The 72,089-nt window shown below is 38.2% G+C and overlaps 3 protein-coding genes across 8 annotated transcripts in view; 1 reads left to right on the plus strand and 2 right to left on the minus strand.

Annotated features, from left to right (window-relative positions):
• Positions 1 to 792: 792 nt before the first annotated feature.
• LOC132119603 (xyloside xylosyltransferase 1-like) lies at positions 793 to 47,482 on the minus strand. 2 transcript variants are annotated; one of them, XM_059529710.1, is made up of 5 exons: positions 47,293 to 47,482; positions 46,313 to 46,808; positions 36,920 to 37,067; positions 18,897 to 19,029; positions 793 to 2,068 (listed from the first exon to the last, which is right to left on the minus strand). In XM_059529710.1, the coding sequence occupies exons 2-5, from the start codon at positions 46,796 to 46,798 to the stop codon at positions 1,672 to 1,674; spliced, it is 1,164 nt and encodes a 387-aa protein (XP_059385693.1). In that variant the 5' UTR covers positions 46,799 to 46,808; positions 47,293 to 47,482; the 3' UTR covers positions 793 to 1,671. The 2 variants fall into 2 exon arrangements, with proteins under 2 accessions (XP_059385693.1, XP_059385694.1); XM_059529711.1 differs by lacking the exon at positions 47,293 to 47,482 and having other exon boundaries at positions 46,313 to 47,270.
• A 2,787-nt stretch (positions 47,483 to 50,269) lies between these two features.
• On the minus strand, positions 50,270 to 67,269 carry LOC132119604 (phosphatidylinositol 4,5-bisphosphate 3-kinase catalytic subunit alpha isoform-like). 5 transcript variants are annotated; one of them, XR_009426173.1, is made up of 22 exons: positions 66,957 to 67,269; positions 66,123 to 66,231; positions 64,685 to 65,102; positions 64,298 to 64,507; positions 61,921 to 62,171; positions 61,238 to 61,483; positions 60,954 to 61,039; positions 60,187 to 60,292; positions 58,690 to 58,842; positions 58,235 to 58,369; positions 57,244 to 57,368; positions 56,906 to 57,152; positions 56,709 to 56,812; positions 56,410 to 56,581; positions 55,603 to 55,709; positions 55,026 to 55,147; positions 54,860 to 54,938; positions 54,550 to 54,720; positions 54,328 to 54,445; positions 54,083 to 54,237; positions 51,511 to 52,263; positions 50,270 to 50,805 (listed from the first exon to the last, which is right to left on the minus strand). XR_009426173.1 is itself a non-coding variant. In XM_059529715.1 (21 exons), the coding sequence occupies exons 3-21, from the start codon at positions 65,034 to 65,036 to the stop codon at positions 51,993 to 51,995; spliced, it is 3,210 nt and encodes a 1,069-aa protein (XP_059385698.1). In that variant the 5' UTR covers positions 65,037 to 65,102; positions 66,123 to 66,222; positions 66,957 to 67,269; the 3' UTR covers positions 51,136 to 51,992. The 5 variants fall into 5 exon arrangements, 4 of the variants coding, with proteins under 4 accessions (XP_059385698.1, XP_059385695.1, XP_059385697.1 ...); XM_059529715.1 differs by lacking the exon at positions 50,270 to 50,805 and having other exon boundaries at positions 51,136 to 52,263; positions 66,123 to 66,222; XM_059529712.1 differs by lacking the exon at positions 50,270 to 50,805 and having other exon boundaries at positions 51,136 to 52,263.
• Positions 67,270 to 68,403: 1,134 nt separating this feature from the next.
• The window catches only part of zmat3 (zinc finger, matrin-type 3), an 8,373-nt gene continuing 4,687 nt past the window's right edge, over positions 68,404 to 72,089 (plus strand). Inside the window, exons 1-3 of the mRNA XM_059529717.1 lie at positions 68,404 to 68,778; positions 71,110 to 71,465; positions 71,696 to 71,842. Coding sequence (XP_059385700.1) covers positions 68,661 to 68,778; positions 71,110 to 71,465; positions 71,696 to 71,842 — 621 coding nt within the window. The 5' untranslated portion in view covers positions 68,404 to 68,660. The remainder of the gene's footprint in view (positions 68,779 to 71,109; positions 71,466 to 71,695; positions 71,843 to 72,089) is intronic.

Genomic DNA, 72,089 nt, shown 5'->3' on the forward strand with positions numbered 1-72,089 from the left:
CATGTGACTGGACTAGCAAATTAAAGGTTAACTAGATAAACATTTTGCTTTTAACTTGATCAGGCAAAAGCTGGTGTAAAATGGTTAGACAAAACATGACCGCACTCCCAACAAAGCAAAAAACGAATTCTTTGAAAATCCCAAAGACACGCAGTCCTTAACCTCACAAAACTGGACCAAGAAGAGCTTGAAGTGGGATTTCATGGCTGCCTGCCAACACATGTGAGGCCTCATTATCAGTTCTTTCTCTCTGTCTTTTGATTTGACATTGCACAGGTTATTACGAGCGTTTCACACAATCCCACAGAGCTTCGCCAACAGCAACATCGCTTAAAAAATGCCAGCCAACCACAACAGCTAGTGCTCTGCCCTCAATATATAGTGTATATCCCCTTCAAGCCAGAGGCTGTTCCCTTTGGAATTCTCCAGCAAATCCCACTTCCCCATTACTCAGGCAGATCAGAGCACCTCAGCAAGAATGTTTTCTAGATGAGACCACTGATCAGATGTTCTAGATGCTATCTTGGCTGTTCGAAGGCGATTCAGTTGCACATCACAGAAAAAACGGATTTCCAACATCAGCGCATAAAAACTTAGGAAAGTGGGTCAACAACCCTTTCCACCCTGCTTTCATCACTGCATAGGAACGAAGGATTGCATTGAAAATATAACCAGTAAAAATATACGCATCAGCTCTGTCCACTTTTTAAAGCATGCATTAGGAAGATAAGTGGCACCTCAATGTGACTGCAAGAGTGCAACTGCACCTGTAAACAATACATATTTTAAGGTGATGAGGAAAAGACTCTCTGATTGGCTCCTTCCCTGCTGTCTAAGAGCGATTTGATGAGACTCTTGCATGAGGAAATTCAGACTACTGAGAGTCAAAGCCGCACTGCATTATTTAAACAGAGAAAAGCAACTGGTATTTAAAGGAATAGTTCACCCAAAAATGAAAATTACCCCATGATTTACTCACCCTCAAGCCATCCTAGGTGTATATGACTTTCTTCTTTCAGACGAATACAGAGTTATATTACTAAATATCCTGGCTCTTCCCAGCTTTATAATTGCAGTGAATGGGGGTCGAGATTTTGAAGTCCAAAAAAGTGCATCCATCCATCATATAAAGTGCTCCCCATGGCTCTGTGGGGTTAATAAAGGCCTTCTGAAATGAAGCGATGCATTTGTGTACAAAAAAAATAGCAATATTAAAAAAGTTATAAACTGTAATCTCTAGTTTTCGCTAACTGTCATACAGTGCACACGTTCACGAGAGAGTGGCATTCCAGCGGATGACGTAGCACATTTTTAACATAACTCTGATTGTGTTTGTCTAAAAGAAGAAAGACATAAAACACATAAGACGGCTTGAGGGTGAGTAAATCATGGGGCAATTTTCATTTTTGGGTGAACTATCCCTTTAAGTCAGAGACTTTTAGTAAGTTTGGAAAGGCTTCAACAGCCTCAGCGGTGTTAAATGAATGATTCATGTGGTAATGGCTGGATTATATTGTGTAAATGTGATTAGTCATGGGAATGCTGCACTATAAGCACCTCTAACAACAAGCCCCTTTTTCCTTTCAGGCCACTTGATTTAAAATTTGTTCAAGAAGTGCAAACAAAAAGAATTTAATCGAAAAGTTAGCATTCAAAGACGCACTTTGAACCTCAGTCATCAGGTATGGGAGTGTTGCAATTGCCATGGTAGATGTGCACCGGCCCATCGCAGTGATAGTACAGCTGGAAGACGTCACCATACCCGTGTTCCCTCCACCATGTGCAAAGCTGTCGGTTCCAGCCGCAAGAAATTGGGTAAAAGAGTTCCCTGTGCTCCATCCCGATCATTGTGAAGAAATCCTGATCACCCAGGTGCCCCCGAAAGTGGTATTTCTCTGCAAGGCGAGCCACCCGCTCGGGCTCCAGAAGCTGGTTGTATAAGGTAGAGTGATGCATGGCATCAAGGTTCAGAAGCATTACGCCGCTGTTGAAGCCAGGCAGACCATCTGGTGGAGGGTCTCCCACATAGGACTTGGGATTCTCCTTGCGGTACTGCCAGAAAGTGTGCCTACAACACACAGAGAAGACAATGCAAAGAAGAATTTAAGAGTGTTACTATCATACCTAGGTTTACAGAGGTGAACAAACCCATAATTTGACCATGTAACTCATCCCACGTTCTACACCAAAAATGACACATTAACTGCAGCTGGTTGAGGAGAGGTCTGCTATTACTTCAAGTGATCAGACTGATGAGTTCACCTTTTGGATAGATCAATAAATAAATAAAACCATTAAATTAAATAATGAAACTATTCTAATATAAGAAGAAGAAATGTAAGTGCAAATTTTTAAATATTTAAAAAAAATTCAATTAAATAAAATTTTCACCTTTTGCAACAAAAAATATTAAAATTAAATTTAAAAAAATTATAGAAATAAAATTAAATTAAAAATGTACAATAATAATAATAATACAGTGGCACTTGCAATGGAGAAAAAAAAGTCATATATAGGGATCAGACTATCATACTTAAGAGTAGGCTCTCTTAACTTTTGACACCTAGCAACGACCAAAGACATCCTAGAAACCACCTAGCAATGCAATTAAAACCATTGAGAATGTTTCTGCAAAAGCATAATATAGGACTATAGGTACAACATTTCTGGACAAAAATATGATTCTGCTCATGTTTTTGTTCTCAAGCTCAATATTTTTGCAAACAGAGCTGTTTCTAGCTAAAGTATTAATAACCAGGGCGACAGACAGTAAAGTTGTTTCAGATAGTAGAGACTTGTGAGAAATAGAGAAGCTTTAAAAACAATAAATAAACCGAATACAAAATTCAAAAGAACACAGAAAACAGCAGAAGAACAATAGTTAAGGTGTAGGATGCATAAATCAAAGAAGAGTAAAAGCAAGCATGAAGGCCTAACAATGTTTATTCATAATAACTCTGAAATATATAGACAGTCAAGTTGGAAACAGAAAAATGAAATCTTGAGACTTTAACATGAGACTGATAGACCCAAGGCTGTAAGCCTGAGGTGAATTCAACCTATAGACTGAGGCATGTGGAAAATCAGCATGCAGGCTGGATTAAGTCCAAGACCATGCACTGCTCATAACGAAAAACCGTGGACTGCTGAAACCAAGCTTATTCAAAGCAGCTTTGATCCATCTAGTCAATGCCCCCTGCAGGGAATTCCTCAGAGGTTCCCCTGAAGTTCATAGATGCTTTCTTGCGTTAAAAAAGCCCAAGCTGGGTAGGAAACAACAAAGAGATTTGTGAAGCTGCTGCTCCTGGACTATTCATTTGACAGCAGGACAACAGAACCAGACAGGATGACACAATCTTAAAGCTTTTATCTTTCTCCCAGAGACTCCAATTTAGTGAAACTCCAGTCCATGGGAGCATTTCAGAAAGAACGCTTGCTCGAATCAACAGGGGCACAGGTAAACAAGAACATGACTGCAACACTAACTCAGAGGGCCCTACCAGCGCTTTGATGGAGCTGCTCAAAGAGCTTCATGAGATTCCTGTTCTCTAAGAGGTCTTTCAAATAAAGCTGAGGTACAAAGTTAGCATTATTTGAATCTTTTATATAAGGACTTGTTCTGCATTTTTATTTTTTTTCAAATGCAGACAACATAAATTTCCATGTGAATTAAATTACGTAAGATAAGGGACAAAGTAGTACGCTTTTTGTAGAAGCAATTAACAACCAACGAGTAAAAATTTGGTCACCGTTTGCTTACCATCATGTCATTCCACACCTGCATGAATTTCTTTCTAAAGTGGAACACACAATATGAAATCTGAGGAATTCAAAAAAGAAAGAAAAAAGAAAACACAATATAACAGTATGGCTGCAACTAACCATTATTTTGATTATTAACTCATTATTTAATGAATCATAATATAATCTGATAAAAAGACGTGAATAATTATGTTTCTATTTTAATTTTTTCCTTCTTCTATATCCTGGCCAAAGTTCTGCTCCAAACATTGGACAAACTGAAAGCGAAAATAAATAATACGAATAAATGAACGAATGAATGTATGCATGCTTTAATAAATAATTACAATGAAATACAAACCACCAAGTGAGATTTGAATGCAACGACAGATTTTTACTGATTTAATTGTATTTCTGACACAAATAATTGTATTTTTACTTTCTGTATTTTATTGGGTTTTTTCCCCTTTAAACAAACATTCGAACTGAAAGTTAAAATATATACACATACACTGTGTGTGTGTGTGTATATATATATATTTTTGTGTGTGTGTGTGTGTGTGTGTTGAAAAATATATCCCCAAATAGGATTTGAGAGCAATAACAGATTTTCAGTAAAAAAAATAAAAATAAAATAACACTTCTCCATGTGTTCATGGGTTCAATGGAATATTTGTCCTTGCTTACTGATTTTTGATTGGAAAAGAGCAGCGAAATAATTCTTCACATATTTAAAGTTCCACAGAAAAAAGTCATACTGGACTGTAATGTTACTTGTAAAATTACGATTATCATTTCGGGGTGAGCTATTACTTCGATAAAGATGAATGCACCCTCAATGCAAACACTAAAAACAGCAAGAAGAAGAGTGCTTAAACACTTCCGTGCATCTCTTTCACTTTAATTCCAGCACCTGAGGATCTGAGGTGGCATGACACAGAATATTTAGGCCACCCTCTGCGAGTCTTCTTCTAAAGAAATATTCATGAGATATAGCACTCTGAAAAATGCTGCATGTCAGATGTAAGGGCATGGCTGAGGCACTCTGGGTCATGATGAAACACGTGACTGTGCCATCCCTAATGAACGAAGCAAAAGAAAGATCCCAATTATAGCTGCGTTATTCAGTCTTTAAATGGAATTTGTGAAGTCAGAGTTGAAAACAGCAGGTGTCATCACCACGCAAATGCGCATGAACAGCGTGGGTTGAGACAGCAGAATTGCAACTTCCTGTGCTGTCATTTCAGTCCAGCATCGGCACTTTAACACAAACAACTTTTGCCTGCTGTTTAACAGCCTCCTCCATTAACTCCAGAGGAATGTCACATGGCACTTCCACATTTCATGTCTAGTTTTAGTGTCTTTTTTTACAAGTGGGAAGACTTTGTCTGTTTGAGAGGATGTACGTGCTCTGCAGCACAAATCTTGGAGAATTCATCACCATTAACAACGATGGATGGCATTTTGCTGTACATGTGACTCAAGAAAGGAAATGAGTATTGGCCATATGCAAACAAGTAAACTATACAGTGGTATTTTACCAACTACAAAAGTTGGAATATATTATTTAATTGCATGTATTAAACACATTAAATGCTAGCTATAAAAATAGCATCAGAAAAAATACATTCTTCATCACTGTCAGTTACACCACAGGACGTGACACTAATGTAAATCATTATATATGGATCTAAATCATTATATTATTATAATGGTGTTAAACAAACTAAATATAATAAAATAATATAATATAAAACAATATTATATATATATATATATATATATATATATATATATATATATACACACATTATATGTATATAAGTATATAAGGAAAGTATTAAATGTGTGCGTTTAGCATGCACACAATCCTGGCTTTAATTATGTATCCATAACGAGACAATAATTTCCACTGCAACTTAAGAGCTAATAGGTCCAGTGTGCTTTTACACATGAAATAATAATTTCCTTCAAACCGTTTCATTCTGGGAAGAGCCCAGGAAATGGCAGCATCATGCACTTATAAACAAACCATTTTCCATGTTAGAATACAAAAATTAAAAACAGTATTTTGAAAATGCATATAGTGCTACTGCAGTGAAAATCACACTGTGGCTTGTGTCAAAAAGCCACTCACCTGACACATCAACACAGCAATCAAAGCTCGGTGTTGCTCATAGATTTCTCCTTAATTAAAAACAAACAAAATGCTAATGGATTTGGTTTTTAGTACATTAGAAAAGGTGTGAAAATGAGAACACAATAAAGGGACATAAAATTACCACTCCATTAAGGCACCCATTGAGACAGAAAGGAGGACGCCATTCACCAGAAGTTTAAGACTTCCTGTTACTATCAAACACACATTGACAACATTTAAATATACAGAAATATGCAAATTTATAAGGAAATATGCAAATTTATATGTTGCTGGTCTGACTAATTCATTTTAAGTGACAGACTGCTTGTTACTTTATGTTGCCAACTCAAGGTTTTAGCAAAATGGTCAAGTTTTCAAACAATGCAATCTGATTGGCTGCAGCTTTAGGGGTGCTTTACAGTCAGGGCAGCCTGTTATTAAATGTTTGAAGCAGCTTTTTTTTTCATCACTTCATCTTTTTTTGCCATTCATCCTCAATCATTTCTCTCACCGTTCAGCACACACCTGCCACTGGGAGATGATCTGCTATTTGCCTCAAGCAAAGAAAGTAAAGCACCCATTTGAAATATGTCAAATAGCAGCTCTTGAAAAAATGAAAGAACAATCTGTGCCAAGCTCTCAGTGTTTTACGCGAACAAAACAAACAAACACACATTGTAAATTATTGTAAAATTTAAATAATGTATAAAGTGTATAAAAAGTTATACATAAAAAATATGTAAAATATGCTTTTATATGACAAACAAATTTAATGCAGTACTGAAATCTATCAGTACAAATTGTGTAGTGTAATAAAATATTTTATTCAAGTTTTGCATATGCTCTATGCTACGAATGATCTATGCTTAAGCATCAAATTCAGTTGCTTCTCATATCAAATGCCCCATATTGGCAACTTACATATTTCCTTGATCATTAGGATGCTGCCTTATAAGTTAGCTCACAAAGCTACACTCCAAAACATATTTAGACATTAGACAATCTCAAACAATGGTACCAAAGGGATAAGAATAATGAAGTCCTCTGGGAAAAGGGACCAAAGTTCAAAAGTTTACTGCCGGCTGACCGTGCAACTTTTAATCTCAACAAAGCCCTTGCTAAAGTTCAAAGCTGAATACTGTTATCTGATCTGCTATGATCTATGATACAGACAGAAGAAGCTGATATTCGATCAGCGTCATCATGAGCATGCCAATGACTATAAACTCAAGTACAATCGTGAACTGTTGCTTGAGACATAATATGATTAACTTACTCATACAACTACTGTACAAATCTCAAGAGTACGTACAAAAACAACAACAACAGAATATCAAACACAAAAGATGCTTTTACTATTAAATCGGTGTGGTAAGTGGAGATAAGAGTGGCTGGTATTCCCAGTGAAGCATGCGAACAGAATAAGGAAGAGGAATCTTATGCAACAGGTTTGTGAAATATTAAACACCGCACTCTGAGAAGCCAGTTGAATTTTAATGCATCATCAAAGATGAGCATTTCATCGGTGTTGGCAACCGCTGAACGAGGCCACGGGAAGCCCTATCCATCAACGCTCAGCTCTAAATGTCAGGAACTAACTGGGACGGAGGAAAAGAATGATTGGAGGGAGAGAACAGACAGGAAAGTAAAAAGCCTGATGGAGGGAAAAATGGGAAATAAATAATTCTGAAAACCTGCATGAGTTCTGGCAAAAAAATTTGATTAAATCGAGGCAAGAAACAAACAACGAGATGTGATTTTTGGTCGGATGATATTTCCATAATAACACTCTTTTTGAATGCAAGTGGATCATAATTGAATAACATACTAACAAACAAAAATAATCTCTCTTGTTCATAGATTCATATGATGCAGAAAATGTGGACAGAATCGCTGAATCAAGTAAAAAAAAATTGAGAAAAACATGTCACAGAATTCGGCAAAAATTTGAATGAATCAAAAATAGGGCTAGTAGATGTGGGAAGAAATAACATGCATTTCATAGGACCCTATGTTCCCTGATGGCACAGCACTAGCTTCTCTGTAAAATCTCTGCTTAAATGCAAACACAATTTATGATTGTGTGTTATAATGTTTATGCCAGGCCAACTGGTTCAGAGAGCAAGAGTACCTTCTAAACAATGTTAAAGCTCAGAGCAGAGAAAGAACAGAGAGAGAAAAACTGGGGGAAGAAAAAAAAAGCAGCGGTAATGACGTGGCGCCAAATACAGTAAGTGAGAGCAGGATGGGCACAGATACAGTAAGTGACGGAGACGGACTGTTTACGGACTGGACACGGCTCTTAATTTGCAGACCCTGAGGCTGGACAAAGCCCTCTGGTTACATGTGAGTACTGATAGAAATCTGTTTGTATAGACTGGAGTACTGTCAGCACTACCACAAGGCTCGGCTGTTTTTGCAATCAAAAAATAAAGCTTCTGATCTCTTTATATTTCACGTGGAAGTAGGTTTGACAGACTGACTGAAAATTGAGTAAGACCTCAACAGAAAAATAACAAAACACACAGCCCAGTGTAGTAAGTAGATTCCCGCGGCCCATAAAAACAGTCACTAACGAGGAATGTCTCTCAAAGCCGTGATTCCCACTTACTTCCATTATATGACTGACAGACTGCAACAGTTTGAGTTAAAAATATTTGTTTGTGTTCTTCTGAAGAAAGAAAGTCACCTACGTCTTGGATGCCCTGGGGGTAAGCAGATAAACAAAATTTTCATTTTTGAGTGAACTATCCCTTTAAGTCAAAACTGAGACAAAAATATTTAATAATTTTGACATTTGACATTTATATTTGAGATAATTTGGAAACTATATCATAAAGTCAAAATGATGAGATACTAATTCATGATTTTATTTTATTTTTTACATCAGTATTTACCTCAGAATTGTAACTTTTATGTATACTTTAGTGTAAAAACATATGTCTTGTGACTGTCATAATTACAAATGCATGATTATTTTTTCTTACGTGGTGGAAATGTGTTTCAATACAGTGTATATACACATGCATCCAAGGAAAAGTCTATAATTTATAATAATTACCCTGTTAAAAAGTGATTTTCTTCATAGGTGGCACATATTTTATCTTAGCTATTTGGTTACACTGCTGTCTAAGCAAACAAGTACAATAACTTTTGAAACAAAAAAGTATTAAAGTTGTTTGTAGTACAAATGACTTTGAGACAGTCATTGTTTGTGTAAAAATGTCTATAAATAATTTTCACACACAAAAAAAAAAAATATAGAAATTCTTTGGTAATTCACGCTCTTTAGATTTTCATAGCTTAATGATTTTAAAAAATTGCAATGTATGTGACCATATATATATATATTTAGATACTTCAGGGAAAGCTTCATCAGACAAGCAGGAATTTCAGATATCCTGTGAGCACACGGACTGCCAAATCTGCACATGCCAAGATTACTGACAAACTACGTCCAGCTGGAGCATAGAGCAAACATTGCTAAATTCCTCAGTCTGATGCTTCCATTCCTTGCTGGAAAAACAATCTGTAGTCACAGAGATTGAGAAGACATAAACTTATAGGCTATGAAGCTGAGAGAGGTTTAAGTGTGTAATGACTGAACATGTGTAAAGTAAAACAAGACTGACAGCAACTTAAATGGACAGGACATGCTGCTGCTGTAATTAATGCAGACAGCAGACAGACTGTTGACAGCTCACAGCAGAGATAATGACACAAAAACATTGCTTAATTGATAGACAAGTGCTTAGCAACAATACACCAGACAAGCATGCACACACAGCAAAAGAACATCAACAACAGAGAACACTGGCACAAGACCTGTTCACAAAGAACACTGTCAGTCAAGACGGAACACACTGGACATCACAAACCATTTCTGACAGGACATGTGGCAACATCTACTAGAAAGTCTGCTTGGCCATAGAGTTAATAAAAAAGAAAGAAAGAAAAAAAATGCTAGCTTTGTTTTATAAAAATAATTTTACACAGTAAGAATGGAGAAACTTGAATAAAAAATGTATTAATATAATGTAACACACCAATTTAATGAATTTGATAGTTTTAATGTTTTATTTCTATTTCTACTATTGGAAAAGTTGGAAATTATGGGATCAGTTGCAATTATTTTATCTAGCATGGATGTATTAAATTAACCACAAGCAACTTCAGGTTAAAAGTCATTTAGAATTTTCCAAAATATTTCAAATAAATTCTGTTCTCTTCAATTGTATTATTCTATTCATCAAAGAATCCAAAAAAGTACCACAATTAACTAAACTAAAACAAAAGTTACTTTACATTGTAAAAATATTTCACAACATTAATATTTTACTGTATTTTGGTCAAATGCAGCCTTGGTGAGAACAACAGGCTTCTTTAAAAATAATTAATTATAAAAAAATCCTACATGTCCCAAACTTTTGAAGCATACTGCACATGCATATTTGTGTAACACAACACAACGTGGCATCAAACGACATCATATAAACTATTCCTTGAATCAGAATAGATGGATGGTCCTTAATGAACTGGTTTAGTAAAATACAATTTGAATGAATATTTGTGTCCTTATATATATGCTGTGATAACATTCTAAAGGCACATAAGGTGGTGCTATATTATAAATCCTCCGTGTAACACCACTCTTCAGCCATGACTATAAACTGCAACAAATAAAACCAAGAGCTCAAAGCCAACTGTCTTTAAGTCTGGGTTCACATCCTTCTTTCTCTGTCACAGATGCAGGAATACCAGCATAAAGCAGAGCTGCCCTGTGCTTTGTTTGCATAGAGATCTGCTATGCTCATACCACGCTGTCAAGCATTCTAGTGCACGTTCAGCACGAGGCATCCTGCTTCCCCTTATACGCTTGCTTACAAACAGCCTTGAGGTCCTGACCTGTCGTGTTTGTGTTTTGAATAGGATGTACGCACAATATGGGTGGAAAAAATGCCGTCTGTCAGACATGAAGGTCTCTGAGTATCCTGAATATCTAAAGCTACTGTACTAATCACTGACTTAATCAAAACCCTTGTAGCCTATAATCACTAGAGATAGGGGTGTATGATTAATCGTATTTATTCAACATTAAAAATAATGGCTGTACTGAATAATTAATCATGAAAACCTTCAAGAAAATGTGTCAAAATTCTGGCTAGTAGTACCAATAAGCCAATTTCACGTTATAGCCAATAACCGATAAATGGTTAATATTGAAATTGTATATTATTTTCAATTAAAATAAAAAAATAACACAAATAAAAATTTTATGCAAGTACATAGTAGTATATATATATACAGTGTATATATATATATATATACAGTACAGACCAAAAGTTTGGACACACCTTCTCATTCAAAGAGTTATCTTTATTTTCATGACTATGAAAATTGTAGAGTCACACTGAAGGCATCAAGGGCTATTTGACCAAGAAGGAGAGTGATGGGGTGCTGTGCCAGATGACCTGGCCTCCACAGTCACCGGACCTGAACCCAATCGAGATGGTTTAGGGGTGAGCTGGACCGCAGACAGAAGGCAAAAGGGCCAACAAGTGCTAAGCATCTCTCGGGGAACTCCTTCAAGACTGTTGAAGACCATTTCAGGTGACTACCTCTTGAAGCTCATCAAGAGAATGCCAAGAGTGAGCAAAGCAGTAATCAAAGCAAAAGGTGGCTACATTGAAGAACCTAGAATATGACATATTTTCAGTTGTTTCACACTTTTTTGTTATGTATATAAATCCATATATAATTCCACATGTGTTAATTCATAGTTTTGATGCCTTCAGTGTGAATCTACAATTTTCATAGTCATGAAAATAAAGAAAACTCTTTGAATGAGAAGGTGTGTCCAAACTTTTGGTCTGTACTGTATATATATAGTTGGAGCAATTCATGTTTTTTAAGATGAACTCTAAAGTCATATTTCAATTTATTTCAATATAAACCATAATTCAGAGAAATCTTGAACATTGGCTGGTGGACAATATGGAATCCAAAAACCTGATACTACACAAATTTACTTTAAAGACACAATGGTAACGGTGCGATAACTTAGATCGGTTTGTTTGAATAGATTTTAATATTCAAATATTTCACTTCACTTTGTGTCAAATTAGGGGATTTACGTTTCAGGAGCAAATGGTGCAATTTAATATGCATTCATAATGTGAAATCTGCGTGTGCGGAACGTGCAGTGAAACCAGCACCCACAGCTGGAGGAAGACCTTTGGTTACAGAGATAGATGTCTACAGACCTTGTCAGTGGTCGAAAGAACCCACATATCAACAACATCAAAACATGACCTTGCAATGTTGCAAACTTGCACCAAATTATAAGCAGCATAAAAAAGACAGCAGTATCCAGGCAAGTCTCAAAACTGCAAAGGTCTTCCCGGATCATTTACAAAAGACTTCTCTGCTCGGAACAACTACTCTCTATGCAGGCCTTACGAAAACTGCTCATCAGGCCAAGCAATAAATAAATAAACATAAGCGAATGGGATCTGGGATCGCGTGGCTACCTGACTTCATGCTGGTAGTACATGTCCAACATAGATGAACCCCATCAATTCCCAATGGACATAACAAAATATAAGTAAATATATAAATAAACATGTAAGTTCTGGTTTCTCTAATTGAATAGCTCATATACAAAATTATGCAAGAATAATTTTGTCAGTCTCATGCTGACTTTTGAAGGTCTGAGACAGCAACCAAAAGGTTGTAGGTTCAATCCCATTGGAAGCATGAAGCCAGGTACTGCTTTTATACTGCATATAAAGATACAAAAAAAATAAAAAATAAAAATAAATACACATCAACTTGAAAAGCAAAATAAGATATTTAAAGTTACTTTCGTAGAATATACTGTATATGGAATTCATTTAGTATTTTGTAATATTGTATATAATTTAAACAAACATCTGTGAGATTTACGCTTAAAGGGACAATAAGTAACTTTTTAGGTATTTTATTATCTAAAATCAATATTTTTATTCATAAATATGTCCACAATGGTGTACAAATACCTATGCCAATGTTTAAACTAATCCTCGTAAATGAAGAATTTATTATCTTTATATACATGGGACGGGTAGGTCGACGGAGGCTTCCATGTAGTTCCGCCATCTTGCAAAACTATAATAGCAGAGAGGGACAAAAAGTACTAAGCCAACGCGTTTTCGGTCAGAGCCAGAAACGCAGGTGCAGAGCAGTGAGAGGCGCTTGAAACTGCACCGGCAAGTTTAAAAGTCTGGATTGCATTCTTATTATGGACCATACATATGCCGCGCCACAGGAGAAGAAAACATTGTCGCCAAAACGAAGTGCTATTAGAAGACGTCCTGTCAAAGCTTTTTGGTACATATCGCCTACCGTAGATGCAACGCGCATTTGAAAAAGCGAGGGCGCCGGAGAGCAAAATTAGTTTGAATGCAAAATACAATTTCACCACTAGATGGGAGTAATTCCTACTTAGAGTCCCTTTAAAGAAATAAAGATATGACTCAATATCATATTCAATTTTGCTTCTCAACAAAACAAATTTAGTTTTAAGATTTGATATTTTCACTAGGCAAGAAAGAAAAAATAAAAGTATCTGTAAATGAATTTTGCTAAATTAGTTCTATTTTTAAGCAATAAATATATAATCGAAATAATATAATGGTAAATATAATGTATATTGCATGAAATAATATAACATTTCTTAATTTCAAATATTATATTAAACCTTCAAAACTTAAAAGTAATGCATCTCTAACTATGTTTTAATATATTTGAGCTAAACTTTCAGAAGGGGAACCCAAAAAAGTTACACCCACCACAGCAGAAAATTCTGGTTTACCATTTGTTTCTAAAGTCTCACTTCATTAGCTAAAAAGCACATTAGATAAAAATAACTCTTAACGAGCTAAAGAAGAGTTCTGAAGAGAAACAGCGGTCTCTATCTTCAGTCCTGCTGTGTGTTCTTGCAGAGAGCAGAGCTGCAGAGAGACTAATGCAACGACACCGAAAGAACCACGCACCTCAGAGCCAGGAGACGTCTAAACATCCTGCATCAGTGGAAACAAGAGCTCTCTGGGAGCCTAGGGAGCATCGCAAACAAAGTGTAAGGTCTCTGCCAGTCAGGGAGAAGGCTTGGAAAAGAGCTAAAAGTTAATTACAGTGGCCTAGTGGGTCATTGTGCTGGCACAGGTGTTAGATGTTGTCACGCTGCTGCTGCTACTTACACACCACTGATTTCTCAATGGCTGATCATGCTCTTTTTCTCCTCAGTTGTTTTTGTAGTTATGTGTGAATGTAGTCAGAGAACTGTTGTGGAAAACCTGCACTCTGTTGAGGAGAAAAAACACAAAGGGACTCACAGGGTCTATTTTAATAGTCTCACAGGGACTATTTTTCTTTTATCCAGAAACGATATTAGCTCTTCACACAGAAGAGCACCTGATCACTTCCCTGACCCTCTTAACTTCAAAACGGTGAACAGACAGATGAAAATTCACGCAAAAACATGATGAGACGTTAGTTAGTAATGCTTGTATGGGTGAATGAAAACAATATTAGGGCTGCAACTAACGATTATTTTGGTAATCGATTAATCTGTCGATTATTTTTACGATTAATCGATTAATCGGTTTATGTACTTTTATTTTAGTTTTTTCCATTTTTTCCCCAAGTAAATTATTAATAAATGGTCTTTATCCTTCAGCATAGATTTTTAAGATATTAACCATTTTGCACTGTCATATCCTAATCAAAAATATACCTAGAGTTGTTTTATTGTGTTAGTAATCCTTTGTCGAACTCTTCTGCAATCAGAACACTGACCCATACTCTAGCAAATTTCACAAGGAGATTTAAAATAATGTTTTCACCATGGCAGTCCTTAGAGCTCTAGTAGTTTAACATCCCGAACGAAGCTTATTAAGGAATCTTTCAGAACATATTTTCACGAAGAATAAGGATAAAACAGAATAAAATTGCAGTGCATTGTATTTTATTATTTACTGGGAAACAGCTTTACAGCTTTTGCTGTGAAATTGTAAACAATCCTTCGAATAAAGTGCCAGTGACATGAAACCTGAATGGAACTCACAATTTAAAGTAAAATCCATCAGAAGGTTGTCCAGAAAAAAAAATTGGACAGTCACACACAAAAAACCTGCTGTGTGAAAAAGAGCAGTGAATACTTAGGAAAAAAAAGTGCATTTTAAATATCTTTAAATATTTACCTCTCTCATTCAGTCATAATTAGGCTGCACGACTGAATTTTGAACTGGTAAACGACAAACTGATCACAGAACATGTTTGTAAAGCTTTAAATGTTAACTGTTAAAAAGCAATGTTATCAGCTTTTACGACTAAACATTTGCAAACAACATTGTACTGGAGAATCTGCACAAATAAAAGTCTTAGGGGCCGTTCACATATCGTGCCTAAAAACGCGTGGCGCTTTCTCCCTCTTTCCAAAGCGCTCGGGCAGAAGCGCCCCTGAGGCGTCTGCCTTTGATAAGCAACAATTACGTGCTCTCTCCTTGAAGACGCGGAAATTTCAGCAAAGGATAAATGGATTTGCAGCTCAAAAAATCACTTGCAGTAGCTCTGCTACTAAATTTATTTCAAAATGGAAATCCATATACAACTATGATCAGCTGTTCCTTTCATCTTGACTGAGCTTTTAACGTTGTTACGGGAAAGGATGAAGCTGATTGGTTAGTTCTTGTCACATGACCCGCGATGCGCTTGCAGCATTCTGAAAAGTTGAGATGTTTTTAACTCGATGCGGTGCGGTGTTGGAAATAACGAACTTGAGCGCGCAAAAGACGCGATATGTGAACGTCCCCTTAAACAGTTCAGTAGTGCAGAATTTACAGGTTACTCTTCTTTTTTGAAGGCTCAAAGTAAAGTACTCCCAGTCTCCCACATCCCGCTAAATGCTGCAGAGACGCTGTTCGGGAAGCACGTGACATAAAACGAGGCCAGCTATTGGCTATTCGCTACTTCTCCGTCTGTACTGGCTGAGTAAAACCTCCGATGGCTCATTACTGCCACACTTTGGTCACCGCAGATTTGAAATATGCACGAAATGAAAAGTTATTTAGCAACGAATCGATGACTAAATTAGTCGACAACTATTTTAATAATCGATTTTTATCGATTAAATCGATTCGTTGTTTCAGCTCTAAACAATATAGAGAACTTACGTCACTAGGTTAGGAAAGGTCACATCAACTACACTCTAAAATTGATACCGCTCTCTGGAATCCTTGATTGTGATTGGTTGAAATAAAACTTGATATAATCACACTAAATTATATAATCATTCAAGGCAACTGACCACAGCTCTAACCAATGTTTGGTATTGGTAAGATTTTTAAAGAAGCTTCTTATGCTCAACAAGGGCTGCATTTATTTTATAAAAAAAGAAGTTTTTTCACTACAATGTATTTTTGTAGTACTACAATGGGTTTAATACAATAAATTTCAAAATGTAATTTATTCATGTGTTGACATTACACAATATTCCAGTCTTCAGTGTCACATGATCCTTCAGAAATCATTCTAACATGCTGATTTGCTGCTCAAGAAACATTTCTTATTATTATGCGTGTCGAAAACAGTTGTGCTACCGTTACACATTTTTTTTAAGGTTTCTATGATGAATAGAAAGCAGTAAACCATTACACATTTTTTTCAGGTTTCTATGATGAATAGAAAGTAGTATAGAAAAATGAAAGGCATTTTTACATTGAAATAGAACTCTTCTGTAACATTATAAATGTCTTAAGTATCATTTTCGATCAATTTAATGCACTCGTGCAGAATAAAATTTCAAAAAAATTAAATAAAATAAAATTTGACTGACCCCCAAACTTTTAAATGTCTAGTTTTTTTTTTATTAACTTGACACATTCTCTTTCTTCTTACAAAATAAATTTAATGTAACTAGTTTCACATTTGATTCCTCACCATTCACTGTGTTTATTTGATGACCAGCTGACTGTACAGAACTTTTCGTTGTTGTTGTTGTTGTTGTTGTTGTTACTTAAAAGAAACTTTTTAAAAAATTACAAAAAACTTAATGTGTACTTTTCTCCCTTTTTTGGGCGGGATTACCATCCAATTATGTTTTCAATGAAGGCTAAACTACAGGCTGAAACAACAATGTAGTGAGTAAAACATGTCAAGGTTTTCAGTTCTGGGTGAAGTATTCTTTTAACATGGAGATGTACTTGCTACGATTTGCTGGTTTCTTATATAAGGACTTGACTTGTGGCCCTCACTGAGGTGAGGCAGGTCTGATGGAAATATTTATGGGAAGCCTCATTCAACAAGGGACCAGTGGTGACTATGGCGCCATTTACTTTCATACTGTGAAGTACAGTGGTAAATTGCTCATTAATCAACATCAACATTAATCTGATCTAATAATCTGATAAAACATGCCTGTATGCTCAATCATGCAAATCTTGACACTTTTCAGTTAAAGATCCTGGTAATTAAAGCCGTTTAAGCACAATTATGCCTATATAAGTAAGCCGAAAAGTGTATCAACTAGGAAAAAGTAAAAGTCGGTTTAAACAAGACCGGCTTGCTTCAAAGAAGACACAACATCACTGTTGGGTTTGTGGGGTTCTTTTTAAGGCCACAAGCCCCTACGGTCTCTCTCTCACACATATACGCACACAGAGAAATCACACAAACAAAGCAACCAGAAAAAGCAGCCTCCTTTGTGAATTCTTATCACCAATCTGAGAATCCTCCTCATGTTTCGGTGTCTAAACACTGGAGCTATTAGAAACGGTTTCCTGAAAGCTCTAGTCACACGATGCTTCTTGGAAAACACTGTGAAAAGGATTCCACCTCTATTCGGTTCCCAGTTTCATGCCCAGCTTGATTTTGCCAGGCTACAAGACAGATCAGACCATTTCGACATTCTGTTCAGTATGCGATGTGAACCAGGACGACAGGTTGTCCAAAGACTCTTTCAGATTATGGAAAAGCAGTTTTGATCAAACTGTACAGTAGAACTTTGCTAGAGCTGCCAATCTCATCCATTTTGCAAAATCAAAGTGCACCTCTATTTTATTTCCATGTTATATACAGTATTAATGATATACGGTACAGATCATACTAGCTTAATGACACAAAACAGTACCGTGATGATACCATGGTAATGTATCAGATGGGAACTCTATGACATTTTGATATATACCATGAGGCTAAATGATCATGGACCTCCATTTTTACTCATGGATTGTCCTTCAAAGAATACCATTGTACTACCATCATGCTGTACAAAACAATGTGGTATTATAGTACTTTTTATATGGAAAGTCTTTTTGTTTTTTAACTGAAACTATAAAAAATATAGCTGAAATGAAATATAAAAATTGTATTAAAAAAGTTGCATTGGCAGCTAACTCTTAAGCTTAATAAACCTACTAAAAATACTGAAGCTTAAACTGAAATAAAGTTACAAAGAAAATTTGAATTCACTGCAAGTCGCTTTGGATAAGTGTCTGCCAAATAAATACATTTATATGCAAATGTAAAATAAAAAAAATACTATGATAGAATATAAATACTACTAAAATAACACTGAAATGCATTGTATGTTAGAATTAGTTTCAAGTTATAATTATAGTTATATTATTTTCAGATATTTAAAATATATTTTCTTTTTTAATTATATTTTCTAAAATTAACATTATAATGCACAGTATGAAAAAAAAACCATTTACAGATTCCTTTTAAAATGTAACTACTATAAGATTCATAATGTTTTTAAAGATGATGCAAAGGTAATTAAAATGTATACATTGGGGAAATGAGCATGTACAATTAAATATCAACATCAGCCGATAACCGATATGGTACCGATATATTGTGCAGCACTTTTTTCATACTTTCTGGTATGAATGCAGCAGATTTATTGGTAAGGAGCATATAAATGTGAAAACTGTGGACACAATTACTTTTCTGTATGCAGAGCTATGTCAGATACCTGTAAACTGGCTGCATTTCACGTGCAATTCCAATGACAGCCTCCACAGGGAAATGGTTAAACTCTTGGAAGAGGTCTCTGATGTTGTTTCTGAATTTGAGGTCCAGGTCCAACTGAACAATGTGCTTCAGTTCTACGGGGCGAAAGAAAGAAAAAGTAAAGCAAATCTGTATGAAATCAATGAACACCAAAATAATCACATCCTACAAGTTGTGAGCAGTGTTCCATGTGGTAAATCAGATATACAATATTATAACTTATAACTTAATGAACAAATGATGGAACATCATCATCCGGAGGGGTTTTCTCACGTCGGATGGCCTCATGTGAGCACACTGAACAACAAAGCCCTCAAGACAACATTCTGGATGCACCATTGTGGAGAAGAGGCCACACACACAATGACATACATTCAGAAAGCAAAACATAGGGGGCCAAAACTATACTTGTTGTAATTAGAACAATGAAAAGAGAGCGGCCAGCCGAAGCTGTTTAGTTGGTCAGGCATTTCACCCTGACATCTCTCCAAACAATCACCGGAAACTGGACGAATCAATATGAACGATCTCAGCACTCCCCTCCAAACACACAGGCTAACTACAAAACACTTCATGAGCAATGATAAAATCACGACAAGTGCTGAATTTGTATGAAACAGGAATCAAATCTATAGTGTATGGAGATCAAAAACAAAACTTAAATGTAACTTTTTTATAAATGTTCAAATCATTTATCCTATCCCAGTTTAATGAGCTGTGTTAAGAACTCTGCACTTTTTTCAGGGTTCCTACACATTTTCCATTTCAAAATTTCATACTTTTCCAGAATCAAATTTCCAAACCTTTCATAGATTTTCAGATCATATTTAACATAAATGGTTCATAGAGCATTATTTTCAGCTTTATATTTGGTATATAGTAGTCATCTGTAAATATTTTTATTTTTTTCAGTTTTTTCATAGATTCTCTCAAAGTGATAACATACAGAATCCCTAATTAAAAAAATTATAATTAAATAAATACAGACTTTTACATGCACAAAATAAACTTTTTTTGTGCCTTTGAGAAACTTCATATGCACATGGGAATATTTTGTATGCTTACGCATTACAATTTCTAGTTTTATATAACTTAATTCCTTTGTGTATCACTGCCATCTTATTATGAATAAAACGAAAGCATGGATGCACATGAATTAACAGAGATACACCTGCTCAAAATGTTGCTTTTGTTATGGTAGTACCTCTAATATCAAGGCCTAATGTCCAATTTAACACATCCTCTGTGGTGGTGGAGAAACCATGACACGAAACAGGCTGATGGCATAACTTTTACCAAGTTTAAGGGTGTTTATGGTTTGGCTTTCACTGGGGCGAGATTTCCATAATCAAGGCCTTAGGTCTCTTCAATGCATAGTCTGTGGCGACCAAGAAACCACACTGTGGTGTTTTTTTTTTTTTTGACTAGTGGACTTGAAAATGTAACTACAACATGATTCAAGTAGCTTTTTCTTTACTAACCCTCTAATTAGTCCAATTAAAATTCTATTCCAAGCGCACAAACTTGTCTTATACATATTATGTGTTCAGAAATAATACAAGAAAAATATCAAAGGTCAAGGTAATTCAAATTCAAAATGACTGAAGGTAAAACACCAGTAGATTATTATTAACTATAATTGTTCTGTAAAAACAATGAACAGCAGCTTTCAGACTGATGTCATCATGAAGCAAACATGAAATATCAGACATGCAGTAGCAGTTCTTTACAGGCTTTCATTTGATTGCACCGCTTTTCCGCAGTTTATTCTGCACTTGTGTCTCTTGCATCGTCTCAAGCATGAAACGCACTCTAAAAACACGCCGCTCAAGTTAAAGGAAGTTTAACCCCCATCTTCCTGCATTTTTTTTTTCTATGCAACTGCCCGTATCACATCTTTGTCAACACAAAAGTGCATTCTGTTCAAAATCTTGATTCCTTGATTTCTAAAAAATTAAATTGGCAAAACATTAAATTCAAATTAATCAATAAAATGGGAAAATCACCCAGCCCTACTTCTAACCTACATTTTGCATAATGAAAAATTGCAGCTTGAATTCATTTTCATATTTGGCGATCACAAAGGAATCAAAAAACAGCTGCCATGAAACCTTACTTCTTGTACAATAAATTTATTTCCATTAATTTCGATTATAAAAAAAAAAAAATTAATAAATGGGGCAAAAGTCAGGAAACACTAATATTTTTCCATACTCTGCTTTCTTTTTCCTTACTTTTCCAGACCACGAAAATACTTAAAACAATTCCATACTTTTCCAAACCCCGTATGAACCCTGTTTTTTTTTCGTTAGGCTAATATTTTTCAGTAAGGATGCATCAAATTGATCAAAAGTAACAGTAAAGACATTTAGAATGTTATGAAAGATTCAAATAAATGCTATACTTTTGATTGTTCAATTCATCAAATAATCCTGAAAAAACGTTCACAGTTCTCTTACGAGAGCTCTCTCGTACTGCGTCTTAGCTAAGACGCTATGGGAAAAGTCTCTTTTCACGAAATACTGAAGCAAAATATTATCCTTAATTTTGTATTTTTGTAAAGCGCATTTGCAGCAGTACACAGCCATAGGCGAGACGGCTCGTTCGCTCATTGACTTGTTCTGCGGCAACTGCACAGCCTATCGAGCGCAGGCTGATGCAACATCAGACCAATAAGGGCGCTTCGCGCCCTTCTTGCCACTTCCCGCCGAAACGGGTGTGGCTCAACCTATAAAAGGAGCTCGAAAAGGCTGACTCACCTGATTTTTCATCTCTTCAGCGAAGCTCACGCATCGCTGGATCACGAGGAAGCAAGCGCTGTCTGGAAGAGCATATCAGCAGGACGAGCCATCCTGAAGCCGCTGGCACCGCCGCCTTCCACTGCCGTTCCTGCTGCGCTATCCGGCGCCCATATCCTTTACAATCCTTGTTCTGTAATATTCTGTGTGTGTGTTCGCCCTGCGACGCACATTCACAAAAGAGCTGCGTCTTTTTAAAGATGCCTTCGTGCGGCTCGTGCAGAACCCCGCTCAGCGAAGGAGATCGTCACGTCATCTGCGTCTCCTGTCTGGGTGAAGACCATGCAGCGCTCGCGCTCACTGATGGCGGATGTCCTCATTGCGAGTTGATGCCTATGGTGACTCTGAGGACTCGCCTGGCATCCTTCTCGAAGCCTGCATCATCCGCTGCGCCGCAGCGCCGTAAGAAGCGCCGCTCGCAGCGCCTACCAGAACCGCCTCCAGCTCGGCCGAGCTCGCCGGTTCCCTCCGCTTCGCCGGTCTCCCCTGCATCGCTTCCCGATGCTCAGCGTCCGCTGCTTGCCGACGCGTCATCGGAGGAAGTGGATCTCAGGCCCGCGTCGGAGGAAGAAGACACGTGCTCTCTGCTTGCTTCGGGCAGTGAGGGTTGGGCGAGCTCCGTGGATCTCGCGCCCGCTGCTCAGAGGCCCAGCAGACGGGGGGATATCGATAAGGAGCTGATGCGTGTACTCTCGTTGGCCGTGGCGAGCCTCGGCCTCGAGTGGTCTGCACCAGCGCCCCCTTCACGTTCCCGGCTGGATGGTAGCTATCTTCCGGATGAGCGCTCTTCCTCAAGCTCAAAACACGCCCCTTTTCTTCCTGAGCTTCACGAAGAAGTGGCGAAGGCTTGGGACGCTCCATTCTCGGCGAGAATCCGCTCATCTGTTTCGTCAGCATTCTCCACACTGGAGGGTGCTAAGAACAGAGGCTACCTGTCACTTCCGCCGGTGGAACAGGCTATAGCAGCGCACCTTTGCCCGCCCTCTGCTGGACGGCGGACTAAGGCGGCGTTGCCATCCAAAGCCTGCCGCATGACGTCATCGCTGCTCGCACGGATATTCTCTGCTGCTGGGCAGGCTGCGTCTGCGTTACACACCATGGCGACGCTACAGATTTTCCAGGGCGATCTTCTCCGCAAGCTGGATGAGATGGGACCTGAAGCGATCTGTCTCGCGGATCTGAGGAGTGCTTCGTATCTCTCCCTCCGCGCTACTAAGTCCGCTGCACAGGCCATGGGACGGGTTATGGCTTCCGCTACGGTGGCTGAGAGGCATTTGTGGCTGACGCTTTCTGACATCAAGGAGTCTGAGCGCGCTGCGTTTCTTGACGTTCCGCTAACTCCTGCCGGCCTCTTTAGATCTTCCGTCAACGAGTTTGTGGAGAGATTCGCAGAGGACCAGAAAGCTTCACAGGCGTTCAACCACTTCTTGCCGAAGCGCTCCAGTTCTGCAGCTAGCCGCTCTAGACCGGCCCCACAGAGCTCTCAGTCACGCCCACCGCCTCCTGCTGCGCCATCACGACAGCGTCAGCAACGCAGCTCGGGACCCCGTTCTCGCTCTTCGAGCCGTCGCCCCGCGCCGCGGGAGCCGCGACAGAGGATTGCGGTGAAGCCAGAAGCCCCGAAAGCATCCTAGCACTGCTGGGAAAGCGCCGGTGTTCGAGTTCCGCTGCGGCCGAGCTCTCACCCAAGCGCGCCGCTGTTGCAGTTCCAAGAGTTGTGACTGCCTCAGTGTCTTCTGCAATGCGCAAGCCTGCACGAGTGCCCGCTTGCCTGCACACAAAAGCCGTTATCACGGCTACCCAGATGTTTCACAAAAAGAGTGTTTTTTCTGGTGTTCCGGCCACGGCCGATGGTGCTATAAATGTTGTGACGATGCCCACTCCTCAGTGCCCATCTCCACATGTAAGCACAGCCCTACACACAGGGCCTGCGCCCATAATGTCGACTCAAGTCGGTCGCGCACACTACATAGTAAACGTGCTCACCCCTCAGTGCCCACAATTACTATGTCACACGCGTCATGTGGTTTCTGTAAAAACGAAACCCGTGCACGCTCGTCCGGCCACGGCCGATGGTGCTTTGAATGCAGTGACGATGCCCACTACCCAGTGCCCATCCCCGCATGTAAGCACAGCCCTGCACACAGGGCTAGCGCACATAAGATCGACACAGATCGGCTTCTGTAAAAACGAGGCCCGTGCACGTACATTCTGCACAGGCAGATGGCGAGTTGAAAGTGGTAAAAGTTCACACATGCAGCCCACGGTTACTCGCAGATATATCGAGTCCCACGGGACCCGCTCAGCCTCCCTCCAGTCGGTTAAGCGCCGGAACGGGGTCGAGGATGAGCGATCTGCCCGCTGTGATCAGCGCGCTCCCCGCCTCAGATGCGCAGCACACTCGAGCGCCGCCGTTGCCCAGTCAACAGAGCGCGTGTCGCATCCAGCCCTTAGCCATTCATGCAGATGCATGGTCAGCGCTTCCAGGGGTTTCGGATTGGGTGCTAGGCATTATAAAGAGAGGCTACTCGCTACAGTTTTCTCGACGCCCACCGCGCTTTTCAGCGCGCGTCGAAACTATGGTCAAAACAGAAGTAGCACACATACTTCGGGCCGAAATATCAAAACTGTTGAGCAAAGGGGCTGTAGAGCCTGTGTCTCAAGCTCAAAGCGAGGGGGGGCTGTACAGCAGATACTTTCTGGTGCCCAAGAGAGACGGGGGTCTCAGGCCCATACTGGATCTAAGACAGCTGAACAAGGCATTGATGAAACGCAGTTTCAAAATGCTCACGACCAGGAAGCTCCTCGCGCAGATTCGCAGAGGGGACTGGTTCATGTCAATAGATCTGAAGGACGCTTATTTTCAAATACAGATAGCGTCAAACCACAGGCGGTTTTTGAGATTCGCCTTCGAGGGCCAGGCATACCAGTTTGCAGTCCTGCCATTCGGCTTGTCCGTAGCTCCTCGTACGTTTACGAGGTGCATGGATGCAGCGCTCGCTCCTCTCAGACTCAGAGGCATACGAGTGCTGAATTATTTGGACGACTGGCTGGTTCTGGCCCGATCACGAGCGGAGCTCGTGGACAACAGGGCCGTTTTACTCGATCACCTCGAGAAGCTCGGCCTCAGTGTCAATTGGGCGAAGAGTTCGCTGAACCCCAGTCAGACGATCCTGTTTCTGGGTATAGTTCTGAACTCGTGTTCCATGACGGCGCGACTGTCACCACAGCGCACGATGGGCATTCAGCGTGCAGCGAGTTCTTTCCGCTGCGGCGTGACTGTGACGCTCAAACACTGTCAAAAGATGCTGGGTCTCATGGCCTCAGCATCTCCGGTTCTGCGGCTGGGCCCGCTCCGCATGCGCCCCCTGCAGTTCTGGCTGAAGGCTCGGGTGCCGCGCAGAGTGTGGGCGTCTGGCCGGCTGCATTTCAAGGTTGATCAGAGCTGTGTTGCGGCTCTAGCACCTTGGACAGCGAACGGCTGGTACCGATCAGGTGTAAGCCTGGGGGCTTCCCCGAGTGTGAAAATGGTGTCGACGGACGCCTCCACTTCGGGATGGGGAGCGCTGCTCGAAGGCAGACCGTCCTTTGGCCTATGGTCAGAACGGGAAAAGCTCCATCATATCAACTGCCTGGAAATGCTGGCAGTGGAGAACGCGCTGACGCGCTTTTGTCCCCATATCAAGGATCACCACGTCGTAGTCCGTTCGGACAACATGTCCGTGGTGTCCTACATAAATCGCCAGGGCGGTCTCGGGTCCCGAAACCTGTGCAGGCTGACAGAACGCCTCCTGATTTGGGCTCAACACAACGTGCGCTCGCTGAGAGCAGTGCATGTGCCTGGACTGCAGAATCTGGGTCCAGACAGGCTGTCCAGAGGCAATGTCCCTACGGGCGAATGGTCTCTACACCCGCAAACAGTCCGGCTGTTGTGGGAGAGATTTGGCATGGCGGAGGGGGACCTCTTTGCGTCCCACGAAAACGCTCACTGCCCCGCGTTCTTTTCCAAGAACGAAAGCGCGCTGTCACGGAAATGGCCGTGCTGCCCGCTTTATGCGTTCCCTCCCGTCTCCCTCCTTCCGCAGGTGATAGAACGGGTGAGAGAAACAAGATGTTCAATACTGCTTGTGGCACCTCTTTGGAAGAACCAACCATGGTTCCCAGATTTGATGCAATTAGCAGATGTCGCCCCATGGCCGGTACCGTTGAGGAGAGATCTCCTCTCGCAGGCCAAGGGCTCGATTTGGCACCCTCAACCGGAGTTGTGGTCCCTCCATGTATGGGCACTCAACGGTTACCCGCTGATCTCGCAGTGGGAGTGCTAAATACCATCACTCAGGCTAGAGCTCCATCGACACGACGTCTGTATGCCTCAAAGTGGTCGGTGTTCTCCAGCTGGTGCACAGCTCGAGGTTATTCACCCCTTAGTTGTGAGGTGACGGAGGTCCTCTCCTTCCTACAGGAGCTGTTGGATAAGGGCAGAGCCCCATCCACGCTCAAAGTTTATGTGGCGGCCATCGCGGCGTTTTCTGAAACGGCGTCCGGTCAGTCAATAGGAAGGAACGATTTAGTCATCCGGTTCCTCAGAGGAGCTAGGAGGCTGAATCCTCCCAGACCTCCGTCAGTCCCTATGTGGGACCTCGCGGCGGTTTTGGAGGCCTTGAAGGGTCCCCTTTTCGAGCCTATCCAATCGGTTAGCCTTCAGCATCTGTCGTTCAAGACAGTATTCTTGTTGGCTCTCGCTTCTGTGAAGCGTGTGGGTGATTTGCATGCGCTCTCGGTGAGCCAGTCGTGCTTGGAGTTTGGGCCCAATGACTCAAGGGTCATACTCAAACCTAGGCACGGTTATGTGCCGAAATCCCTCAACACACCGTTTCGGGCTCAGGTTATTGCCCTGTCTGCCCTGCCGGTGTCAGGGGAGGATGGAGACTCGAGTCTTCTTTGCCCTGTCAGGGTTTTAAGAGCTTATGTGTCTCGCTCTGCTGCCTTTCGGCAGACGGAGCAGCTATTTGTCTCGTTCGGTGGACGTTCCAAGGGAATGGCTGTTTCGAGACAGACTCTATCCAGATGGATAGTTGACGCCATAGCGTTAGCTTACGCTTCCAGGGGCCTTCAGTGCCCGTTGGGCGTCCGAGCACACTCCACAAGAGGCGTCGCCTCGTCGTGGGCGTGGTCTACTGGGATCTCCTTGCAGGATATATGTATGGCGGCGGGTTGGGCCTCGCCGTCTACATTTATCAGGTTCTATAACCTGGAGGTTCCCGCCTTGCAAGCAAGGCTGCTGTCGGTATAGAAGAATCGGGGCCCTGAGGGGAATTCTGAGTTCATGAGCGCTATGCGCTGCCGACTGTTATATGGGCAGTATTGCGTAAGACCCGCATTGCCACATTGGTCAGGCCTTGCCTCGGCTGTGTGATGTCATATTGCCGCATCTACGGATGCTGCTAGATATGGGACGGAGGGCTTTCCCCCTTTTCTGTCCCGGACTCTCTGTGAGTCCCTCAGGTGACTGTGCACTGTAAATCCTGGGCGTTGCTTCAGGTTTATTGGTGTGTGATCCCTGCGCGCATGGCGTTTTACATCGGGTTCCCGTAGCGTCTTAGCTAAGACGCAGTACGAGAGAGCTCTCGTAAGAGAACGTACTCGGTTACGAAACGTAACCTCGGTTCTCTCTAGAAGAGCGAACGAGTACTGCGTTCTCTGCCGTGCGTACGATTCACTCTGGTTCGCTTCGGCGATGAAATAAATCAGGTGAGTCAGCCTTTTCGAGCTCCTTTTATAGGTTGAGCCACACCCGTTTCGGCGGGAAGTGGCAAGAAGGGCGCGAAGCCCCTTATTGGTCTGATGTTGCATCAGCCTGCGCTCGATAGGCTGTGCAGTTGCCGCAGAACAAGCCAATGAGCGAACGAGCCGTCTCGCCTATGGCTGTGTACTGCTGCAAATGCGCTTTACAAAAATACAAAATTAAGGATAATTATTTGCTTCAGTATTTCGTGAAAAGAGACTTTTCCCGTTGCGTCTTAGCTAAGACGCAGTACTCGTTCGCTCTTCTAGAGAGAACCGAGGTTACGTTTAGTAACCGAGTACGTTTTCACACAAAAAGCAGCACAACTGTTTTCAACATTGATAATAATAATAAAAAAAAATTCTTGAGCAAATCAGTATATTAGAAAGATTTCTGAAGAATCACATGAAGACTGGAGTAATGGCTGCTGAAAAGCTTTACCAGCACAGCAATAAATTACATTTTACAATATACTGAAAAAGAAAAAAATACTAAATTGTAAAATTATTTAACAATATATTTTTATAAAATGCAGCCTTGATAAGCAAATTATCTGTTAACATGAGCTAATGCACCGTGAACTAACATGAACAATGAAAAATTGCATGTCTATTAACAAAGATGAAAAAATGCTGTAAAAAGTTAGTTCTGCATTGCTAATGCATTAACTTATGTTAAGAAAAAAGAACTTACTGTTAACCATAATTATCTTTTCTACTGTACATTTTGTTCTGACATGACTATATTTAGCAGAGCACTATTAAAAACAACAACAAAAACAGGCAGTGTAGCCTTATAATATCGCCCATGATGTTACTTATTTGCCATAATAAAAGTAATTATCAGCTATTATCAACACCCAAAATTTTTATAACAAAGTCTGGCAGTTGTAAATAGTATTCAATTGGTGCCAAAAGTAGTGCTGAAACTTCTGAAATTGAAAAAAACAATGAAATGATCAAATCCCAAAGGCCAAACTTAACTCCCCAGTTTGAACAAGGACCATTTTAACCATCTAAAACAGAGTTGCTTACAAACTCCAAAAAACAAAATCCATGCGTCACAGTATACCAGATCAAAAGAGGAACAATCGCTTTGGGCAGGATGAGCCACAGAGGCTTGGTGTGCACTGGAGGGCACACCATGTCAGCAAGCAGGTTAAAATGCGCCTTTGAAGCATTAACCACTGCTAAGTCATCTCATTGGGCCTCTGCAGCCTGAAGCCATAATGCCTTTCAAGGAACGGGTCCACATTAAGTTCACCAGCTCCATCATAGCCCAGGGTGCTGGAGATATGCCTATTGAGCCTCATAAACACATTTTCTAGTTTTAGCGAAGTACATACACATCTAGGACATTCACAGCACGTTTACAGGCAAGGGAACACACAGTTGAACATGCTCAAAAATAGCCTTGTCATCTAAAATGACTAGGGGCGCCGAAGCTTGACATAATTTTAAAAGAGTGGCTGTGTTTTAGACTTTTTAACTAGCTTTTAACAGCATCATCTTGGGAGATATTTGACTCTTTCAGGTTTTTCCTTATTTTTAGATATAATCCTCTTGCAAATGTACTGTGTATTCACAATTTGAAACCCTATTAAGGTGAATAACAATAATCCAAGTAATCTACTTTACTTTCCTCACAAAAAGTAAGGAGCAGGTGGAATTCCATCTGTTCTCTGTGGATTATGGCTTTGTCGTCTTTCTCAGTGAAAACAACAGCATGTGATATAGGCTGATAGAGGTCAACTTCTTTTTGAGATTAAAACCTGGTCTTATCTGGACATTCTCCATCAGCCAGAAAAATATCTCAAGTGGTAAAAGAATACAGGTGCATCTCAAATTAGAATGCCGTGGAAAAGTTCATTTCAGTAATTCAACTCAAACTGTGAAACTTGTATATTAAATAAATTCAATGCACACAGACTGAAGTAGTTTAAGTCTATGGTTCTTTTAATTGTGATGATTTTGGCTCACATTTAACAAAAATCCACCAATTCAATTCATCTCAGCAAATTAGAATATGGTGACATGCCAATCAACTAATCAACTAAAAACACCTGCAAAGGTTTCCTGAGCCCTAAAAATGGTCTCTCAGTTTGGTTCACTAGGTTACACAATCATGGGGAAGACTGCTGATCTGACAGTTGTCCAGGAGACAATCATTGACACCCTTCAGAAGAAGGGTAAGCCACAAACATTCATTGCCAAAGAAGCTGGCTATTCACAGAGTGCTGTATCCAAGCATGTTAGCAGAAAGTTGAGTGGAAGGAAAAATTGTGGAAGAAAAAGATGCATAACCAACCAAGAGAACCGCAGCCTTATGACAAAATCGATTCAAGAATGAGTGAACTTCACAAGGAATGGACTGAGGCTGGGGTCAAGGCATCAAGAGCCACCACACACAGACGTGTCAAGGAATTTGCTGAACCTCAGTCAATGTCAGAGGCGTCTTACCTGGGCTAAGGAGAAGAAGAACTGGACTGTCGCCCATTGGTCCAAAGTCCTCTTTTCAGGGGAGAGCAAGTTTTGCATTTCATTTAGAAACCAAGGTCCTAGAGTCTGGAGGAAGGGTGGAGAAGCTCATAGCCCAAGTTGCTTGAAGTCCAGTGTTAACTTTCCACAGTCTGTGATGATCTGGGGTGCAATGTCATCTGTTGGTGTTGGTCCATTGTGTTTTTTGAAAACCAAAGTCACTGCAACCGCTTACCAAGAAAGTTTGGAACACTTTATGGTTCCTTCTACTGACCAGTTTTTTGAAGATGCTGATTTCATTTTCCAGCAGGATTTGGCACCTCCCACACTGCCAAAAGCACCAAAAGTTGGTTAAATGACCATGGTTTTGGTGTGCTGGACTGGCCAGCAAACTCACCAGACCTGAACCCCATAGAGAATCTATGGGGTATTGTCAAGAGGAAAATTAGAAAAAAAAAAGACCAAAAAAATGCAGATGAGCTGAAGGCCACGGTCAAAGAAACCTGGGCTTCCATACCACCTCTTATAACTTAACCTAAAAATTTAAATGAAAACTGAAAATATACAAATAAAAAACTGATTATTAATATTAATAAATAATACTGAATGTTATTTTAAAAATAAAACAAATCTATTAAGATATTTAGTAAATTTCCTACCATAAATATATCAAAACTTAATTTTTGATTAGTGATATGCATTGCTAAGAATTAATTTGGACAACTTCAAAGGCGTTTTTCTCAGTATTTAGATTTTTTTTTTTTGCACCCTCAGATTCCAGATTTCCAAATAGTTATCTCTCTGCCAAATATTGTCTGATCCTAATAAACCATACATCAATGGAAATCTCGCTTATTCAGGGTTCAGGGTCACAAATATATTTTATCTCTGTGGTGTCGTGCCAGACAGCCCTTTCAACACTAAAATGTCACTGGACCTCACCTTATGTATTTTTTTTAAAAAAGTTTTGAATCATATCTCACAACTAGTGTTAATTTCGTCAGACGAGACGAAATATGTTCGTCAACAACCTTTTTTTTAATGACTAAGACGAGACAATGACAAGACTGCACCACTGTCCAAAAACACTGACTAAGACTAAATTAACATGCATTATTGTTGACGAAAAAAGACGAAACGAAAATGTTTTGCATAAAATAAAAACTAAGATAAAATGTCTCTTCATTTTCGTCTACAATCGTCTCTGCTTTTTCATCAACTGTTACGCCTTTAAAAATTCAGAACGAGTTTGCGGCTTCGCGCTGTTGCTCAAGTTACAGGTCTCATACTGCTGTTGCTGCCAGCCTGTGGCTGCAACACGAAACTGCTGAACACACAACACCTGAAGCGAACAAGAGCGCCGACGACATGCTATGTCGAAGGAAGAGGCTCGATATTTGTGTGTTATAGTTAGCAGCGGTCTGTTATCAAGAAATAAAATAGTGTGTGCGTAAAAAGAATTTGTCCAAACGCTGCTCAAAAAATACAAGATAAAAAAAAATTCCTGAGCGCAAGTCCACCGTCTAGGCAGGCTTTTTGTGTTAAATTATATTTCGTGTTGCTGCGCAGGCTCTTTTATTGTATATGACAGCTTATGTCCCGATGATCGGTCTTTGCATTACGATTAAAAGCAGTATCAATAAAGTAAAAAATTGTGATCAGGTTAATCATTTGTGAATGTGTCTCCTAAATCAGAATTTGAAAACCAGACACATTTAACATTTGCATCCAACAAAAATCATTCAACAAGTGTATTTTGTCAGGTAATTATGACATTTAACCAATGTTTGAGATATGTGAAACACTTTTTTTACTGAAATGTTTATCAGTAATAATGTGTTATTTAAAAAAAACACTAAAAAATTTTGACTAAAACTAGACTAAAATTAAAAGACTTTTAGTCGACTAAGATACCTTGAGTTTTCTTTTGACTAAAACTAGACTAAAATGACGAGACTTTAGTCGACTAAAACTTGACTGACAAAAAAAGATATGTGAATGACTAAATATGACTAAAACTAACAAGGACATTTGGCACAAGACTAAGACTAAATTAAAAATAGGTGACGAAATTAACACTACTCACAAGCATAAAAAGCTGCAGTATAATTAATGTTTGCTATGGCTCATAAACAAGCAGAACTGTTCTGATTTGTTTTGTGATTGATTGGCATTCTTGTTATTTCGTGTCTGGTTAGTAAACAGTTTTAACCTGTATAGCAGCTTGTGTTGAAACCTCCAATAGATCAATGGCATCAAAGACATCACTGGGAATAAACATTTAAATATCTAGCTTTAGATGTTCTTGTTGATCTGTTTACCACACTCTAAAAAATGCTTGGTTGTTTAAACCCAACTTTGGGTCAAATTTAATTTCAAAATTTAACTCAACAGCTGGGTTAGTCCATATTTGACCCAAATTTGTGTTGAAACAACCCAGCATTTTTTCTGAGTGGCGACAGACACAATAAAAACAACTGCTAAAAACATCAAAGTAGCAGACTTTGTTGACAAACACATTGTTCTTGAAACAGCAAAAGAGTTTTAAAACATAGGCTTTCTGTTCCCTCACGAGCTACCGAACACATGCCACTGCTTCACAATAAAAGGAGATTCATAGCCACTTGAAACAAGGGCCAATTATTTTCACAGCTCCTGTTGTCACTTAGGCTATGCAGCTAATATACCAGCTGCTCGCCTTTAGGCACAATATTCCTTTAATGAACAGCCAAATCCCTCACAGCAATATGACAGAACATAAAACTAGAGCATTTATTTTAAAAAAATCCCTGGGCATGTGCTTAGCATCCCCCCCTCCCACCTCAGGTTTCAAAAGAACGAAGAAACATAAAAATCTTTAAAAAAAAACGAATCTTGCTCCTTTAGACCTAATTTTTGCTCAGTAGGCCAGTGGTCTTCCAGGGATCAAGGTCTAAAGTGAGACGGATGGTGTCAGTCTATTCCTCAGGGCTCACTTATTCAGCCTCTCAGCGGGCTGGTATTGACTGCCCTGTTGCTAAAGAGTCAATGACCGGAATAAGCCTGGCGGGAGAGACGGGGGGAGAGAGACAGACCTCCTCCAGATGTACAGAGAAATCGGAGTAATCAGGATGAAATTCCTTAAGGTGGGTTTGAGTATTTAGTCAGTGGGTCAAAAAAAGTAAAAAAAATAATAATAATAATAATAATTTCACGGTTAAAGTGACAATTCACCAAAAACCATGAACACTTAATTTGCCTGTGGAACACACAAGGTAAACAGCCATGGTAATTCTGAACTACAACTGTATGGAAAGTGAAGAGCTTTCAAAATAACTTCCACAATTATTTTCATATGGGCTTGGAACAAAATAAGAGTTAATAATTAGTGAATTTAATGCTGAGATTTATTTCAATTACAATATGAACAACGAAACATTAAAGAAGATGGCATAAAACATTTAAAAAAGTGAAATGGTAGCACTTTATAATTAGGTTCTCCATTGATTAATGCATTAGGTAACTAATACAACACAACCATTTTTTACAATTTTTACAGCATTTATTAATCTAGGTTAATGTAAATACATACATATTACATAAACATACTTTTGTTATGTATGTGCAATGTTAATCTGAACTCCTTAATGTAAATATATATATATATATATATATATATATATATATATATATATATATATATATATATATATATATATATATATATAAAAAATATATATATATATATTATTTTAATATGTAGGAATTAAGATAAGTCAAAAGTAATAATTTGTTTTTAAATGTTTCTTTAAAAACATATACTTTTACTCAACTTTATTCAAAAGTAACAGTAAAATGTCAGTCACTAAAGATTTACATTTCAAATAAATGTCGTACTTTTGAACTTTACTTAAAGAATCCTAAAAAAAAAAAAAATGAATAAGCATGATTTTTACAAAAATATTAAGCAGCACGACTGTTTTTAAAATGAATAATAAGAAGAAGAAATCCTTTGTAAGCAGCAAATCAGCAAATTAGAATGATTTCTGAAGGACAATGCTGAAAATTCAGCATTGTCAAAGGAATAAATTACATTTTAAAATATATTAAAATAGAAAACAGTTATTTTAAATTCTAATAACTGTTTTACTGTATGGAGCAAATAAATGCAGCCTTGATGAGCATTAGGGACTTGTTTCAAAAACTTATTTAAAAATCTGACTTACCACAATCGTTAAAAGGGTTTTGTAAATAGTTAAGTTACTAGTGAGATATTTTCTTGATAAATGTTTACAAGATGCTGAATGTGAATTTGCCTGATTGGATCAATGCACTTATGCCTTATCGGATCAAAGAAACAGAAGGGTACATTAAAAAGAGACAGTACTGACAAGCTGTATCTAAACTTTCTGAATGTGCATTGCTTATCCAATTGTGAGGACTTGAATCAATATGGACAGTATTCATATGCACACCTGGATAATTTCCATTTCAATGACCTACAGGAGAACAAAGTGAGATGACCTACTTCCAGTCAACCTCCAAATTGTTTGTCTATCGCAGAAATTCAAAACGTGCAAGTAACAACTCAATCATAAAAAAGTCCAAGACACATTCTCACCACAAGCCACGCTCTCAACTCCCTTTCAAGCTTCCACACACAAACAAACGCACACATCACTTCGACAGCATGTTTTGGCACCCCTGCAGATATAAATGGCTCAATTCTGAAATCACAGGCTCTACACGACCCACTGAATCAAGCTGAAAAGTGTACAACTCAGGAGAGAGTTTCTGACCAAGTAGATGCACATATTAAACACGCACACATTCAAAGGGTACTGACTTTAAAACTAACAAAAACTCCACTATTGAGCAACAAGCTATCGATTTCTGAATCTTAAGTTTCTAAAGCATTTCATTTCAGATATCTTCTCAGTAAAAATGGACTCAAATGCCAGACAGAAATTCGCAAACAAATCGACCCGAACATTCCTGCTGGCCTTACTAAGGTGCTGGCAGCTGTTTTCAGTGAATCTCAGTTCGTAGAATGTGCATTCATTCTAAACGTTCCAATTCCCAGGGTCAACTATAGGTTCTGAGTGTTGTTGCTAGTTCAGACTTTTTATTTTCCACAGGTGGCATCTGACATCTTTAAGGCATTCTGGTGCAGTGGTGACTGAGTGAACTCATGCGTAGTGTCTTCAAAGGACACTGGCCAAAGAAAACTTTCAGAGCAACAAGGTGAACAACAAGGGAGAGACTGTAAGCTGTATTATAATTTTAGAAAAATATGTTTTTTTTTCACTTAAAATGCTTTTGAATTCCATTTAGAACTTTCAGTAAAAAATAATAACTGACTATAGCTTTAATAAATAAATAAGCAATGCTTACTAAAGATGCAAAGCACTTAGCATTCATTTTGGGTGTGCATTTTAACACTATACTGTATATAAGTAAAAAAAAATATATATATATTTATTGAACTTGTAGGATTAAATATTTGCTAATATTTTATTTAATCTTTTTAATATGAATTTATTTAAATAGAATCAGCATAAATCTGTTCTTTGGATGTTTCTCAAATCACGCTAATAAAATAATAATAATAATTTGCACAATAGAAGCATTTTCAGACTTTTAGCTTAAATGGACAGTTTAAAATATTTTTATCGGCAATGAAGAAAAGAGACTGCAGAGTGATGCAAGAAACATAAGCTAGCACAGCTATGTAGAAAATTTGTCAGATATACACTTTAATGTTCATTATGTAAAAATCTCAAACGGATACCCATTTGTTTTAGCGTGAGAGAGAGTGAGAGAGTGAGTGGCCGATGGCTCTGTGTGCGAGAAGCAGAAGTGTCACAGAGGACGATGGACTGAACAGTCCCGCCCCGTCCTGCCCCCCTCCCTCCGTCCTCTCTGCCCAGCACCGTGCCATATGCCAATTCAGCACCTGTGATTGAGTCGGCACATCTGACACCATCAGCGGCCTCGTTTCCAAATCCATTCACGGCCTGACTGATTGAGGGCCGCTTTCAGGATGGCCGGATGTACTGACCTTTAGAATACATGGTTAAAATGTGAGGAGGAAGTGTGAAGGGGAAGTTTACATGAACACCGAATGTTCTGCAGCTGCCTCTTTTGAAATGGAAAAGTTGGGTCACAATACATTTAAGAAAAAGTGGCTTAGTCCTAATTTAATCAGGATAATAATTATGATTTACAAAACAGACAGATTATAACTTGTAAACATAAACTGGAAGTGCTAAAGGTGACAAAGCAAAATTGCATGAAAAGTTTAAACAAAACAAATTTGTCTATTCACTTAAAAAGATATGATTTAATAGAGCACTTAGAAATGAGCAAGAGTTATACACTATACACGAAAAAATTATAAAAAATACACCAAAATAATAATTAAATGTTATTATTAAAGTATTAATTTGAGTATACTTGTTTATACTTGAGTATCTGTTTTCATAAGGTTTTAAAAGAGAGACAAAAAAGACAAAAAAAATACTATTTTTATCAATAATCATAATAGAGTATAATTTAGCTTGTTTTTAAAAGTTTTACTTAATAACCTGCTTTCTCAAGGTTTAAAAAAAATTTGAAGAAAAAAACAATACCACTACTACTACTACTAAAAAAAGTATCATTTTTGGTTTGATTTTTGGTATAATCATTAAAAACTTGTCTTCTCAACAATTAAGACAAAAAACAATATAAAAATAATTTATGTGGTTCGATGTCATTATTCTTGCAATTCCGTTTTTTGAACCTTTTAAGTGTAGTTTAGTTTTATTGTCGACAAAGCTGAAATTTGTCACGACTCTACCATACAATATAAGCTCAACATAACAAAAATCAACAGCAAACCAAAAGTTTCAATTGCTTTTCTTATGCCGATTAACAACTCAACACATGAAGTCATGCAGCTCACCTGCAGGCATGATGCGATGCATCGCCACCGACAGGAAGAAGATGGCGTCACTATAGTATGCGCCAGAACCTGCACTAAAGTGTTTCTGCATGGACTCCACGATGGGGAATAATTTCTCAGTAAGGGCATCTACATTGTGAAACACCACCTGGAACAGATAACAGACAATATCCGTGTTAAACAAGGGTATTTTTGTGACCCTAGTGACACTGACACTACATATTTGTAGATTTGTGCATGGAAGAACAGGAGTGAGCTGTATTTCTACCCTTCGCTGGCACTGAGATTTCATTCTAAGGTGTTCACTATTTGGCTCAGTGAACCTTGACAGGTGTCTTTTACTGTTCCTTTCATTGAAAACACACAATACCAGTGTTTGTCTGCAGTGAAATCGGCCCCCCAATCCTGCTCAAGGCTTTGGCGTCGACTCAATTCGTACAATCAGATAATGTGTATCTAATGCTAAGTTGCACAAAGAGGATTGATGTGGCGGGGTGAGGGGGGCTGTTCATTCATCACAGATTTCCCATTAAGGTTTTGATTCCAAAGGTAATATGTTTCTGCCATAGAATTAGAAATCCTCCTTCAGTTGGCGAAACAAAAGCACTAATTCAGCACAAGCTCAAATTCAAGAAACACATTCAATACTACAACAAAGTTTAGTCTCATTTGTGTGCAAGAAAGTGCAAAAGTAGTTAGACAAATATTTGTTGTATATAAAGGCAGATTTTCTTCGAAACACAGTTTCTTCAAAAAGTCAGACGACCCGACGGTAGCTGCTCGCATTTCAGCCTGTCTGAGTGACATTTCTAGCTGGATGAATGACCATCACCTTCAGCTTAACTCCTGGTGATTCCAGCTAACCCATGGCTTCATCACAACTTCTCTATACAGCTGGGCTCGTCAACCATTACTCCTTCGAGGACAGCCAGAAACCTAGGAGTTGTGAGGGATCATCAGTTAAGCTTCACAGACCACATTGCTACAACGACCCGGTCCTGCAGGTTTGCCTTATACAACATTAGGAAGATTAGACCCTTCCTGTCAGAGCAAGCAACCCAACTTCTTGTCCAAGCTCTTGTTCTCTCCAGACTGGACTATTGTAATGCTCTCCTGGCGGGCCTTCCTGCATGTACTGTCAAGCCTCTGCAATTGATCCAGAATGCAGCAGCGAGGGTTGTCTTCAATGAGCCGAAAAAAGCTCACGTTACTCCTCTCCTCATCAGGTTACACTGGCTACCAGTAACCGCTCGCATCAAATTCAAGGTACTGATGCTAGCCTATAAGACGACCACTGGCACGGTACCAACATACCTAAACTCACTGGTTAAATCTTATGTGCCCTCCAGAAGTTTGCGCTCTGCAAGTGATCGACGCCTTGTGGTGCCATCCCAAAGAAGTTCAAAGTCACTCTCACTGACCTTTTCCTGGACTGTGCCCAGCTGGTGGAATGACCTCCCAATCTCAATTCGTACAGCTGAGTCTTTACTCATTTTCAAGAAACATCTAAAGACTCATCTTTTTTGCCTGCACTTAACCAACTAACACTAGCACTTTTCCTTTTCTTGTCTTTTCATTTACAAAAAAAATAAAAATAAAAATAAATAAAACCTGGCTATGTGTTCTATACTAGACTAATTGAGATTTGTCATGGCACTTGTATACTGTAGTTGTTCTCTTGTTGACCTGACTGCTTCTATTGTTCTCATTTGTAAGTCGCTTTGGATAAAAGCGTCTGCTAAATGATTAAATGTAAATGTAAGTCCGAAATTTTTGTATGAATTTTTCGCCCGTTGAAAAATAAAAACGACCTCACGTTGTTTCATGTCACGTCATGTTTACACACTGCCTCCAAAACTTTCATCCATCAAAAAAATTCAGATCAAGGTTACATTTTTTGCGTTTTCGCATCCGTAGCATGCATTTTGATAGGAAAGAATGGCGAATACAAAAAACTGAAAAACACATGCAAAGACCTTGCATCTTTAGACTTGTAGAAATTTTTTACTTACAGAATGTGCTTCGCTTTTCAGTCAAAAGATATAATCCGATGTAATAAAATATCTGTTGCAAACTCCAAATAGAATTAGAGAATTTCGATAAAGAATTTCATTCAAAAGTTTGGGATTCCTGAAAGAACCAAAGACACATTCAATTGTTCAAAAATGACAGCAAAACATAATGTTAAAAAATATTTTTACTTCAAATAAATACTTTTTATTACTTTCTATTCATCATAAAAACCTGAAAAAAAGTATCACAGTTTCCACAAAAAAAAGAAGCACAATGTTTTCAACAATGAAAACTAAAATGTTTCTTAAGCAGCAAATCAGAATATCAGAATGATTTCTGAAGGATCATCTAATACTAAAGACTGGAGTAATGCAAAAAGCTCAAAATTCAGCTTTGTCATATAGGAATAAATTACATCTTAAAATAGATTTAAATAGAAAACATTTATTATTATTATTATTATTTCACAATACTATTGTTTTTACTGTATTTTTGATCAAATAAATACAGTGTGAGTATAATACATTTAAAAAAACAAATCTGCTCAAATATCAAGTTTGGGAGCAATGCATTTAATATTCTATCATAGTTTATTTGTGATATCACCTTTAAAGCCACTGGTAAATAATGCAGAAGCAGTTAGAAATAACAGGAAACAAAACTTGTTTATAAGAACTTCAAAGAGGACTGATTCATTCATTTCAGTTCCAATAAAACTGCCATTTCACTTCAAAAGAAGTAATAAATAGGAACCGAAACTAAACCAGTAAATGCTATGTTCATTTTATAGATTGAGTAACTGCAGGAATCGACTATCTCTTCCAGGAATTTGTATGAGTTTCAGAGTGTAGCCACATGCAGAGCTCAGTGTAATCTCTATTACTAGCACATGAAGTGCTGTGCAATATTCAATTAAAGGCTTCTGACAGTGTTAAAGGGTTAGTTCGCCCAAAAATTTAAATTAGGCCATAAATTACTCACCTAGAAGTCTTCCTAGGTGTATATGACTTTCTTCTTTCAGATGAATACAGTCAGAGTTATTTTTAAAATTGTCTTTGATCTTTCAAGCTGTTTGATGCCAATCAGAAGGTGTTGCACTGCATCATTCCAAGAGAAGTTTAATAAAAAGCGCATCTTAAAAAAAACCCCGGGGGCTGAACAAAGGCCTTCTGTAGCGATGTTGTAAGAAAAATATCCATATTCATAATGTAATAATTAGTTATGCACCGAAATGAAAATTCTGCGCCGAAACCGAAAATTTAGGATGCACTTGGCCGAAAACCGAAACTGAAGCCGAAAATGGCTTCTTTTAAAAACGTATATATATATATTGCTTGGATTTAATGGATCTGAATTGAAAAATCACAATATAATAATCAAACTTTTATTAACAGTTACATAACAAAACATTAAATATTTTTTACAATAAATACAAATAACAATTATTCTTCAAGTTTTATGTTCCATCAAATAAAATAGTTTTTTAAAAATTGTGCAAAAAAATCCACAATTTTGGAGATTTTTGCAGAAAAAAAAGTTACATATTGCAACTTTGGTGTCCTCTCGTATAGGGCTGTCACTTTTGTGAAAAAAAAAATCGATTCGATTTTTGAGACATAGGCAAAGTGTTCATTGAATCGTTAGTAAATTGCCTATATTTGGCGTTGATCCGTTTTTCAACGCCAAATATAGGCAAATCCACATACAACTAAACATGCATTAGGGCGAACGTAAAGAGGACGCTTGAGACGCGCACAAGTCAGCAATGTGGACTGCCATAACATCAATGAAAAACATTACTGAAGGCTACATTGATATTATGCACTAATAGGCTCTGTGTGTGTGTGTGTGTGTGTGTGTGTGTGTGTGTGTGTGTGTGTGTGTGTGTGTGTGTGTGTCAGAACCTGACATTGCTGTGTGACGCGTGTTCGCTGCGAGCGTATAGTGACGAGCTGGACGCGCTCCGAGAGAAGGCCGTTAAAATCGATTCCCTGTTTTCGTTTTCGAAACTTGTGTTGGTTGGTCCGATCGATTGTGCAGCTTTTGTGACAAGCTTTTTTTGATTGTGACAGCCGTTTGACATGCTTAATCTTTGATAGGCAGACGCGTGATAACAGCTCGACCGTGAGTGAAACCTCGCTTGCGCACGGATGGGAGGGGCGGGTGACATTCATTTTCGGTTTACGTTTTCGGCTGTTTTTTTTATTTCGGCCCGAAAACGATAATGCCATTTCGGCCGAAAATTTTCGGCAGCTGAAATTTCGGTGCACCCCTAGTAATAATCACTTTAATGTAGCTTGCGGCAATTTCGAATATTGGCTTATATCGAAATCCTCTGACATTTTTCTTTACAAATTCTCGTTTTGTACTTCTAAGTAGTGACCGTTGCTCTAAGCAGTGACCGTTGTTCACAGAAGCAGTTTTTGACTGACGACGTATGAGCCTCGTGAAAACCAACGTATGTTAACAGGATCAAAAGGAAGCAAAGATTCTTTACTTTAGAAAAGGAAAACCAGGAAAACCAGTCCCCTCTTGGCTTAAATCGGAATCCTCCGACATTCTTCTTTACAAATCCTCGTTTTGTACTTCTAAGTAGTGACCGTTGTTTTGTTTTGATCTCTCCCCTGCGTTTCCGCATGCACCACTTCTGAGCGATGAATGCGCAAAGCCGAACTCCTACATCATCCTCCTGGAGCTGCTTCAGTCTACAACACATGAGCGCAAGCTACATTTAAGTGATTTTTATGTTCTGAATATGGACATTTTTCTTACAAAAACACATTGATTCACTACAGGAGGCCTTAGTTCACCCACTGGAGCCATGTGAGACTAGGGATGGGACGATAACCGGTTTTATTGATAACCGTGATAAAATGTGCTGAAGGTTAGTAATATCGTTTAAAAATGAATTATCATTAAAACCGTGTTTGATTATCGCGGTTTTAATAACTCACTATTAAATCATGTCCAGCCAGCAACAGTCTGACGCAAGCGCAGCGCACAATGTATTTTTTTGTTTTTTTTCGAGAAGGAATTGCGAAAGTCAGTGACTTTTCTATGCTTTTCTATGCTTCTACACTTTTCATTGTAAGGAAGGAAATGCCACAGAATTTAATCTTTCTTTAAATTAAGTGCATAGAGTTGCTTGTTTTATTAGTTGTTTGTTGATTATTAAATATAAAACTTGCTGAAATGTTTTCAGTGTGAGCATCAACTATTTTTGAACACTTTCATCTCGTTTCAACAAAACCGTGATAATATTGATAATCGTGATAATTTTAGTCACTATAATCGTGATATAAAATTTTCATACCGTCCCATCCCTATGTGAGACACTTTTTTTTTTTAAACGGATGCGCTTTTTATTAAACTTCTCTTGGACCGATACAGTGCAACACCCACTGAGTGGCAACAAACAGCTTGAAAGATCAAAGACAATTTTTTTTCATAGAACTCTGATTGGATTTGTCTAAAAGAAGAAAGTCATATGCACCTAGGTTGACTTCAGGGTGAGTAAATTATGGCTTAATTCTCATTTTTGGGTGAACTAACCCTTTAATGCCCATGGGGACTCTGAGCAGAGTCTGATGGTCATTTTATGCGTTTCTAACTTTCCAAATAGTTCTGGAGGTGTGAAGGTCTATAAAAAAGTTTGTGTAAAAGAGTGTGTATGCATAAATATCACTGACAATCTGAATGTTCTGTGAAGGAATTCTAACATCATAGTCATTGAGAATATGTTCGCCATACCTAAACTAAAAAGCACCATGTCACAGTGAAGGTATCAAATAGTATGAACAACATCACTTCAATATACTTCATAGAATACCATGATACTACTATGGTAAACCATGCTTTAAATCAGTTTAGCATGATGGCCATTTTAAAATGCAATATGTGACCACCATCTACCTCTATCTGCCAGTCCAGTCACACTGCAACACACAGATGTCAGAGAATGCAACACTTAAATCATTAAGCTTTCACACGCTTCATTCAGTCCCTCAAAGAGCTCAAAGAATGACCCCTAATGATCCCCAGAAGCAGCTGATGGGGCCGACATCCCTTCCCCGAGAACACATGTCTGATGAACTCATTCTGGTTCCCTCTCATTGTCATGAGACTGTGTGGGAGTCTGGGAGCCTACAGTGACAGTGGAACTTTCCACACGCTCTGTGTCTGCGCAGTTCAGTTTTGAAAGCGAGACCAGGTTCAGTCTATAGCCTGCAGACAAAGACAGTCTCTGCCCTATAAACCACATGCCACCCCAACCACATAATTATAACTATATGCATGTTAATGGATTATTATTAATGTTATTATTGTATATATATTACAGTGTATAAATATATATACATGTATATACAGTGTTCCTGTAGCTCAATTGGTAGAGCATTGCGCTATCAAGCGCAAGGTTGGGGGTTCGATTCCCCAGGAACACATGATAGGTAAAAAATTGATAGCCTGAATGCACTGTAAGTCGGTTTGGATAAAAGTGTCTGCTAAATGCATAAATTTAATTTATTTTAATTTAATTTAATTTAATTTTGATTTAGTTTAATTTTTAATTGTAATTTTTAATTTTAATTTAATTTAATTTAATATACATTGTAGGGCTGTGCAAAAAATCGAATGCGATTTTCATGCACATCTCATCAGTAAAGACGCTCCTGTAATTAGAAGTATATCTCAAGCATGTGCGTTCATAACGTGATATTTAGCCCCTAAAATGCGAATTTTTACCAAGGCAACCCTGCTAAAAAAACGTATATGTTAACCACGGGAAGCAATTTTTATCGGGGAACCACCTTGAAGCGCGATTGGGCTAGTTTTGGACTAGTTTTGAGAAGCAACTGGGCAGGATTTGTTGTAAAAACCTGGCAACCCTGATCCGAACGCACATGCTGGAGATATACTTCTAATTACAGGAGCATCTTTACTGTCGAGATCTGCATGAAAATTGCATTCGATTTTTTGCACAGCCCTAATACATTGTATATCAGCACATTCAATAATCTAATATAATATAATACAATAAAATCAAATAATTTTTAGTTTTACATTAGTTTTGAACCATTATAAAAAATTATTATTATTATTATTGCTACTACTACAATGAGTGCTGTATTATAAGTCGTCATTCAGTTTCACTCAATGATAATCATTCAACTTGCTCATAGTATGAATTATTACACGCTGCTGTAATTTAGATAAAAACGCTTTCTCTTACATAATGCTTTTGGCAGCAATAAAAACAATTCATTGTCACTAAAAACAGAATGCCGTCTTATTTGTAATTCAAAAACATCTAATTTACACTACTGTCCGAAAGTTTGAGGTCAGTAAGATTTTTATATATTTATTTAAATTAGAACACATTAAATTGATCAAAACAGACAGTAAAGCCATTTATGATACATTTCTATTTGAATTATTTTTTTTTTTTTCATTTTTCAACAAAAAATATCTATCAAATTCAGCTTTGCCATCACAGAAATATTTATATATTTATTATGTGTTTTTAAAAAACAATATAACTTTATAAATATATATAACACAACATAATAAATAATCATGCGTTATGTATTACTCTTAATTCAACAACAATAATTATAAAGCGTATTTTTAATCACTGTGACTACAACGATTATAATATATATTATATATATACGTCATCTTCTACTACAATTATCATCAAATTTTACTGTCCAATGAAAAAAACTGCTGTTTTGTAAATCTGCGTGCATATGTGTGTTTAAACGGTTTTAATCAAAATGTTACAGCACATGTTGGGGTGGGTAGTAATGATGATTATAGGATGTTGCATTAAGCCAAATACTCATTATCTCATTGTGTGCGTGCGCGTGCGTGTGTATTGAAAAGAGTCAGGATTAAAGGAAGGTAATCTGAACCTCAGTCTCACAGCATCCCTGCTGCTAAACTGAGCTACTGTCCATCCGCCTGTCCAGGACAGAGGATCAGCCTCCACTAATGCCCGGCAACAGGGCCGTTGCTAGGCAGAAACACTACTGTCTGCTCACTACATGAACCAGACACATTGCACTGCATCGATCTAATCAATCATATGAGAAAAAAAAATCAGAAACTCAAAAAGTCCGGTGACAACCTGACCAACTATATCTCTGAACTAGGCCAAGTTTACTTAATGGTAATAAAGACAAATCCTCTACAGCAGGATCAGAACAAAGATCCTGAAGCTCAAAGAGGAATCACAAAAAGCCATTGTGGTAGAGTAACACTGCCCCCGTGTAACCGACATACAGCCATTTTTCTGAAAACCCTCAGAAAAAAATACTTTAGTTACTAAAACATGATTTATTGTACCATTAGGGTCGGTAAATTTGTCATAGTATTTTCATTTTTGTGTGTTTAAATGTACCATAATTTTGTGAAAAGAAAATGATTTCCTTCTATTTGAGTGTAAATCACATTTACAATGACTTTTAAGTAGCAAATTATGCTTATCTCAAAAATATCCACAAAAAATAAAGACAATCTCAATGTCATAATATTTATGTGCTCACAGAATGACCCTAGTTGTTTTGAACTAAAAGATTGGTTACAGAGTGTGAGCGGCCCTGAGGGAGCACTGCTGTATGAGAGCTGCGGGTTGTTCTTCTGTGAGCTGATCTAAAGGAAAAGTCTGCTGCGTGACCTCTAGTCCTGTGGATGATGTGTGCAAAGCAACTGTCTGAGTTCAGTTTTCCTGCACTGCCATCTGCTGTGCTTAGAAAAAGCAGAAAATGCCTTCATGCATTAAACAAAAAAACCCCAAAAGGCTCCAAATTTAAAGTTGCAAACCAAACATCTTGTTGGCAACTTAAACTAAAACACCCAGTACTGTATATTATATTATATTATATTATATTATATTATATTATATTATATTATATTATATTATGTATAGTATGTCTATATAATAAAGAAATAACTACTGTAATACTAATAATAAACCAACAACAGTATATGCATATTAGTTTTTTAATTTGTTTTTTATCTATTTATTTGTAAAGATATATGTATTATGTAAAGTATGTTTATTTTATATAATAAAACAATATTATAAATAACTACTGAAATAATAATGAAAATAATAATTATTTTGTGTTTTCTATTATTATTTCTATTATTTCCTATTATTATTATTATTATTATTACACACAATTTACAGCATGTTTATGTAATCTAACATAGTAATAATAATATAAATGTATCAGAAGGGGATTATTGCAAGTACTACTACTACTCTAAATAACAACAATAACAACACATTGTTATTATTAACATCGAAATCTATTTTAAAGACATCAAAACATGAGAGAAACACACTGAAAAACATAATAGGTTCACTGTACATACCTCGTACCGGAAAGTTGCATCCAGGAGAAGTTCAGGAAGCATCTTCTCCCCCAGCTCCTGACTACCTGCATCAGAGACGTAATGGAGAACCAGCATCTCATCCTCCAGGAAGCGTCCATGTTTGGCCATGGAGCGCATGGCCACCTGAAACTTCTTCTGCAAGCTCAAGCTCTTGTAAACCTTGGTGAACATCATGAGAGCATGAAATCGTGATGGCTTTCTATCCAGGTCATCTCCAGTTCCTGTTCTGCTTTCTGAACGTCCAGACCGGATGTCTATGGAAAGATCTGCATCCTCACGGTTGCTGTTGTGGCTTGCTTGTGTTTCCTTGATCCGTTTTGTGGTGCTCGAGAAGTTCTGCTTTTCGGAGCCAAAGTAGTAGAAGGCCACCACTGCCAAGGCTGCAGCAAAGAGCAGCATGATCTGATAAGACCTAAATGTGCTGATCCTTCCCATGGTGACTGACAGCGCCCGCAGGACACCCATGGATCCACTTCTACATGCACAAAATAGATCTTGTTGACAGTTTCTAGACTCCGATTACACCCCTAGTGCAAGAAACAACAATTAATCAATGACATTTTCTAAAGATTCATCTAATGGCACAATATTTGTTTTGAGAGGTTAAAGCAAAGAGGATACAGCCTGTTCATCACACAAATCTGTCATATGACTTCAGAAGATTTATAATAATTATTATAAATCATATATGACAGCTTTATATAATAACATATAACGATATGGGCACATTTCATGAAATCTTTTGTGTTGTTGTCAGTCCGACAGAACATTACGTAGAGCAAATTGAGACATAATTAGAAGGACAACTCCAAACAAAAAATCTTCAAAAGTGTCAGGTCTGCTGAAGTCAGTAGCGGAGTGTTTTAGGTTTGCACATCCATACATGTATATCTATTCACCTCGCAGCAGGATGGCATGTAAGCAACAGTTACTGCACATGATGGCACGGAGTCACTTACCGCCGTCACGTGACGCGTTCAGCAGCGCGCGACAACATCAGAGTCCTTCACTACTGCCGGAAGCAACCGGTCTAGCAGTCGATCACCAAAGAACGAAGGTACAAATACATTGGCAAAGACAGAGGAAATATGCAGACAGGAGACATATAAACACTTGCGCGCCTTACACAACCGGAAGTCAATTAGTTCATAATAAAAGTCTCGCAGTCACGTGATAACGTTACATGTTATTATCAGATAATTATACAGTCTATGGGTACATCCAGAGCCGTTGAAAAATATACATCCATACACATATATATCTATGGGGTACACCAAACTCCTTTTTTATTTCTGATATTGTTTTCCTGTAATTAAAACAAAAATACATGGACATGTATATAATCAGACAGATCCACACACAGACAAAAAATTCTTGAAATACGTTTATTTGTACATAGTCACATAACACTCAAAATATTGAAGACAGACTGGATACAAAGCTACTTTTGAATTGAGGTGCACAATGAAACCGAATATAAATGAAGATGAGGCTTTGTAACTGACGGCAGTTTATAGATGGTTTCAACTGAGTGCAGTCATAGGCCAAAAATCCCTTATATCTACCAAAAAAAAAAAAAAAATTATAATAATAATCCAAGGGCAAGTTCAACTTTTCTCTTTTTTCTATTACGCCCCCCCCCCCCCCACTTTTTTTTTTTCATGCAAGGAAGAAAGGAGGTAAAGAAAGTATTTGGCCCTCTACATATAATTTTCTAATAGTGATAGTAAAGAAAATCATATCTTTATGACATCATAATTCAACACATAAATGAGTAAAATGCGACAGAAATACAGAGAGAAATGTAAACACTCAAAGCATAAAAAAATACAAATAAAACACGCTTTGACCTTCCATTAAATAGATTTTTCTATATCTTCCATCTTTTACACTTCACATAATAGCAAACAAATTTAAACGTTTATTTTTCTTTGAATTTAAATGGTATTTTTCTCTCTTTTTATTGGTGCAGTGGAGTTTCTAACTGTAAAGAGACTCCAACCCAAACCATGGAAACATTCACAATCGGTATGAAATTGCCTATGCAAGTAAACCTTCAGTGCTATGAAACATTGACGGCATCGTAGTCGACACAAAGACCGCTCCAAGCAATGATTTTCAAGTACAACAAATAAACATTTTGTCGTTTAACTCCTTTTTTTTCTCATTTTCCTTTGTCATACAAAAGACTTCAGAATTTCTGCATCTCAATAGTTTGTTTGAAAGTCATTAAAATCATTAAAAAGTAAATTAGAAAGCTACTGATCACATTAGACGTTTGTGAATGGGCTTTTAAGCGGGTCCAGCCCAAGTAGATCTGTAACCTGTACAGACAAAAACACGTAGTGAAAAGAACCATGCAATAAATGGCTTTAAGAGAGCTAACATAAGGCTGCTTACTATGACTAAGCTCTAATGTAGCGGATCTCAGTTTCAGGCAGTAAATGAGCACATAGGTTTAAAAACACATGCAGGAGACTAAAGCATCCCTTAGGATCGAAGGCAAAGAGAGAAAGAACAGAGGAATACAAAGTGCTAGAACCACTTGCAAACATCAGCCTGACACCCAAGTGTATACCTGTTCACTTGTTTTCTGCATATAAGTTACAACTTTTACAAAACAAAAAAAAATGCATACTGTAAATGTGGGATACTACAATAGTAAGTACTCAGGACCATTTTAAACTTAAAAGCAGTAGAAAAGCAAACCATCTTTCATTATGATTTGCACTGGTTGATGCTGCCCAATATTCAATCTGAATTTTGGCTCCGCAAAGACCTCATCAGACTGTAATGTGGAAATGAGCATATGTCGTTTCCTTAATTTACTACGTCGACCAATCAGATCTTCATCTGATCATTTATATCTCAGGTGGTTATGCAAGTAAGATCACTTGCCTTTCCTTTCGAGGAAAACACAAGAATAATAGTACTCAGGGGTTTCCTGCCAGTAGCCATATATCCATTTAAATAGCATAATTGCACCTCTTTTGTAAATGTGCATTTTCACAGCTTTAAAGTAATGCATGACAGGGGCTTGGATTAACTGACAAGAAATGTTATTTTGATTTGTGTCCAATGAGATAGTTCACACTAAAAGGAAAACGGTCACCATTTACTCACCCTCACGTCACTCCAAACACATATGAAATTAAATATTTACTTTTTCCAATAAAAGTCAATTAGGTCCAACGTTGCTTGAACGTTCTTCAAAATATCTTGAAAATAGAAAAAGGTTTGGAAAAGCATGAGCGTGAGTAAATGTTTTTTTTTTTTTGCGATAATTTAATTGGATATGATCTGTTCTTGAATCTCACATCACGATCTGGTTCAAAACGACCAAGCTAAAGTGTTATTGGGATTCAGAAAGCTGGCCAATCAACAGGACGAAGGGAGCAGTTCGAACGTAACACTGCCATCACAGCCTCTTGCAAGGCACTTAAGCTGACTCAAGAGGATGCTCCTTAGTTCATTTGAAAAGAACAAATAAAAAAATAACTACCTTTACTTCCTCTTCTCTAGTTTGCTCAGCCCTGTAACTCCACATCTGAGACATCCTGCACCATGAAACATTCACGGCACATTGTCTTCACTAATGAAAAAAAGAGACAATGAGGGAAAACAGTCGTGTATATATACACCTATATATATACATATATCTGTATATAAATGTATCTGTAGTTCTAATGCACGGTACTGTCATCGTAAATGATTTTGCCAGTGTCATCCATTTGAAGCATCTAAAAGCCATTGATCTAAAACATCCATTTCGTCCAAGAATCTTTCAACATAATGTTTAACTACATAGCACCATTTGTTTTAAAGAAACAGTCCAGCCCAAAATAACCCTTATCTCATTTAAAACCTGTATGACTAACTTTCTCTGTGAAACACAAAATACAAATTTGAAGAATGACGACAACATTTTTCTGAAGAATGATGAAAACCAGTTTCAGTTCCCATTGACTTTGGTATTGGTATTTTTCTTTGTTCATTCTTTAGAAGTCAATTTTGGTTTAGATCCCAACATTTACAGTAAATAAAATAATTTTCTTTTTTGGCTGGACTATCCCTTTAATGCCTCGCGCACAAACCACAGGTGGCATCTGTTTAAAAGAAAAAGAGTCAGGCTAAAAAGGAAAGGTCTTGCCAGCTTTAGTGTAGTAGAATAAAGTACCCAGAGTCAACGGAAGGAGAGATGAAGCGGAGGTTTTGTCTTTCCTAACTACCCAGCGTCAAAGCACCAACAAGTGTTTGCTTTCCTGTGGCATGCAAGGACACGTGGAGAAGAATATCCATTCATACTAAGCGATTGTATTAAGGCTTCATATCTGCACGCTGCCAGGGCATCTGAAAGGACAATCGTTATTCTGTGCTGCTCAATCGCACTGGACAACCGAGAAAACACAGAGAGACGATAACCTGGATTCCCTTGATGTTTCACACACTGGAACTGGAAAAACATCATTGATCTGTAAGGAATAAAAATAAAGATATATGTCCTGATTAGTGATAAACTGATATATTTCCAGCCAGGTTGATAATTTGCCAATATATGACTATTTTTAACCCATCGGTATTGGCTGACAGCCTTGTCGAAAATAAACATTGCGTAAATTGCTTCAAACTGAATACTCGGGAGTAAATAGTGTGTAAAATAAGGGAAATACTTAATCAGCACTTATCTGCTTATATATCACCATCAGTACTAGCCATATAAAAAAATAATAATTAGAAAAACATTGTAGAGCTAAAATGAATATTTCTTTCGATCATGAAGGATTTGCACGGTTAGTCTAGTGAGTTACGTGCATATCGAGAACACAAACCATGTCTCTGAAAAGTCTGTATAATGAGTACAAGACTCGTGTAGTGCTACGGTGAGGCCAAAATGTGAGTTCATAATAAAAAGAAAATAAAAAATATTCACATCCAGTGCATAATAAGGTATTCAGGCTATCATTTTAGCTCGCTGTGCATATAAGGAAGAAAAGAGAACAGAACCTTATCATCCGTCTAATACAAAGACCTGTGTGGCCAACTGAACTCAAAGAACAGGAACGCAATTTGAAAATCAGCACCATCAGATTCATACTGCTATGCCTCGGCTGCCTTTCGGGGGATTTAAAGTCGGTTTTGAGAGGAAAGGCCAGGTAGCAGACCAGAAAGTTTCATACCCTGTTTTTCTAGTGTTCTCAGAGGTTCCGTGCATTTTAGAAGGCATTTGTAGTTTTAAACAGGAAGACATGAACATCCCCATAAAAGCTCCTGAAGAGTGCAGAACGTATTTTTTTTTGTCTTTGAAGGTTTGTTTTCTGCAAAAAAATTGTAAGAAGTAATAATAAGAAGAAGAATTGAATCTCCAGGAGAAGAGCAGCACAATGGGGAGAGAAAAAAAAAAACTGTAGGACAAAACCCCAGCTATATTGTACAACCACTCTGGGCAATGATGGGCAAGAGTTGCCTCATATAAGGTAAAACACAAACAAAAACCAAGAGGAGGACAAAAAACATGTCTTTCCAGGTTGTTTTAGTGCTCTGAAGGTCATTTGTACATGAGGTTTGGGTGCTATGATTCTTCATGGCATAAAACAGGCAGTGCTTCCTACAAAAAGGGTTTTGTTTCTGCCCATTCCACCAGGGGCTGGGATCTGTCGGCTCAGTTTTGGGCATGGTGCCGGATGGTGTGAAAGATCCAGTCCATCTTGGTGGTCCATCCACCATGGTGAGCGTCATTCATCTGCTTCATGAAATAGTCTAAGGCCTCTTGCTCTGTTTTGTCCAGTGCCAGGGTCTTTCGGATGTAAGCGATGTCGTCGAAGGACTGCAGCTCTGGCATGCCTGAGCCCAGCATCATGGAGAAGAGATTTATGAAAAGGTTGGCATGCTGTCTGATAGCCAAGTAAGCCTTGTAGCACATCTCCTGGAACCTGCAGGGGGAGACAGTGAGATGTTCAGCTACCCTGCTGCATGTAAATAAAGTCCAAAAACTCAGAAAGGAGTAATGGGTTTATTAAATGAGTTTTTGGTTAAATGCCTGAAATGAGGTCTGTGGCTAACACAAGCTCAATGTTCCAATAGCTCAAAATATTTTCACATTTTATTCTACAAATTAAATTACACCACATTAGTGATTTCTTAAAACGTTTAGGTTTCTTGAAAAAGCCAGTAGCTAAGGCTACGTTCACACAAAGCCGGAGCTTACCCCAATCCTATCTTTTTTTTTTACCCTCGTTCTTAAAAAAAAATCCCGTCCACATGACGTCGTATCAAGAAATATCTGCGTCTCCACAAAACCAGTGAAATCGACTGAAAACGATCAAGTATACATGCCAGATCAGTATGTGGCGCTGTAACTTTGCCACAGAGATACACTAAAAATGAAGAAGAAGAATTGGAGCAAGCATGTGCATAAACCTTGCGCGCTGTATACAAACCATTGTTGTTGTTGCTCTTACGTGACGTAGCGGTGTCTGACTAGGGTTGACACGTGGGGCGATGACATCATCGTTTCAGAAAATATACGGATGGCCCCGTCCACATGAAAACGCAAAGACAGCGCTTTCAGATCTATCCACTCTGGAACCCGGTTTGAAAAAATAGCGGTTTCACCCTCCGAAAACGCCGGATCCGTGTGGACGAAACGCCTATCCGATGAAAAATTTGTGCATATTCACAGAAACTAGTAAAACTTAGGCCTAGTCCACACGGACACGGGTATTTTTATAGTTTCTTATAGAGTTTTTCCTCCTGCGTTTAAAAAAAAAATCCCGTCCACATGAAAACGCAAAAACATGCTGTCAAGCGCTGTCAAGAGCATGCCACACCAGCAGGCAGCGATATAACCCAAATTGTAAAGTCACCTTGGCCAATCAGAAGCAGTCAGCGGCGCACAATCTGACGTCAAACACAGCGGATAACGGCGCACATTCTGACGTCGCAAGGCAAAAACCCCGGTTATACTGTCCACACGACAACACTGCAACCGGCGTTTCTGAAAATGCTCACCCTGGCCGTAGTTTTCAAAAAAGTTCGGTTTCGGTGCCCTGAAACTGCGTTTTCGTGTGGACGAAAGGCCGAACCGCGTAAAAAAAGTCACGGTTATAAAAATACAAGTGTCCGTGTGGACAGGGCCTTAGCCTGATGAACCAAACATGTAAGAGTCCTAAACTTTTGTAGGTCGCAAAGATTACTTTCTGCAATAATCCAAAAGCTCATTTAAAAAAATCTAAAGATTTGTACAAATTTCAGGAGAATTTAAATGCTTTTCATATGAGACAACATTAAATCATTGTTTCATATGCTCTACATAAAAAAAAAATGATGAGCTCAAAACCTGTTTTTGAAGGCACTTTCAAAGCCTGTTCTTCCATTAGAGACTATTTCATCATTGGGTTATTTCACTGCTACTCCTCTGACACACACTGATACAAATCCTGCTTCTTTTTTTTTTTTTTTTTAAGCCTCCTTTGAGTCCCAAATGAAGCAGAGATTTGTAAGAAAGAGGAAGTCTGGAGAAGTGGCAGGAAACTTGGCAGCCGGCTTGCTGTCAGAGTATTGTTGGAGGAGGAAAGGCTGCTGGGATGGAGGCCCATTTTGAAAGCCTCTATTGTTCAACTCGATCTCTAACTGTCTCGGATAGTTAGCTGCCTGCCAGTTACTATGTTAATGTTGAAACACAAAGGATTTGTTTCTGCTAAGCTAAAACTGGAAAATAATGTGTAATGCTTCCAACATGCACATACACACCTCTCAAACTCTCTGGTTTTAGTGCACTCTTGGGTCCCTCCTTTGCTGATCACAATTAAGAAGTCTTGGGTTAACACAAACGGCACTCGCTCTCGCTTGTAACCAAACTTCTTCTTCTTGTGGTCCAAAAAGTGACCAAAATCTATATGAAACAGCTGCAGGAACACAAGCAAAAGGTCAATATGAGGATACTGATCATGAAAATGTTTCATTGCCATTAAGGCATCTAAAGATCAAGTTCATACCTGCCCATCATCCTTCACCATGATGTTACTGTTGTGTCTGTCACCGATGCCCAGAATGAAAGTAGCCACACAATAGCCAGCGCACGATCGTGTAAACAAGTCGATGGCCATGTCGTACCTATTAACACAGATCATTCCGTTACTAGATATTTGAATACTAGCCATTTGAATCTAATTTTCAATTTAATAGTGAAAATAATTATTCAAATATTTGCCACTCACATCTCGCCCCTATTCTTGTCCTTCAGCCACTGATGCAATGTTGAACTGTTAAACTGAAGCGCACCTTTTAGACCTCCTTTACACTGAATCTGCATGATGGTGTGGGAACTTCTCACCACCTCAATGAGACCCACGCAGTCTCCAATAGACAAGCAGCCATAGGGGAGCATTCTGGGATAATAGAGTTAATAGAAAATCTTTTCAAAATCACTCACGTCAAATTAAGATTAATACCCGGGTAACTACTATTTATATGGCTGAACAATGTTTTGGTTACCAGGCAAGAGGTTTAACTACTACACCCACATACCTCAGGTCCAGCCCCTGATTTTGCCAAATGTTCTCCATTATTCTGATGATCTGTAGTGTCAGCATGTCTTGCCGCAGGTCTGAGGAAAGGAAAAGTTTACCAAATAAAGACATCCATACAAAAAAAAGAAAAAAAAAAAAAAAACACACGAGAATAAAAATCTGACCATCCCCATTCTTAAAGATGATCTCATTGTTTTGGAAGAGAAGTTCGGACATGATGTCAGGATTTTCCCAGTTCAGCCAGAGCGGTCTCTTGGCAGAGGACATGATTCTGCAGTCTTCAAGTCTAACAGGCAAACAGAAAATCAAGTCACCAATCAAACAGACTACGGTTCAAAAGCATGTGGGTGAGTTTTTTTTATTATTTTTTTGCTCACCAAGACTGCATTTATCTGCTCAAAAATTCAGTAATATTGTGAAATTTGATTACAATTTCAAAAAACTGTTTTCTATTTTAATATATTTTAAAATGTTATTTATTCCTGTGATTTTTCAGAAATTATTCTAATAAACTAATTTGCTATTCAAGAAACATTAATATCAATGTTGAAAACAGTAACCGGTTCTGCTTTTAGGAAGAAACCGTAGGAAGTTCAAAAGAACAGCACGGATTAGAAAAAGACCATTTAGTAACATTATAAATGTCTTGACTGCCATGCTTAATGTTGCCGTAAAACTGACATGTCTGCTAAATGAAAATACATTCTCTCAGCGGTAAATACTGCACAGTGTGGGACTCACCGTAGATTACCCAGCTGGTGGGCGGGGTTGAGTGGAGAGGTGAAATTTTGGAGGGCATCCATGAAGTCTGGTCGCTTCATCTGCTCCACCAGGAACTTCATTTGCACCTGAAAAACCAAAACAAATACACTTTCAAATAAAAGTCAGTCAATAGATAAAAATATCATTCTAAAGTCAACATCAGAGCAATGAATGATCTTAGTTTTTTAGTTAATATTATTGATTTTTCTATTTTCTACTGCCCTATTATCGATTTCCCACTACACCAGGAGGCAGGTGCAATAAAAATTAAAAATAAAAATGCATTTATCGATAGTTTTATCACATATTAAAAATGACTACTTACTTCTTGATCATTTTTGTTCCATAATTAATAACTCCTAGTTTTTAATTTTAATTGTTACAATTTTTTTATTTATTTATCAAACTGCACATTCATGAATCCTTTTATCCACATGCTAACAGCTGCTTACTTGATCTTTTTTTTTTTTCAATTTATTTATACATTTCCCAGTTGATTTCTTGATTCCTTAACTGATTTTTCAATGAAATAATTGATTTGAGCCCCCATTAGATCAAAAGAGCTTCTCGATCCTTATTCACAACAAATGCAAAACAACGTAATTGGCTAATGAACTTAAGGCTTAACTACATAACATCAAGTGGGATGTTTATTGTAATGCCTGAATGCTTTTTAAGGATCACCTCATAGACGTTGTATGCTCCATAAAGACTCTCCTAATATAACCTCACATGCCCATGCAACTACCTTTTAGGTGAGGTGAGAAGGTCAAGGGTTGAGTTTACCTTCTGGGTTTCATCCTTCTTCTCCTGTTTGAGAATGTCTGTGAGGTTGATGAGCTTCTCCATGGCTTCCACCTGTCTGCTCAGGTGCTTCAGGTACATGCCACATGCCCGACAGTATGACTCCAGCAGCAGACCAAACCGCTGACTCACGGTTTTATTGTGCATTTCTGACCTGCAACCCCACAAGATAGGTAACAATTTGAACTTCATTTGGAACTTCAGAAACATGTTTATGATGTTTAGGTCAGTGTACGTAAAAACCCTGATAGAAAAGAGAACAAAAAGAGGAAATCTCTTACTTTAAATGCCAAAAGAAGAAGTGCCCAATCCTCTGGTTGGTAAGAGCTTTTTTCAGCAGAAATCGCACCAGTGGGTTATCAAGATACTGCTCATACTTCAAAACCTTCAACAAATGTAAAGTGAAACATTGAAAAAAAAACCTAAAAGTAAACACACAAGGACATTAATATTGAATAAATGATTATATCAGACTTACCTGAACCAACTGAATGAGGTACTGCGAGAGTTTGTCATCAGTCAGATACTTCTCAAGGCACCGAACTGCGAAGTCTCGGATCATTGGATCAGGATAGTTACAGTCAAGCAACTCCATGGCTTGTTCCGGCTTTATTGCGGGCCAGTCTTTAAGAAGGCAAAACATCTGTGCAACTTCATCCCTGGAATTCCACTTCACCGCCAGAAGAATCTTGGGCAGGATTTCTGGAATATTTACACAATACTGCCTAGAGTAAAAGAAACACAAATACAGTTTTAAATCAACTTTTCTACCAAGAGGCACCAAAATGAGTAGAGCTAATGGGGGCGTTAGACTACCGGTGTCTCCATAAGAAGTCTTTTTCCTGCTCCGTGATCTCAGATAGCGGGTCCCTGTTGCTCAGCTGTCGAAGTTGCTCTATATCAGCCTCCGTCATGGCATGGTCTCGCGCGAGTCTGCTGCTCTGTAAGTCAGATGAGAAACTCAATTAATAAACAGAACAACTTAGAAAGAAAAATAAATTCAGTCATATTTTATTAATGATTAATATTCACTTAATAATATTTAAAATATTGTAATATTAACAAATATATTCATTTTCTCCATTTTATTTTATATACATAAGCATTCAAAAATTTGGGGTCAGAAAGAATTACGAAATGCATACTTTTACTCAGAAAGGACACTTCATTATTCCACAGAAACTATATCAATATTGTGTTTCTTTAGCAGCAAATCATCATATCAGAAATTAGTATCATTTGACAATGTGAAAATTCAGCTTTGTCATCACAGGAGTAGATTACATTTTAAAAATGTATTAAAATAGAAAACAGTTATTTGAAATTGTAATATTTCACAATATTTAATTTTTTATTTTTGATCAAATAAAAGCAGCCTAGTGAGCATAAGAGACTTCTTTTTAAAGTACTCAAATTCTTGAACAACAGTGTACTTTCAATGTGAATAAACCTCAATCACGGTTCAGAAATTAGCTTTTGAGCAACAATCTTTGCAAGACAGACCTAATATGACGTCTGTTGTCATTAAACAATGGTGTCTGCTTTTGTAGAATTGATGCATCAGTGATTTTAACAAGAAAGCAGTAGTTTTAAAGCCGTGAAGTGTACTGTCACTGCTGAAATCTATAACAAAATCAAATGAATGAACATGATAATTAATAATTGGAATAATGACACGGACTCGTGAGGTGACCGTAGAAAATGACAGATGTTTCTCATGCTCCTCAGGCTTGTAAAGGGTATTAATAGCAGCAGGAAGTGTGTCAGAATTATTAATTAATTAGGATGTGTGTGTCTGTAAGCTCACCTGTCCAGACTGACAGTAATTGTATCCCATCTCCCTGGATATTATCCAGTTAGCATGATCCTCAATCGTGGCCATGTCAGGGTACTTTACAGGGGAGCTGAAATAGTCGAACTCCAGCTCCAGACATGGGGTTTCCTAGAGTAAATATAAATTAAGAAATGAAATATACAGCAAAACACAGTAAAGTTTTATTTAGTTACTTGATTTGTTAATAAGAACTAATATGGTTTTAGCATCTATGCAGATACACTACTGAATTTTGTATTAAGGCCATTAGATCTTTCTTGTAAATAAAAAATAACCAAATAAATAAAATAAACAAAATACTGAATAAACAGATTTGGAACATACGCTCTTGATTAACCATGTCAGCTCAGATTAGACAACACAGAGGAATCGTATTAGAGCTTATTAAAGTGTCTCAGTGCTCAAAGAGGTTATGCAAGAGAGGAAACCTTATTAGGGTTGGAGCCTGTGACCCCAATTGGGTTGAGGAGGTCTTCAAGACCGTGTGGTACTGGCCACAGGTTCAGTGCCATCTTTCCTGAGACCAGAGTGTGCGTGTAGTCAAACAAGTTGACGTTTCCCCAGGCCAGTGGACAGTGCTCCTGTAGAAGATCATTTAAATGTTCATTTCAAAGCCTTCTGAAGCAAATACTATTAGAACAATTCTGTTTTTTTTTATTAATTAACATTTAAGTTAATTTTAGTTTTGTTATGTGCTTTTGTCTATTTATTTTTTTAATTGTTTTTTGTTTTTTTTCTATTTCTATTTAGCTTGAACTTATTTTTATTTCAGGTTTAATTGCAGTAATTTCAGTATTTCAACAAACTTATTTGTGACCCTGGAGCACAAAACCAGTCTTAAGTCGATGGGGTATATTTTTAGCAATAGCCCAAAAAAACATTGTATGGGTCAAAATTATTGATTTTTCTTTTATGCCAAAAATCATTAGGATATTAAGTATAGATCATGTTCCACGAAGATATTTTGTAAATTTCCAACCGTAAATATATCGACACTTAATTTTTGATTAGTAATATGCATTGCTAAGAACTTCAGTCATCAAGGCGATTTTCTCAGTATTTAGATTTTTTTGCACCCTCAGATTCCAGATTTTCAAATAGTTGCGTCTCAGCCCAATATTGTCTGATCCTAATAAACCATACATCAATGGAAAGCTTATTTATTCTTATATGATATATAAATCTCAATTTTGAAAAATTCACAGTTTCTTTCAATGTAGATTCTCATTGATAATTTATATTTTATTAAAAATTTATTTCAATTAACAATTTTAGAGTTCTTTCACACTTGGTTCACTTGCCTGGTCTTAACCCTAACTCGATTGCTCCCCCCTCTGGACTGCATTCATATTATATTATGTGGGTCCGAACCGCGATTCGTTTGCGTAATCAATCCAGCAGCTGTTTACCCGATTGCTTAGTAACAACAGTGCAGGAGAAGGTGGACAATGCATAACATTGCTCTCTGCACTTTTATATATTTAAGTTTTTGAACCAACGTAAATAACGGCATTTACGTCTGTAATACGAATGTACTGCAAATGCTCTAAAGAACAATGAAGGTATACAGAAATACTACATATAGCTCTCTGTCTGCAAGCACATCAGTCACGCTCATCCGGAAAGTAAGTGCAACACAAACAAATACAATATTTTATCAAATAATACGTCGGTTAATTTCTGCGATTTGGTATGATTGCGTTCCCATCAGCAGTGAACCCTACCGGAGTTCACATGATCCGTACCCCAGACCAACCTTTTTAAGCGGACACGGGTACGGTTCACGGGTGCGCACCCGAGATCGGAAGACAGCGTTCATATCATCAACAAACTGACCTGACGTCAATCTAACCTGGGTGCGCACCAAAAGTGCTAGAGTGAAAGCACCCTTAGTTTACCATAACAACAGAAAACCAAATCATCACCTCTTTTGCCCCCTTCCTTCCTTTCACAGAGCAGATGGAGAGACAGAGGCGAGCTGCCCGGGGGATGTCAGGAATGTACATGTCATAGGTCAGCCACTCGTTCCACCTGGAGACAGAAAGAGAAGATGCTATCCATTTTTTTAAATATAGAATTTTGCATTTCAAATATCTAACACTTTTGAAAGTCATATTACTGGGCATGACATCAGGGGTCGGGCAACCTTCAGCCACCACAGGCCTGGTGAGGGCACTCGCTGGCAAGAGAATTAATATGACTAATTACCATGTAGCCAGGGCACACAAGACTGAAGAAAATCTATTTACTTGTGCTTCCCACTAACAGCATGGACCTAGTCGTTGGAGTTGGGTGGTACAAAGCCACTTACACACACAAAGGTAAATGCGATTTTTATTTTATTTCTCAGTTTATATTTCAGTATAATTCTATTATTTTTTTTTTTAGGAATTGCGAGTATAAATCTCGCAATTGCATTTCATTAATGTAAAATTTTATTCTGTGTAATAAAATGAATATGAAATGGAACGCACCAAAAAATGTATTGAACAAAATGTGCATTTTGTCATATAAACAGATCCTTTCATCCATGAAATAGAGATGTAAACTCAGAATTCTGACAAAAAAAAGTCTAGATTGCAAAATACATACTAATAATTGCAAGACAGAATTATGAGATAAAAAGTCCCAACACTTTCGCTCAGTAATGTATCAAATGCAGTATCAGATACGACCAGTGATTGCTCGGTACCTTGGGTTTGAACACGGCACACGCTGTGTATTGACATTATCACACAACTGTTCTCCACCATGGTAGATCCCCGTCCGCACATAAATCTGAAACAAAAGGTAAAAACTAATTAGCAAACAGCCTCTTAGATTAAGCAAATACTAGTGCAGAAAATTATAAGAAACAACACCCAAACAGCTTCCTGTTCTTTGGCAGTATGAAACTTCTCCTACCTTACTAGACCCTCCCCAATCATTTTGTATAATAAAATAATTTCAGAATACAAAAAGACATCAGCTAAGCACCTTGTCAATGTCCCGAATATTCACATTGACGTATGTGGCACAAAGGACACGTATCCTTAGAGTGCTGTTAATTGTCCAGAGGGATTTGGTGGAGGCCTCTCCGTTCATGTAAGGCGTGGCGGTGGAGATGCGGCGGGCGTAGGAGGGCATGGTGAAGTTGTCCATAGGCAGCTGAGAGTAAAGACTGTCCTTGGACATAAGCATGAGGTTTGGCAGCCGATTCAGCATAATGCAACTCCGTACATACTGACAGAACCGGAAACAGAGAAACAGAGAGATATTTTGTACATAAAGCCACATAAATAGCACATCGCATGGACTGTTAAGTCATCCAAAATCTCCAGAGCTATTTTTAGTGTCCTAAACACTAATTCTGGCAGTACTTTTTGATGGGATGATTTTAACTTCAAATGCAGCCAGATACTCACACTACTCATTTGCATTCTGTGTACTGGCTGGTTTTTGAGATAATGAAAGCCTGGAACAAACACATGACTAGTGCCAAAACCCTGAAAAAATCTTGAGATGACTACAAATTTCAGATGGCTAATTAATCAGTGTCCAGTATGAAACTACAAAACTGTACTCAAGATGAAAATATCATGAGAACACGCACAATTTTTTATAAAACATAAACAGAATAAAAGACGGTTATTTAAGAGAGACCAAACGGGTCTAGATACCTTGTACTGACTAATGGGGTACTTTTCCAACAGGTACTCGTCACAGCCGCAGACTTTCAGGATGTATTTGCCCTGATATTCTTGCACGCACATCTTTAGCTGCTCGGCGGACAGCAGCATGCTCCTGGTCTTTTTCCTGATGGCTTCAGCGATCACATGCTCCGGTACGCAATCGTGATTGATTTTTAGTGTGTATTTTTGCTTGTCGTTGTTGGGAGAGACAATCACCCAGATGACCACAATGATTTGACCTAGCACACAAAGAAGACCAGAGCGTTAACAGGAACAGCATTACTGAATTGAGTCCTTCAAGCATTAAGCATGAAAGAACAAACAATTAACCCCACATGTCAACTGAGTGTGTTAAAAAGAAAGGCTGGATATTGAATGCATCCCAATGAAGTTGTCAGGGAATGAACTTAATGGAGTTAAGTTGGTTGTGCATGCCTCCCTCCAGGGTAAGAGGAAACAGAGGAGCGAAAGCAAAAAACAAGCATCATATGCTTCATGACTACTACTATTACAACACAGGCCCATTCGCATATGAAAGAAAACAACATGGCTGCACTACAAAACTTTCTGGAATGACTCTACACTATGAAGATTACAGACCGTTCTCATCCCAAGGCGTCATGTACTGACCCTTTTGACATTTCGTCAACATCCTACGCACATGGCACCCTCTAGCATCAATATTAGAAGCAGATAAAAATGGGCCAGAAGGCGCCTCCTAGCGGTCTAACCCTAACCCTCACCCTAACCCTAACCTTAACCCATAATCTGTGTCTCATATTGACGCTAGAGGGTGCCATATGCGTAGGATGTTGACGAAATGTCAAGAGGGTCAGTATATGACGCCTTGGGATGAGAATGCGTTAAAGATTACCACTGGCCTCAGGGTAGAAACCATAAAGAATGTTATTCCATGTTATTTTCAACCTCAGAATCAAGGTGCCGCTGTCTGTGGCATGCTGTTGATAACCACAGCCAATTAATTATGTTGACTGGTCTGTCAATGTGTATCAACAAAAACACAATGAAAGCCTAGCAGGCAGTTGGGTAGCAGCATTATTACATGTATAAAACATGCAAATATCAAAAGTGGCAGTTCAATAATGTGCTAGCATGAGACTAGTGTGGTAAATCATTATATCAAATATAAAATCTGTATTTCCAGCTTGACTATATTTGAAATATTTTAATTTATATATATTTTACTTAACATTTCCTTTATTATGCACTTTTAATTCACTGTAAAATAAAGATTAAAAAAAGATAATTTTATTTATCCGAGTAATGATGCATTGCAAACTAATTGTTAAATCAATCAATATAGAAGTTAAAAACCTAAACAAGGTTATTTTTGCATAATATACCCACAGGAATAACAGAAAAGGACCTTGAACCGTAATTAGGATTGTCAACTTCAGAAAATTTAAATAAGGGACAACTGTGACTCTGTATGGGAAAATAAGTGACAGAATAAGGGATGCTTAAAATATCTGTTCTGTACCACAAAGTATGTCATTTCCGTGTCTACAGTTAAGTATGTGTATAAAAGGTTGTCAGAAATGATCACAACAGTTTTACTTAACCTATGTACTTTTATTTTTAAAATAAAGTTTAATATCATTAAACCTTATTTTAAAATGTAAAATTAAACCTGACAGCAAATGTCAAGCATATTACATGCAAAGCATCAGCCTGAGTAAATTTGACCACTATAGAATTGTGATTGCACAAGTGGTGTAGTAATTTAATACGTGAATATACTGTGAAATTACAAACTGCAGTTCGTATAGCTTCATACGGAACGCTTCTCTGATGCACTAATTATGGGACAATTCCATGTTATACGGAAGGGGTTGGCAACCCTAACCGGAATACACCGTTCTGCAGTTGAGTTCTGCAAATTCTGCCCACAGAAATTACATTGGTAAGTCAAAAGCAGAAGTGCCTAAAAAGGTTCAAAAGAAGGTCATACATAGCTCAAGAAAGACTTTTTTAGCTCTTGAAGAAAATGTGAGTTTGCATGGCCAAACACCATTCAAAATTTCAATGTTAGGTTGTTCTGAGTAGTTCCCATGTTGTTATGCGTTTTCTTGGTGGACTTTCAAACCACCTAGCAACTGTATAATGTCTCAGCCAAAGGAAAATTCTAAGTCTGTTCACTTAAGTAATAGCCTTGCATAATTCGAGGTATCATACCCATTCAACAGCGGGCGGGACAAGTTACGCCAAAGATTAAAACTTAAAACCACTAATAGCAATAATGTTTTACAGAAGAATTCATGCAAGTAAATGACAACATGCCATTTGGTCCAAAATATTTAAATGAAAAATAATCCAGAATATTTTTGTAAAAGAACAAACCTACCTTTGTCTAATTTGCCAAATATATGCTTTGGAAGCTCTGATGAAGACTCCACGTTAGGAGGATAAACATACAGTGCTCGACTGTGTGACCCACTGGCATCTCGCAGCTCTACTGAGTCTTTGCAGACATTAAGAATATTTCTCCTAAAGTCCTGCACCTCAGGATCCTTCACTAGATCAAACTCGCACACCGGCATGCCGATGGCAAAACCTGAAACACATTTAAAAAAAAACATCATCTTACAACAAGGTAAGAAGAAGAAAGAGATGTCTTTCATCTCAAATTTCTCAGAAAAATATTTGAGATAAATCAAAGACAATAACTTCAAGTCATGCAAATATGCATATGGTTATTAAAAGAAAAACCAGCCCCCGTGTGAGGTCTTACCAATTTCTCTGTTGAGGATTTTTTCCTCTCTGTTCCCTACTGGTTCTATGACCTTTAGGAAGGGCTGGAACAGCCGAAGGTCGCAAAGTCTTCTGGTCTCATCGTAGAACTCCTCACGCTCCGCCTCTTGCGTTACACTGACGAAAATATAGGACGTCTCCTCCTGCAGCAGGTGGTGGAGGGGGTACTTCCTTGCCTCCTTAAACAGTTCATGTTTGATTGTGATGAGGGTGGCCTCCCGGAGGCACTCTAGTGTCAAGATCATGCCATTGGGAAGTAGACAGTCTACCAGAATCCTGGGGGGCATCAAATGGATGCCCCATAGTTCCCCCGAGGAGGGTCTTGGAGGCATGATGTGTTGTCCTCACAATCTTTAACAGCGGGGGGGGCGGGGGGGGGACTCCAACCTCTTCTTCACCTGAGGGAGAAGAGGATGCAAAAAGTTTGATTTGGCAACATGTTTGACATCGTGCACTGTTTTTAATAACAACAAAAATCAACGGAAAAGACAAAATGTTTAGCGTTGCAAACTATATCTCAGATAAACAAGTCAGCTTGTCTCAAAATGAAGGATCAATTTATGAAGCAATTTATGAAGGATCATGTGACACTAAAGACTGTAATTGTGGCTGCTAAAAATCACTGAAATAAATAGCATTTTAAAATATATTAAAACAGAAAACAGTTGTTTTAAATTGTAATCATATTAAAATATTACTTTTACAATATTACTGTTTTTTTACTGTACTTTTCATTAAAAAGCAGCTTTGGTAAGCATAAGAGACTTCTTTCATAAGCATTTAAAAAAATCTTACCAATCCCAAAGTTTTGAATGATACCCAAATGACAAACAATAGTGACACCAATGAAGCCAATAGAATAATGTAATGCGGTCACATCACTGACATCAGTCTTAATAAATAAAAAAAACATGCTTACAGGAAGTTCAGTACAACCCAACAACAATGAGTCACTGAGCAATGAAAGAAATGTATCACACTGTGAGAGAGGAGAGATATTTCAACATAACATACAGCCAAAAACATTAAGGAACTTCATACTAAAGTGGATTACTTGTCTTTCCCAGAAAACATGAGAAAAGACAGACACCCGTATGCATCTCCTAGGTATAAGGCTGCTAAAAGCGATTCACCAATCTGACAAACTGCACTTTTCACCATGTTAATGCGGGATCTGAAATTATTGGATTTTAAAACTAGGCCATGTGAGATGAACTTGTCAGATTGTTTGTCCTGACTATACTCCGATGTAGTTTTGCCAGTTTATTCATGTAAAACACCATGCAAATGTTTATTACAGAGCTGTGCGAATCTTGGGAACGCCACCCTTTCACACTTTTTATTGCTAGACATCTCTTCAGAGTAAAAAGAAAGCAGATGAATCCATATTTCCATAAGATGGTGGTATTTGTGCTTACCTGATTCTGATGTTAGGGCTGTATGTAAATGTCCATCATAGTTCAGACTTTCATCTGATCTGTTTGCTTTATAACTTCTCTTTAGGTCCAGTTAAATATTCTGTAACAACTGAAAGGAGGACAATCATTCAGTGTCTAGTGGAAAGTGGACTAACAACTCCAACAAACCTCCACAGCAGTGTTAAGAGACAGAAATGGGAAGATAAAGAGATTATGAGGTTTATCATTCTTGCATATGAAAGGACCAAGCCACAATGGCAGAGAACCAGTTGCTAGAATTAAATGTCTATAAACTGCATACAAGTCGGTTTTATTGATCAATTTTTATTGTCATTAATCAAAACAAATAAAACCTGAATCGTGACGGAGTAGAAACATGAGCTAAAGTGTCTATAAACCGGCTTCCTGCTAACGTTACACCGCTAAACAAGTGTTTCATAAAAAAAAAAAAACAAGGTTAATTTTATAACAAGAACGTTTAAGCTAGCAATACCAGACATAACACACTAATTAAAAGGAAACTGCCGTTTAAATTTGATAAAGAGCTTAAAAATTCCAAAATAAAATGAGATCTTGTTTAGCGTGTAAATAATTCATAAAGATGGATTATTTCTTTAAACATTAAGATGTTGATTACTTTAGCCACCTAGCCGGTAGGCTAATCCGCTAGACTATCCCGATAATTTCAGATAAAAACATGCAGTAATATCCCCCGCAAACAGTATAGTCAGAAAAAACACATACACTTTAAAATAACACCAGCTTGGTTATTCAAACGATAAAGGAATAAACACATATCTCACGTTTATATGTATAGCTAATATGGGTATGTACCGGAGAGCTGTTGTGAGGTAATCCGCTGTTGGTGTTCAGTCGCTCGTTCAGGGCAGTAATTCCAGCGCGGGGCTTTGCTGGGCCTCTAGCCGCCCCACTCTGACACGCACCGCCTCTCCATCATCACAGCAGCAGCGGCGGATCGCGAGCAATGTTTTGACACAAATCATTCATCACCGAGGGAGAACGACGAAATACATGCTGTTCAATATCCCATGGATTGGATAAAAATAGCAAGAAACGCTGTCACGACGGAATAAGGGAGGATCCTGGGAATAAACAAGCACCAAAGCGTCCAAATAGAAGAGGGAGGGTGACTTTTACTGTCTATGGGTGACTGCTTAAGAGCGAGTGAGTGGAGGAGTGAGTGAATGAGTGAGTGAGTGAGAGAGAGAGAGAGAGAGAGAGAGAGAGAGAGAGAGAGAGAGAGAGAGAGAGAGAGAGAGAGAGAGAATGCCAAAATTCATTTTTTCCCTTCTTCAGTCGATCATCCCGCTATGGTACAGCCATATGTTCAACAAACACATGCTAAACAAGCGAAATTAAGTGTGAATTGTTAATCTCTCGAGAAAACCCTAGAAATCGTAACTATCCTATTTTAATGCCATCTTCAGGCTGCAAATATATGCGCAAAATGTGCCTTTATATAGACTACTTGATGCTGTATAAAAGGCACGCAGGAATTACAGTTGCATTAATGTTGACCCTGAATGTAATAATGAACTTCTCTGAATTCTCTTATTATTGTCTTTACAGATAGCCGTTTTTTCATCCGTACTAATTTAGATCTATAGTTGCATATATAATAATAGGCATTTTATAATAAGTAGCTAGTAGTAGTAATTTTTTTATTGACACTGTTATTTCTTTCTTTCGAGACGTGTAAAATACAGTAGCCTGGTTAAAACCAGACCCTTTTCAGTTGAAACTGAGTTAGGTAGAGAGAATTGTGAGTAGAGAGAATTGAAGTAGAGAGAATTCTACAAGAATTGTAGAGAGAATTGAAATTCGCCGGAAGTAGTCTGGGTTTTCCCAGGCTAAAAATACAGAGACATTACTCTGTATTTTTATTATAAATGAAACTAATCTTTTAACTCAGTTAAAAGTCATGGGCCTTGCTTAAAAAATGCATTCACAAGCTTTAATACGTATTCACAATTATATGTAAAAGTAATTTTAAAATGGAATCTTAGTTTATTGTCATTGCAATAGTTATTAACTTTGTAGTTTGAACATCTAAATGGATGTTTAAGGAGCAAAAAGTAGCCTTGAATAAAATACAAGTATAGGCTACAATTTCTCGTTGAAAGTTAAAATGTACTTAAATTATATAGATAACAGTAATGAAGTACACTACACAAATTAGTCACTAAACATCTTCTCATTGCGCCTGCTGAATCGTCAATCTGATTCTCACAGCAATAGGAAATGGACTGTACCAACTAGGATGCGGGAGACGTTACTATAAATTGCACAATATTTCCGACCATTGGAGTTGTGATTACGAATACGGTTTTCCAATATATGTATTAGCATATTTCAAAAATCCCCTATCTCGTTTATCCAACGTTTTCCTAGTATTTCTAGTGTTTTGGAAACCGTATGAGATTGAAAACACCCCTCTTTTAGACGTTTGAAGCATGCGGCGCACGTCTAGCTTGAAGAAGTTGAGCAGCAGAGAGAGCTTGAAAGGATGCAGGGAAGATGGCGATGAATGTAAAGAACAGAGATGCTTTTTATCCAAGAGCTGACTACTGCAATATCTACAGCTCTCAGCCTGTAAACTATGGAGACTGCAGCCATTATTTCCCACGGATGACAGGTAAAATGTGACAATGTTTTCGAAATGATTTTCAGTGCATTGCGCTATAACTGGATGTTCTGCATCAAAATTGTTTTGCACGGCAAAGGTTTAAAACAGGACTTTATTAGGGCCCGATCTTTATTTTTAAATAATGTAAATATTTATGGGAAGAAAGGTCTTGATGTCAGCCTAAACCACTGACAGATTGAGAATGAATCCCTATCTGGATTGCCAAAGGATCATCGCACATTAAAAATGTTAATGGAATGTTATGTACATGACAAACACATTTATAATGTCACTGAAATTCTTCAGGAGCAGAAATTCTTTCTTTGCTATCCCATTCTATTTCTATGTGATTATTAACTATTTAAACTCTGCATGTTATGTGTTTGCATAAGCTCAAGTCCAAAAAATAAAAAATAAATCATGCATGCAAGCTTTTTAAATGTATGCTTTTTAACAGAGCGTGGACAAATGAGAAGCGTATTCCTTAAATAGAAAATTATGCAGAAAAGAGTATGAGGGACATGCAAGCTCAGTGATGATTTTTGGCTAAACCTCCCAGCAGGAGTCCATAAAGTCACAATTTGCAGTCCATGTCCTCACAAAACACAAGGTAACACGAGGTTACAAATGTGATTTTATTTAAGAGGACTCTTTGGCAGTCTAATAAGCGAGGCCATACAGGACATAAAACTGCTCAATTTCTATGTATTTCACATGAGAGCACTCTGCAAATCATGGGTGAAGTGTTAAAGTGGTTTTTATAATTGGTGAGACACTGTACAGCTCTGGTAATGCACTGAATTCTATAAGACAATACAGAAAGACAAAATGCGTGATGATCTTAATCATGATCTTAGAAATGCAGAATGTCACTTAAGCACAGAGAGAAACCAGGCATGTTATGCATTTATTCTGATTTCAATAATTGATGCTGTCAAAGAAAAATGCATGTACAATGCATGAACAGCTTGGAAGTGTTTTGCAGCAGTGAGTGCTAGTACTGTTTTACCTTCTCATGTGCCCTGCATACCTTGCATTATAGATGCCCAACAAGAACAATCCTCCCTAAATCTAAAAATATTTCATCCTAATTCTGATGAAAGAGCAGATGTTTGTTATCGTACTCCAACTAAACTTTACATTGCTTCTAAAAAACAGTGTATATAATCTGAATGGAGAGCAGGTATGTGTCCCTGACCTTGAGTTGGGACTGTAGGTTCCACTTAAACCTATTTCTGGGCTTGTATTCTCTGATGACCAAGAGATATGTGAAGTGATGAAGAATGAGAAAAAAATGAGAAGAATGTAAAATGGTTGGCCATTGAAATCTTTTTAATAGTGCAAATGATGATGCAGAGAGTAAGACAAGGTTATCTTTTAGTTATCGTTCGCTGGTGTGGATGCCAATATAGTTATCTTCGTATTTATAGTCAACATTACTGCTCCTGGTGTGAACGGGCTGTAAATATTTATAATAAACACTGCAATATTCCATAAAAACGATCAGTTTTTATTTAAATGTGCCATCCAACTTCTGACTAAACCAATTATGGCAGTTTGTGGGGTGGGATTAACTAATTCACCAAACAAATGGGGACAGGGATGACTTTTGGGAAACCTGTTTAGAAACCATTTTTATTGAAAATAAAACACATAATCAAAATATGTTAACAGCTCCATTTATGGATATAAACATTGGGCTATTTAAGAATTCCAAGAACTGCCTTTCTAATGCTGACACCGTCCAGGCAACCGGAAACAGAACCATTTGGCGCATTCTTATGTCTATTTTGGTCAGTTGAATCATTGTTGTCATGATCCCGTCGGAACTGATACACTGGAAATATATCACACAGCCACGAAACAGCTGCCTCTCCAACCCCCCACTTGCTCGGCCTCAGATCTGCCGAAGCACCAAACGTGCACTGAGTTCAGGAGGCAGAAGTCAGCCCTAATCAGATCCACAGAAGGCCATACTGCAAAGATTCACTCTTGCTGCGTGAAGTGCCATGCTAAGATATAGTATCTTAAAATAGCTCATTTGCTGAACTAAAAATGTATGGGGCCCATAGAAATTTCCCTTGCTCAAAAGGTTCCTAATAGTCAAAAATGGGTATTAAAGTCTGAGTGAACTGGAAGATGCAATAGAGTTTACTTCAGTATTGTGTTCCTACAGTATTCAATGGGAAAAAAATGTAGAGGGTGAGGCTTGACTTTCTGCCTAAGTCATCAAAAGAGAAGAAACAAGATTCCACAAGAGAAGCAAATTTTCAGGTTTTTCAGGCATTTAAAGTTCAGATTCTCATTCTGATACCTAAATTCTGTAATTTGGCTTTCCAGGTCCAGACCCTGTTTTAAAACCACCTCTTAGCTTGTTATGTCATCAGCCGCCACAGCCCTTCCAGGCCATGACCCCGATCCAAAACCTCAGTCCCCCACCGATGATGATGCCGCCGGACCCCTTGCGTTTCCCACACTGCACTCCTCTAGCCATAAAGCCGCCCCCTCACCTCCAGTTGCCACCCAACCTGCCCATTCCAGCACCCCCCGTCCTCAGTCCCAAGCCCCCTGAAGAAGACGGCCAGGCGGTGGGTGCTGACCAGGAAGCCACTCTGGAGGAGCTTTGCAAGCCTCTATACTGTAAGCTTTGTAACGTCACTCTCAACTCTGCCCAACAAGCTCAGGCACATTATCAGGTAATCTAAAACTCATGTTAAGGTTATGGGTATGTAAATAAGATGAGGAAATAGTAAATAATTGCACAATCTGTGTTTATGTCAAAAAGGTGGCATTACTGTATGTTAACAAATCAGGAGTTTTTACTTTTGGTTTGGTTTTGGTTTCTTTCAGGTAGTTGTTTTTCTTGTTAAAATCTCTGCTGCAATCAAGAAGAAAGCATGTAATCAATTCATTATTTTGTCTATAGGGGAAAAACCACAGTAAGAAGCTGCGCAATTTTTATGCTGGCAGCCAGCAGCCACCTCCCATTAGAATAGCAGAGGTAGTAGAGCCAGTTTCCCAGCAACCCTCAGCCACTCCACCCACAGATTCTGCAAACGCGATTGCCAACCAGGTACTTATGACTCTTATCTGGTGCATTTCTGTGTTTTTTTTTTCAAGCTGTTTGGGAATAGGACTAGACGATGAAAAAATAAAGCAACATTGTAAATGCACATCAATAGATTAGTTATACTTTTTTGTCATGTGACACATGTGACATTATGTGCCAATAGCAGCATCATACAGAATCGCAAATGGTTGGATTATCCAACTCGGCCGAACATAATGATATTGGTGAATTTGAATTTGGGGCGGAGCTA

This window comes from Carassius carassius, chromosome 38, assembly GCF_963082965.1.
Source record: "Carassius carassius chromosome 38, fCarCar2.1, whole genome shotgun sequence".
Taxonomy (NCBI): domain Eukaryota; kingdom Metazoa; phylum Chordata; class Actinopteri; order Cypriniformes; family Cyprinidae; genus Carassius; species Carassius carassius.

What these genes read in the sequence shown, in the direction of transcription:
- LOC132119603 (XM_059529710.1), bottom strand. Translation starts at nt 46,798, where the DNA reads ATGGGTGTCCTGCGGGCGCTGTCAGTCACCATGGGAAGGATCAGCACA. An exon ending in GCATCGCATCATGCCTGCAG is followed by an intron (nt 19,030 to 36,919) that starts GTGAGCTGCATG and finishes TTCGCCCCGTAG; the next exon opens with AACTGAAGCACATTGTTCAG. An exon ending in GAAATGCAGCCAGTTTACAG is followed by an intron (nt 2,069 to 18,896) that starts GTATCTGACATA and finishes TGTGTGTTGTAG; the next exon opens with GCACACTTTCTGGCAGTACC.
- LOC132119604 (XM_059529716.1), bottom strand. Translation starts at nt 65,036, where the DNA reads ATGCCTCCAAGACCCTCCTCGGGGGAACTATGGGGCATCCATTTGATG. An exon ending in ACCTCATTCAGTTGGTTCAG is followed by an intron (nt 56,813 to 56,905) that starts GTAAGTCTGATA and finishes CATTTGTTGAAG; the next exon opens with GTTTTGAAGTATGAGCAGTA. An exon ending in CATCTTTAAGAATGGGGATG is followed by an intron (nt 54,939 to 55,025) that starts GTCAGATTTTTA and finishes TCCTTTCCTCAG; the next exon opens with ACCTGCGGCAAGACATGCTG.